Below are 72,089 nucleotides of genomic sequence, written 5' to 3'. Positions count from 1 at the left end.
CCACCCCAACATCACCACATCCACCACCACCACATCCACCACCACCACGACCACCACATCCACGACCACCACATCCACGACCTCCACGACCACCACATCCACGACCACCACATCCACGACCACCACATTCACCACCACCACATTCACCACCACCACAGCCACATCCATCACCACATCCACTACATCCACCACATCATCCACCACATTCACCACCACATCCACCACATTCACCACCACATCCAACACCAACTAGACAAGATCCTGACAGCGATAACGGACACACAAACGGCGCTCCAACAGGATATAGCACAGGTTGCAACGGGCCTAGGACTCCTCAGTGCCGATCACGGTAAGCTCTCGGACAGGGTCAAGGAGGTGGAGAGCTTGATCAGCACTCTGGAGCCGCAACAAAAATCACTCTCTGCTGCCATGAAGGATGCCTTGGACCAGATTGACGCACTGGAGAAGAGGGCAGAGGACGCTGAAGGGCGCAATAGACGGAACAACATCCGGATAGTGGGGCTGCCGGAAAAAATTGAAGGAGGAGACATGGTTGGTTACCTGGAGGAGTGGCTCCGGATGGTGGTAGCGCCCGAGGGATTGTCCTCATTCTACACTCTGGAACGGGCACATAGGGTTCCATCCAGGCCGCCGCAGCAAGGCCGCCCCCGCGCCCAGTGGTTGTGCGGTTGAACGGTCCCTTCCAGGTAGAGAGCAGTAGAGTCAACATCTTCCCGGATTATACCTACGACACACAGCGCAAGAGAGCCTCTTTCCTAGCGATAAAACGTGAGCTGAGAAGCGAAAGTATACAGTACTCCTTACTGTTCCCGGCAAGGCTCCGAATAATACTGGACGGTACGACCAAATTTTTCGATACCCCTGACGACGCGGTTAACTGGCTGGAACTGTATAGAGCCAGCAAGGACGGCCCTGGATCACTTTTTCCTACGGTACCAGAGGAGAGGCCATGGCGGAAGTCTAGGAGGATTCGAAATGGCCGAAGTAGACTTGGGCAGCCTTCAGTACTGGAGACGACAGCGGAGCGGCGAGGGGTTTTGGAGGTGGTGTCCAGTATGTCGGGCTCGCAAGGGGTGCCCATAACAGAGAGTACAGAATCTGGCAGGGGGGAAGACCATACGGACACAGAGGAATCTGAGACTGACAGTGTACCCCTGCCCACGATCACCCCAGAGTTTGGGGAAGGCCTACTGGATGGGCAAGGATGACTCCGGGTGAGCTGATTCGACAATGGAACGAACATTGGGAGGGATTGTGGTGTTGAAACGCGGGGGGACTGATAGGCTACTAACAGATGGGTTGGGGGTTAAGCCCTAAATTGACCTTAAGTTATTAGAGCTCGATCGCACAAAGGAAGCTCGGGCAGAGGGCGACTTCCCGCCGGTACTCGGCCCCCACTTTTGCCCTTAAGGCAAGCCTGCGATGACTACCGTCCGGATTTTTTAACTGTTCTTTGGGGAGAGCTTGGATGGGAACTAGATCACAGTCTTTGGGTCCTGTTCTGGGGGGGGATGGGGAGGAGGAGGGATTTGGGGATGTTATTTTGTTGGAGGGTGGATACGCCATCGGTGCAGGGCAACTACTATATTTGGCCGAAACAGCGACTGGGTAAAGGAGTGTGAGTAGGGCATTGTGGGACAATGGTTGAATTATCTAATCTGAAATGTATTACCTGGAATGTACGTGGGCTTCATACTATGACGAGACAACACAAAGTACATGCTTACTTAGTGTGCAGAGGAGTGCAAATAGAGCTACTACAGGAAACACACCTTACAAAAACGGAAGGGTTGGCATTGCAGCGCAGATGGAGGGGACAGGTATACAATGCTACATATTCAGCTTATGCTAGGGGCGCGCTGATTTTGATAAGAGCTGGAGTCCCTTTCCAGGTGAACAAACACATGATAGACCCTGATGGGCGGTTTGTAGCCATAGCGGGAAAACTGGGAGGTAAGGACATGAATATTTGCTGCATTTACGCACCTAATCTGGACCAATTAGCCTTCTTATCGACACTGTCGGGTTCCCTGGCCCACTACCTAGTGGGGCCACTACTGATGGGAGGCGACTTCAATTCGGTGGTGGATGTAGCCCTTGATAGATCGTACTCCCCTTAGCAGACTCCCCAACACGCCGAATAGCCAACGGTAGATTAGAATGGCAAACAAAATGTGGATTGACCGACATTTGGCGAGCCCAACACCCGCACACCCGAGATTACTCTAATTTTTCAGGCATGCACGAATTACACGTGAGGCTGGATGTGCTCTTGTGTTTCACGGCGTTGGTAACCGCGGTCACAAGAACTGAATATTTGGCGAGGACGATTTCCGATCACAACCCTCTACTAGCCGACGTCAAGTGGTTTCCGGGCGCCTCCTGTGTTCCAACCTGGAGATTGCGCCCTGAAATGTTAGAAGACCCGCTATTCCGAAGGGAATTGGGGGAAAGTATCAATAATTATTTCACCGAGAATGAGGGCACAACTAGGGAGAGAGCGACAGAATGGGATGCCTTTAAGGTAGTAGTGAGACGCTATTGCATAGCTAAGAAGGTGGGAATGCGTAGGGTACTCCTGGATGACATTGATAAAGCAGATCAGAAACTCCGAGAAATGGAGCTCTTGCGGCCCGGACGCCCTGAGCTGCAACAGCAGACTGCAGAGGTGAAGGAAGCGGTGGCAGTCGAAGTGGAAAGACTGCATAGCTTAGACCATAAGGCTTACATAACCAGGTCCCTCGCGGAGGGAGACAAATCGGGAGCGTTGCTGGCTTGGCAAGCCAACCCCATGAGACACAGCTCCCCCACAGTCTCCATGCATAATACTGAGGGGGTGGAGGTCTACACCCAACCCGAAATCCTCCACAGTTTTACATGCTATTATGAAACTCTCTACCAGAGTAGGCTGATAGCGGGTACCTCTCCCATAGATGACTTTTTAGGAGGACTGCCCAACCCGAAACTAGAACCCGACAGGTGCAGGACTTGGGCAAAGACATAGAAATAGGGGAAATCCATAGCGCCATAAAACGAATGGCACGCAACAAAACTCCAGGACTGGACGGACTACCCATTAAATTTTACGCTGCTTACATCGACTTGTTGGCTCCACGATTATTAATAGTGTATAAAGAGGCGAAACGACTGGGGTATCTCCCGCGCAAGATGCGCGAGACGCTGGTGATCCCCCTGCTTAAACCTGACAAAGAGAGCAGTGACCCGGCACCGTACAGACCGCTGTCGATGCTCACAGCGGATTATAAAATCTTAAGTAGCATTCTGATTCTGGCGTCCAGACTACTGGAGCACATGGGCACTCTAGTTCATGTGGATCAAGCGGGGATCATACCCAAATGTAATACCACTATGAACATACGCCGGCTAGTCCGTCTGTTAGAGGAGGACCATGAGGAGGCCCCTCACCCCATGATATTATCGATTGACCTGGAAAAGGTGTTTGATAGTCTGGAATGGGTGTACCTTCGTAAGGCGCTCAGCTGTTACAGGGTAGGAGAGGGCTATCTGCAATGGACTACAGTGTTGTATGCTTCAGTGCTGGCAAGAGTGAAGTCGGGCGCTCTGATCTCCCCACAATATCCGGTAGAGAGAGGAACGAGGCAGGGATGCTCGCTATCGCCATTGCTTTTTGCACTAGCGGTGGAGCCCCTCGCACTGTCGATCTGCACGGGGGTCCACTATAGAGGTCTGCGGACCCTATTGGGGCAACAATTCATCTCCCTATACGGGGACGACCTGTTGCTCCTCCTTGAGGATGCTGATGGAGCCTTATCTGGTGCCGATGCCGTGTTGACTACCTTTGGTGAAATATCAGGCCTCAGAGTAAACTGGTCCAAGACATGCCTATTCCCAGTCCGCAAGGGAGAAACCCAACCCACCACGCCCAGAGCAATTAGATGGGAACCCAATTGCCTGAAGTACTTAGGGGTCTATATTCATCACAGTCCGGCCGTTGTACTGGAGGGTAAAATCTCCTGTAGTATCAGAGCGCTGAAGGGCAGCATGTCCTTTTGGGCCACCCTCCCACTGTCGGTGGTGTGAGGAATAGCGCTGCTCAAGATGGTGGCGCTCCCCAGACTCCTGTACTATTTTAGGACGCTACCGATTTGGATTCCTCCTGCTGTATTTCGGAACTTGAAAACACTGTTCGTGTCCTTCCTCTGGGGATCGGGCCGTCGCAGAGTGGCGCTTACAACTTTAATGAGACCCAAGGCGGAGGGGGGACTGGCTGTACCTGACTTCGAAGTGTATTACTTAGCAGCCCAACTGCAGGTCTATCACGAGAATTCCGAGGACCTGAGGATGCGCGAGGACTAGGAATACCTAGACACGTACTCTCCTACATCGCAATGCAACAGAGACTAGCCCTGCGTGACCTTACACAAGAAGAACGTACGATTAGGTTATGTTGGAACCGTACTCAGCGTAGAGCAAGAGTAAACAACCCCTATGCCCCTGAAATACCGTTGGGAATGCTCACGGCATGGCCACATGGGGGGGATTGGTCGCAATTGCAAAATTGGGAGGAGGCATGGATCCAAATAATAGGTGATCTGTATGAGGCGTTGTTGCCGTTTCAGGCACTTTCGGACCGATTCGACATACCCCGGGCGATTTTTTATTACATGCGGCGATCACGAAGGCAATACAAGCGCACTGGAAGGGGGGACTGGAGGAACCAAAGACGACAATGGCATGCCAATATGTCATGATGGCAGCAGGAACGGTCAAGGCAGTGACATGTCTGTACACCAGGTTGATTAATGAGAGGCTGCCTCCGCTAGAGGCGCTCAGGGGCAAATGGGAAGCGGACATAGGGAAGGAAATTCCGGAGACCACATGGGCTCAGTTGATGCGCTGGGCTTGGAAGAGTATGCGCAATGCGCGGTTCAGACTAGTCCACTTCTACATCCTACACCAGGCGTATCTGACCCCAGGAAAGATACAAAAATATTTTGCTTCAGATTCTGTGGCCTGCCCCAGATGTCAAGCACATGATGCGGAACTGGGTCACATGCTGTGGACTTGCCCGGGATTGACCTCTTACTGGAGAACGGTGGGGGATACTCTTAATGAGGTGACAGAACGAACACTGCAGTACGACATGGCAGTGGGGATCCTTTATTGGTTTCCGCATACCCCTAAGACGAAAATCACCAGCAAATTTATAGATATGGGATTAATCCTAGCGAAACGGGAAATCACGTGACAATGGAAGGCACGAATGGGTGAAACAGGGGCTAAATGGCGCAGCGAGTTTCTTAAATGGGCTGGGGGAGAGAGCACCTTGAGACACCAGCTAGCGCGGCAGCAGCAGAATGAAAGGGCACTGGAAACTGCGCATGCATGGGAGGCCTTGGTGCAGGCTTTACGTGACCACGACACACAAAGTGACTTAGACGCCGAGGGCAATGATCTGACTGCATCCCCGTAACACGACAGGTACACTACATGATTCCCCAACTGCTGACTGCGAGACTCCTGCTCCATAGTGTCTGTCCTATCAACAATGCACTGATGGCGGGGGGGAGGGGGTTAAGAGGGGGTGGGAGGACTCTCAAGCTTCACATAAAAATCTACAAGTCCCGAGATTGATGCCTTGGTGATAGACCTCAGGGGTAGTTTAGTTTGTTTGTTGGGGTATAGGATGTAAAAGAAAAGCAGATACACGTCATTTTTGAAGGCCGGTCATGGCTTGTAATGTACCGTACACATGCACATCACGGGTTCGATTTTTGCCGCCCGACCTTCGGGTTGTGGGATAAATGGCTGTGTAACTAGAGGATCATAGACCCGTCCCACTCAATGATGATTGTACAGTTGTGGACCGATGTATATTGGTGAAAGAACATCTGCAATAAAAATATATTTACAAAAAAAAAAAAAGTCATTACAACGACATGCGTTAGGTAATGAGGTGTTGGACTTGAAGTCCAATGCTTTCCCTACTGTTACAGTGACTGGAGTTGGAATAATAAATCATACTATTTCTAAGTCCAGTCCCCCCTAAGTCGTAACGACTTGCATTGTAAATGGAATGCGTGGTTCCGATACTTTTGTTGTTCCGCCTGTGTTGTTAAAGAACGCGTAGAAAATGAATGTGTGGTTGTGTCATACAACCTAGTTTATCAAGTCAATACAGCACATAATATGTGAAGATATATGAGCATGTTTCTTTCCCTCAAAGAACAAGAAGCCTGGGAGGGACTTCTGGCACTCATTCAGCCATACCATGGGTCCAGAGTCCAAAAGACTCATGGGTTTAAATGTTGCTCGGTATTGGGACAGATCATACAGCTGTATTAATATTATTAATGTATGTTTAGATAGTCCTTCATATTGCACGCTTGCAATTTCTAAGCACTATAAATACCCAATGTTACTATTACCCAAATAATGGTACTGTGGAATAATAGTCGGCTGAGTTTGCTATGCTGGAATTTTAAATTGCGACCTTGTGATCACTTCTACCCTCAGCAGCAAGTATTTATTCAACAGAGCTGTGTAGCTGGCTTACAAAAAGGATGTGTGCATCTTAAAAACCAAAGTATTTTATGAATAATCATACTACTAAAGGAGGACACGAGAAACTGCGGTCTCTTTCAGTCTGAAAGTCTGAATTGGAAAAGAGATGGGAAAATATTACGCTGCAGGAAAACATATACCCATACATATTGCTTTAAGCGAGTTGTTACTATGTTCATGCTTACTACTTACAATTTAACAAAGCCTTATTATAGAAGTGCCAGAGATGGAAGGCTGGCTAGAAACTGTTATAAGTGCTCTAGTTCAGCTCTTCTTACTCGGAGGCAAGACGGCTCCAAAGAGCCAAACCACAAATTCCTTTAAAGATTTTGTGTTTCACACTACTGTAGCAAGTGCATTGGAAATGATCGAACAATTCAAAATTAGATATAGGTATAGAATGAAGACACTAGATTCACTCTGTGATCCAAATAAAAATTATCAATTCCAACAACAAAGACTCTCAAGAAGATCAAAGAAAGGAATTTGGAGAAAATAGTTCTGTCCATTTCAGGTCCATCACCGGTGGGCGGGGTACCATACAGATCATTATTAAGATTGCAGGTTTCATCTAAGGCCACCCTATCCCATTTCCTAACAGAATGGGCATTTAGGCTGCCTTGAACCTTGATAACATACAGACTTTCAGAACATTTTCCCTATAGTCCCTTCACGTAATTGCTTTAGTTAAATATTATTTTTATTTTACACTGCTACACAGTTTATACTTTGTGGAAGAAGAAACGCAGCAGAGAAAAAGCCTACAGAAAGTGTTTCCTGTGTGTAGACAGATAACCCTCAATGAGGTCTGCTTGAGAAATCCATATTAATTTATCAGATTTAGTTTTGGAAAGTTACACACTCCTGATAGTGAAGCTACGTCATTTCCTTGGCTTAATAACTGAGGTCATTGGAGATGAACACCATTGAATAAGGAGAATTTTTCCGAGGACAGTTGCTAATTTAATCATTGAATAATACTGTATTGCAAGAAAACTTTCTAATTCTACTTATAAGATAAAGACAGAGATTCCTTAGGTGTCACATGTCTTCTCTATCATGAAGAAGCTAGCTGTTATTTCTTCATCCCTCAAGAGTAGCTGAGAAAACTTGTTTAGGGATGTGAAATAAACATTGACCCTGTAGGACTTGCTTTTCGATTTGAATGGCAGATAATATTTAAGTTTTTACAGAGCATTTTCATCCTGAAAGAAGCTGGAATATGCCACTAAACAACTCTCAGTAACAACTAGTAGTTTTTTAACATTATTCCCACATCATAAGCTTTTAAATGACTACCATTTTCACTGTGTAATTTCCTTGGGACATTGTAAGAGATGCAGCATCTACTGTTTAAAAGTAATGCAACCTACTCACATATAAGTGTGACCGAGGGTTGTGAATACATTATGGGGCCGATTACGATGCGGCTCGGAGGACTCCAACTGTCGGAGCCTTCTGAGCCGCATTTTAATGGGCGGGTTGGATTCCAAACCGACTGTCTCATTTTGATGGAGGCGGTCGGAAAGGAATCCGGCCAGTCATTCCAGCTGGCTTCCGATGTGCTCAGAGAGCTCATCCATCAGTCCGAATGCAGAAAGTAATTTCAAGGGTAGGCCTTCTGCCCTTGAGATTACAATGACGGTCTCCGACATTATTACCATGGCGGTCTGTTCAGCATGGAAACAATGTCGCAATGCGTCTTTTGGAGCCCCCAGCAGGACTGTCTTAGGTGCAGAGCCTTAGGTTGGAGGCCGAGGTGGCACCTATGGGGCCCCCTTGTTGAGCCCTGCACCCTGTGGCAGGCACCTTGTAGTGCCTGCCTGCAAAAAAGCAAAATTCCATAGTTTGTTTATGTACAGGAAGGTGTCCCTTCCTGTACATAAACAAACCTTTTTAAAAAAAGCCATTTTTTAACTTTTATGTGTGCTGCACGCAGCAGCACACATGAAAGTTACAAAATGGCATTTTAGGATTGTTTATGTGGAGGAAGGGGCACCTTCCTGTACACAAACAAACCTTTTAAAAAAAGCCATTTTGTAACTTTCATGTGTGCTACACGAAGCAGCACACATGGAAGTTACAAAATGGCATTTTAAGATTGTTTATGTGCAGGAAGGGGCACCTTCATTTCAGAAAGACAGGTCAATTCATTCATTTAAATGAATGCAGCTCCATCAATTAATAACCCAATTTCTTACCAGTGGGTATCTGCAATAATGGAAAATATATGTTGCCCCATGGTGCTGTATGAAAATGAAATTACATTAGACATTCCAGGAGTCTTATTTTGCCATCTACAATTATTAATTCACCATCCAAATTATCAAACAAGAAGTTAGGAATATAAGTAGGGAGTTGTTGGATTAGGTAGAGACTTGTAGATAGAATAATTATGTTTAGTTTATTATACCTATAATTAACATTAATAGGTTCTGTTTCTGGGCCACATATTGTTTAATCTCTTCTCATTTATTCCTGGTACATATAATATTTTGTACATCCTTATCTTTTACCTGTGCCGATATGTTAACCAATGAACATAGCTGATTCTCTTGACTATTGCAATGTTCTCGGTCTAAGATTCAAATATAGATGTAATTATATTTATTTCCTGAGAATATTCAGCATGGGCAAATTTTGTGAATTCGCAATCCGCAAATTTGCAGATTTGCGAATTTGCAATCCGCAAAATTCGCGAATTTGCAATCCGCAAAATTCGCGAATTCGCGGATTTTTTTATTTTTGCGAGTTCGCGGGTGTTCGCGGGGCACTTTGCGTGTTCGCGGGTGTTCGTGAGGCGCTTTGCGTTTTCGCTGTTTTTTTTTTTTGCTGGTTAATCACTGCCACCCTCTCGTTTTTTATGCCCACCTGTCCTCTGTACCACTCGCTTCTGTGCCCTTCTGCCCTCTGCCCCACTCATTTTTTGTCCCCTTCTGCCCTCTGTCCCACTTTTATGCCCTTCTGCTCTCAGGCCCACTTAGAATGGCGCTGGCAAGCTGCCAGCGCCATTCTAAAATAGCTGCAAATAGCTTCAACAGGAAGCACTAATAGATAAAGTAAAGCAGGTGCTGGAGATGAAGGTCAAATTAAGTTACACAATCATTAATCACCCCAAGTTTGGGGTGATTAATGATTGTGTAACTGAATTTGAGCAGCACCTGCTTTACTTTATCTATTAGAGCTTCCTGTTGAAGCTGACTTTTGTAACTATTTTAGAATGGCTCTGGCAGCTTGCCGGCGCCATTCTAAAAGAGTTACAAAAGAAAATTCTATTTATCTGGGACCACACCTGCATCCAGAAAGAATTTTCTTTTCCACACATCCCTTTTCTGTTTCACACATTTTTTTGGGGAGTGCTTCTCCTATTTGGAGTCATTGCACATTGCGTACAAAGATAATTGATTTATTGTTAGCAGTAGCTTTCCAACAAATCACCAAAAACTGGAAAGACTTCACCAAAATATCGTATCAGGCTTGGTGGTATGCTGTATGCTATAATCATAGATTAGACACGACTTTTGTTTACCCATTGACCCTGGCTGCAAAAAGAAAAAGAACTGTGGGATCCTGTTACCTCCTTGTTTAATGACAGTGCCAGACGCTCTTTGCCATTATCTCCCTTGCAGCAGGAAGTCCCCAAACCTCCATAAATGCCTCTTGACTGTTCCATATTGTTCCATATCCTTCATGTCTCATATTCTACTTTTGTATTATGCACATTGCATATTTCATATTACTGTTTTCAATTCCCTGAATAATTTACTGGTATACATTTCAAGATTTTTCAGTCATGCTTACTGTTTATGACTTAATTTCAGTTGCTTTCCTTTTATTTCCCCCTTTCTTTTTGACCTCTACCCAATTTTATTGTATTAATGCTTGATCTTATGTAACGTCTTTTTTGATTTATTGTGCTTATTTTGTCTGAAATAACTTTAATACAAAATTTTCTGAACTAAAAGAGTTACAAAAGTCAGCTTGAACTTTTGACCCAATCCGTTCCGCTCACGGTTTTTGCGGGAAATTCGCGAATCTCGCGGATTGTGAATGTACCGAAAATCCGCAAAATCCGCGAGCGGAACGGATTTTCCGCCCATGCTTAGAAAATATTCTGAATTATTTTGCTCCAATCTGAAAACCTCTTATGTTTTGGTTATCTCATAAGGAGTCTGCTCAAAGTTTAATAAAGTTTGTAGTGCTGTGATGAATGTGTGAGGATATTTTAATTTCCCATAACCTCCCACAAGTACTCACATTACACCAAATCAAAAACAATTTCACCATCTGCCAACATTGCTTCATAATTTGTGAGGCAGCAGCTGTAAAATGTATGCATGTTAAAAGTATGCCCTTTATTTTTGTGGTGTATTTTGCAATCTTTCAGCTAATACCATAGAATAGATTTCACTGTTTGCATTTAATAGGGATATAGGTAGCTATCAAGAAAATTGCGTTGGCTTTTTATCTGACTCATTAATACTCAAATGCATGCTGTTTGCCATGAACCCTGCATTATACCTATCTGAAAAGTCTATTGACAAACTGTGTGGAATTATATCATAACAAAATCAATTAGTTGTTTCAAAAGCTCTGCAGGCAGGACAAACATTTTAATGAGAGAGCCTCAGTTATTTTATGTCATAGATATACATGTTGTTAACATTTCCTGTGCCTCTTGTAGTGACCGCACTTTGTCCTCCTTCCCCATAGTCACCTGCCCAACCCTGTAGAATGGTGACATCATGATGATGTATTAGAATGTTACAGAGCTCTAGGAATTTAGTTGAGACTTAGGGTACCATCTTGCTCCTGGGGGGTTCTTTATTTCCTTTACTTTTATTTAATCAATGTACTACTATCTTGTACCTTCCTACTTTAAATAAATATTCTTCATCAACTACCTGGATTCCTGATCATCCTTCACTACACCCCTTCCATTAATAATGATAGGCCTTGACTCTCCATACAAACTCTAATCAGTAAAAATGGTTTCAAATTGATCACGTTCTGATGTTACATAGATAATCCATAAAAGGATTAGATTGGCTCATCTGTATTTATTTTTCTCATGCTCATACAATGGTTTTATCTCTGCATTGTCTGCCAAGCAAGCATTCTCCTGAGCTACTTGCTTAGCTCATTAATTTTGTCTTGATGCGATAAACTCCTTTGTAGGACTTGTTGGGTCTCTTGTTGAGTGTGCTTCCTTGCAGTTCTTTCAACTTTCATGCAATCCTTTTTTTAGCAGTCATATCTAATTCTTCGATATTTTAGGGCTGTACATGTTTACTTTCTTCAAGGAAATCTAGCCTTTTCTATTTCTTTTATCCATCTTATGCTTGCTATGTTTTTAAACAACAAAGATACAGAATACTCTCTTTAAGTGGTTAACTCCCTGTACTTTACTCTTTGAAAATAATAGTAATCACCTGAACCAGCTGTTGGTACAGCGAGACAGCCAAAAACAAGAAATATTAACACAAAGTATTGTTGCTATGCCCATAAATAGAGACACCCATATGAGGAGCTGTCATATGTATATTATTAGCATTGCAGACTTTGTTCTTAAGGATAACTTTACAACGTTTTCTGTTTTATTTTTGTAGCAACAGTTTCTTCATCGTGCTTTTAAGGATTGTGAGTGCAAGATGTTCAACAGACTCACCCAAATTTGTTAGAATATTCAGACCAACCAATGAAAGTATTTGGTCTAAACCAACAGTTCTTTGTTATCCATATCGTGGTTGTCCTAGTGGTTGCACATAAATTTTCATTTGAAGCACATATATAAATAAACGTTTTTGTTTTTTTCCTCAAATTTCTCACCGGAGTGCAAGGCTTTACTGGAAATATAGTAAGACAGTAGTTAACAGTGGAACCACTCGTTAATACCCTACTGTTCATCTTTCTCCAAAGAACAGTAGCATTTCAAAATGTTCAAATAAAGGGAGCATAGTGCTCTCTCATGCATCTACTAGTGGGGAAATCTTTCCGAGTACGCAAGTCTTTAATGTCACTTTAGCAGAAGAAGCTCTGCTGCACACCCCCTTCACATGTGCTAGAAAAAGAATAGTGAGTGTGCCATCATTGGCTGGGCTCCCTTTATAGCAGGGGCTATCCAAGACGTGCACCACGTGAAGCTTTTAGTGTTATGCTGTTCCTGATTCTCTTCTGTCCATGCTGGTTTGGTAGTTCCACCCTAAATAGACTAATGTACTGTATCCAAACCTTCATCTCAGTAAGCTATGCTCACAAGGGGCAGATCCCTGCTACTAGAACGAGATACACTCAGAGCAGTTGTAATTCTTTTGCTCCCTCTATTTTCTTTCCGCTGCTCATCGAACTTCCAAATCAATTATACCAGCTAATAAAGAGTGATGCTGATTTGGTTTCCAGGACTGAAGGTTCTCTAATTTTGTATTATTATATGGTAGCTACCATGATAGAAGCACAAGATATTTCAAATGAACTAATGTGGCAGTAAGATACTTTTAATGCAATCAGTCTGTTAGACCTCGAACCAGGGCGACACTGCAAATACCATAATGCCTTGCAAGGGGGTTCTGAACTGTGTGCTATCCCATACTGCTTTGCGTTATCACCTGGTGTCAGGGGAGGTTCTTATACCGTCTTGAGATGTAATGGCGGCGCTTGGCTTTCTTGCTCAGTCCTGGATTGTTCCTGCTTGGTCATCCTAGTGATCCCAGCGTTCTCGCCTCAACCGCTACAACTTTCTGCCATTGACCTTTGATATCCTTGCTCTGGTTTATGAACTTTACTTTCGCTGGTGTGTTCCGCACATTATTCTGTTTTTTGCCATGTCGTGCCTTTCCGGCACACTTCCCCTGTGACGATCTAAGCGCCTGTGCTGTAACGGTTGCTCTCTGGAAATCTTATCTCTCGCCGAGCCGGGCTTACCTGGCACACCTTCCTGGACCTTCCAAGCCGCAGTGAAGGAACTGCCGCTACCCGAGAAACTTGGCAAGATTATCCTGAACTTCAGAGTCGCCACTATTTCCCACAGCGGCTCACCTGAATTCCCGCATTTGTTCACTTTCAGGGTGCAACTCTCAGCAACGCTAGAAACGTGTTCGGACATCTTCGTAAAACTTTCCTGCCTGGCGTCCCCGTTGAGTAAACGGGTAAACGCTTCCTTTTTTTTTTGTTTCGTGATGGTGAAACTTTATTCAAACAAAGATTTGGGACAAAATAATGGTTGTTTGAAAACAACAGATCTACCATTTATTTTCTTTGAGTGCGCACCTCCACCACAGTATTAGTTCTTTTCCTGTTCATGCAAAGAACCAGTTACTTGCTTCCCCATTGGAACATTGCTCCCAAGGATTTAAGGACTTTCGGAGCGTTTTCAGTTCTTTCAACTTTTTTGTTCACAAGAGACCCAGTCATTAGGTTTCTAGCTCTCTACTGGATGTTCACTGGTGAGTATGGTATGGCACACAGTGGGGAGGCAATCTTACTACGCTAGTTAAATATTGTTTGCATACTCATCTAAATATTTTCTTGTTTTCTGTTCCCCTCCTCTGGAGAGATTACATCACCTTCCAGTAAGAATCTTTCCACTATTCCCTGTCTAAGGTTCGTGGCTGATGATTCTCTGACTTGGTCTCTTCATTTTTCGAAGGGGTTCGTTCCTCGCTGTCGTGTTTTCCATAACACAGCGGGGGAATAATTTTTGGGAAAAGTAGAGGCATAGCTTCGCTTCTGGGGAATAGGGGATTCCTGCCTGGACACACTTTGCGCCTGACAGAGTCTTTGGGAACCAAAGGCTACGTGTCGCACAGCTCCACAGGCCCGAAGTAGGCCTAATTAACTTTTCACTAGTTTACCTCCAATTTCATCATAACGTATATCAAACGTACTCAAAATGATATTGTATCATATTTTTATCTGTATTGCAGTACATTGTTCCTTTTTATCTGCAAAATTCATTCTTTGATGAGAAACATAAAATTAAATACAATAAAAGACAATCCAAAATGCTTTGATGTAGTAACACTATCTTTAACAATTGAAAAATATAATCCTTCCCAATGCATTTCGGGTTCAAACTGAACTCTTCGTCAGGCGGTTAGCAAGTTACAACATAAAGTATAATTCTGATAAAGAAGACTCAAAGTAATTCTCGTCCGATCTACAGCACAAAACAATATTCTTAGTGCTTGTTGGTTCTGTACATTATGTTTCTATAATTAGTACTGAGAGCTTTGCTGTAGAATAGTGAAAACCTCAAGTGAAAAAGTGTATGTGAGATATATTCAAGAAAAAGGAGGGAGAACAAGAATGTGAAATCTTTATTTACCTCAGAATCAATAAGAATGAGCTAATAAATCCAAGTGATGTGAGAAAAAGAAAAGTGACCAGAGAAGCGTTATCCACAATACTATGTCGGCCAAAGATCTTAAAAACATCCCCATATCATGCGCTATTCTCATTAAGTGTGGATTCCAAATTTACATGGTGAATTATCGAGTAAAACCCAATGTAGTTAGACCTTTCCAAAACACATACACTCCTACCTTCCGTGATTCAATATGGACACTATGCCAAAATAAGCTGTAACCTGCCAGAAGCATAACAAACCTTAATTATTGCTTCTTTATCTTATTAATTGCTTAATGCATTCGTACAGCAGGCAAAGAATCTTACCAAGTAGCCTTGTAGACTTACGTGAAAATCATGTGCCCCACTGGCTGTCAACCTCGTGAAGATATCTGAAAAGAAGAATCTAATGAATACTAGATCCCAAAAGGAACGCAAAATGTTTAATTCGACAGAATCTTATCGTGAACATACCGTTCGGTCATCTTGTGTAGCGTTAAATCCTACCGCCATCTAACGAATTTGCGAAGTCACATGGGATCGGTTCTCCAATCCGATACGATTAAAACTAAGCCCAGAGGTAAAAAACGGACTGCAATTCCTCTACCAATCTCAGAGGTAGAAAACGGACTCAGACTCATAGACTACGTGAAACTCAAGGAAGGACTTCGTGTTTATACATATTCAAGATAACTTTATTATTTCCCACTCGAAAATCGGCCTCACATGACATAACCCAATGTTACCTGTTTATGAAGGCAAAGCTGAAAAATACAGATGTATATGAGCTAGAAACAGAATTGAAACGGAAAGAAAAGAAAAGAGGCATAAATAGATCTTAGTGCCTAAAGATGTGATATGCAACAGCAGACTCCCTTACAGTCTAATTATATTTCAATCAATTTACAAAAAGCACAATAATTCATAATGGTCATTGAGATCCCCAGGGATTATGGTCCCTAAGTATTTAATCCAGAAAGTTTCCCTACACGCAAGCATAGTATTTATGTCAGTGTCAGTACGCTTGTCTATGTGTTCAAGAATTGTAAAGCGCAATTGTGGTATTGTGTGAGGGGTGGTTGTCCAGTGTGCAGCTAGGGATGAACTCATATTTTTGTTGCAAATGAGACTCTTGTGTTCTACAATTCTTGTTTTAATCATCCTGCTCGTTCTCCCTACATATATTAAACCGCAAGGACATTTAATTGCATATATTACCCCTTCTGTTTTGCAATCCGATGTATGTCTCAGAGTACTAGCTTTGCCTGTGTGTGGATGTCTAAATTCATTGCCAACCATGACATTCTCACATTCTCCACAATTGTAGCATTTTCTCATGCCCTTATTATTGATCTTCACAGTTTTTTTTGGTGGTTTTAGTAACTCACGTACGTTTTGTGAACGTGTATGTGCGAATAATGGTGGACCAACCAGGATACCCTTAAAATCTTGCTCATTCTCCACCAGTTCCCATCTTTTTCGAATTATGGCCTTTATTTTAGAAGATTGCGCCGAATGTTTCAATACGAAAACTTCTCTTTTTGTTGTTTGTTTGATCTGTTTTTTCAGTAGGTCTTCTCTTTTTTTATTGGAAACTATGTACTCCGCTTCCTCCAAAGTAGAATTTGGGTAGCCTCTTTCTTTGTATTTTGCGGATTGTTCTTTTATCAAATCCTTGCATGTATCCATATTTGATGTTATTCTTTTGATGGGAACTGGTGGAGAATGAGCAAGATTTTAAGGGTATCCTGGTTGGTCCACCATTATTTGCACATTATTGTTCACAAAACTTACGTGAGTTACTAAAACCACCAAAAAAAACTATGAAGATCAATAATAAGGGCGTGAGAAAATGCTACAATTGTGGACAATGTGGGAATGTCATGGTTGGCAACGAATTTAGACATCCACACACAGGCAAAGCTATCACTCTGAGACATACATAGGATTGCACCACAGAAGGGGTAATATATGCAATCAAATGTCCATGCTGTTTAACATATGTAGGGAGAACGAGCAGGATGATTAAAACAAGAATTGTAGAACACAAGAGTCGCATTCGCAACAAAAATATGAGTTCATCCCTAGCTGCACACTGGACAACCACCCCTCACACAATACCACAATTGCGCTTTACAATTCTTGAACACATAGACAAGTGTACTGACACTGACATAAATATATGCTTGCGCGTAGGGAAACATTCTGGAAAAAAAAATTAGGGACTCTAATCCCTGGGGGTCTCAATGACCATTATGAATTATTGTGCTTTTTGTAAATTGATTGCAATATAATTAGACTGTAAGGGAGTCTGCTGTTGCATGTCACATCTTTAGGCACTAAGATCTAATTATGCCTCTTTTCTTTCCTTTCTGTTTCAGTTCTGTTTCTAGCTCATATACATCTGGATTTTTCAGCTTTGCCTTCATAAACAGGTAACATTGGGTTATGTCATGTGAGGCCGATTTTCGAGTGGGAAATAATAAAGTTATCTTGAATATGTATAAACACGAAGTCCTTCTTTGAGTTTCACGTAGTCTATGAGTCTGAGTCTGTTTTCTACCTCTGAGATTAGTAGAGGAATTGCAGTCCATTTTTTACCTCTGGGGCCCTAAGCATGGGCAGAAAATCCGTTTCGCTCGCGGATTTTGCGGATTTTCGGGAAATTCGCAATCCGCGAGATTCCCGAATCTCCCGCAAAATCCGCAAATCCGCGAGCAGCGGATTTTGCTCGCACTGCTCGCACTGTTCGCGTGAGTTCGCGGCTTCCCAGTACAACTTCGCGCCCCGCGAATAAGTGCTAAATTGCAGAAATACGATCTTAGCAAAACTGAAACTACTTACCAGGTTCAAAAGTTCAGGCTCATCATTAGTAGCCATTTCCTGTAGTGCTTCCTGAGGGGCCCCTCCAGAGTTCAGTTGCCAGTTGCAACTAATATGTGACCCTGCTCTGAACCTCAGAATAGTTACACATATGCCACAAAGGTCCTGAATTACAGCTAAGGGAGACAAGCAGGAGCCAGGCTGGAAGTTAAAATCCATTAATCAGCCCCTAATTCATTATTGTCAGTTGGGGCAGGGCAGGTGTTGTAACTAATTTTGCAACAATGAAAGCACTTAGCAAGTGCAAAAGATCACTAATCAGGGCGCACTAAGGAAGCAGGTGCCAGCTAAAAAAATATTCTGTGACACATTAATCAGCCCCAAATTAATTCAGGTCACTTGAGGCAGGGAAGGTGTGCTTTGCTTTGCCGAAAATAATGTACACTGGACAACCAGAGGGTGTGGTGATGAAACAGAGGGTGGCATGGGTGGGCCAGAGGGTGGCATGAGTAGTCAGAGAGTGGCAGTGGTGACAGAGAGTGGCAGTGATGAAGAAGAGTGTCCCAAACAGGCTGGACACGTAGAAACAACAAGTTCGCAAAACTTGCGACCCGACAGGTAAGTTCGCAAATTGCGAAATTGTAAAAACCCTCGCGAACTGGCAGAAACACGGGCGAACACAAAAAAAAAAATCCGCAAATTCGCGGGAATTCGCGGATTTTGCGGATTGCGAGTTCGCAAATCCGCGAGATTCGCAAAATTCGCCCATGCTTACTCTGGGCTTAGTTTTAATCGTATCGGATTGGAGAACCGATCCCATGTGACTTCGCAGATTCGTTAGATGGCGGTAGGATTCAACGCTACACAAGAGGACCGAACGGTATGTTCACGATAAGATTCTGTCGAATTAAACATTTTGCGTTCCTTTCGGGATCTAGTATTCATTATATTCTTCTTTTCAGATATCTTCACAAGCTTGACAGCCAGTGGGGCACACGATTTTCACGTTAGTCTACAAGGCTACTTGGTAAAATTCTTTGCCTGCTGTACGAATGCATTAAGCAATTAATAAGATAAAGAAGCAATAATTAAGGTTTGTTATGCTTCTGGCAGGTTACAGCTGATTTTGGCATAGTGTCCATATTGAATCAGGGAAGGTAGGAGTGTATGTGTTTTAGCAAGGTCTAACCACATTGAGTTTTACTCGATAATTCACCATGTAAATTTGGAATCCACACTTAATGAGAATAGCGCATGATATGGGGATGTTTTTAAGATCTTTGGCCGACATAGTATTGTGGATAATGCTTATCTGGTCACTTTTCTTTTTCTCACATCACTTGGGTTTTATTAGCTCATTCTTTTTGATTCTGAGGTAAATAAAGATTTCACATTCTTGTTCTCCCTCCTTTTTCTTGAATTTAACTCACATACACTTTTTCACTTGAGGTTTTCACTATTCTACAGCAAAGCTCTCAGTACTAATTATAGAAACATAATGTACAGAACCAACAAGCACTAAGAATATTGTTTTGTGTTGTAGATTCGGACGAGAATTACTTCAGAGTCCTCTTCATCAGAATTACACTTTACGTTGTAACTTGCTAACCCCCTGACGAAGGCTTCAGTTTGAACCCGAAATGCATTGGGAAAGATTGGGAAGGATAATATTTTTCAATTATTAAAGATAGTGTTACTACATCAAAGCATTTTGGATTGTCTTTTATTGTATTTAAATTTGTTTCTCATCAAAGAATGAATTTTGCAGATAAAAAGCAACAATGTACTGCAATACAGATAAAAATATGATGCAATATCATTTTGAGTACGTTTGATATACTTTATGATGAAATTGGAGGTAAAATAGTGAAAAGCTAATTAGGCCTACTTCAGGCCTGTGGAGCTGTGCGACACGTAGCCTTTGGTTCCCAAAGACTCATTGCATTAATTGTATTACTCTCTGGGAGTAGGGTAAACTCCGAGCTATACGTGCACGCACGCAAGAATTTCTTTACATTCACTTACATTCCATCACTACAGAAATTCAAAATCCGTTTATTAAGGAGTGCGAATCTATCCATTCTCTTACTATATTACGCATAGTAAGATACTTTTGTCACATTTGTTACATTTTTACTTCTGCTGCAGATTCATTTGCAGATTTGTATGTCATTTATTTTTGTTGTTATTAAGTAGCATGTTTATATTCTATGAGAGTACCTTAAAAGGTTTACTATTTGCAGTCAAATGTGAGGATTAAAACATGTCTTCCTTTGTTTATATTGCTGCATGAAGATATTCTTTTTTTTACTTTTCTTCCAATCTGGCTTCTGCAAAACAATGTGCCTTGATTGATTTCAGACTTGTTCTGTTTCCACATCCCTTGATCTTCCTTTCCCATACCCTCAGGACCACACCTACTTCCATGAGCTTCTACCCGTTTCAGCTCTGTTTGTGAGTGGAATATCCCTATAAAAAGGATTAAGAAAAACTCCAAACTTCGCACCCATTCATTTATTACAAATACTTTACTTTAGTTTAGCTTGTCTCTCTTTTTGCGCAATGATTCTTTCCAGTAGTTTTTCAACCTCCAGAGAAAATAAAGCTACACATTGATCATGCATCAATAAGTAGGACCTTTATCCCTGATGAGCGCTGTAAAAATTCGTCTTGTACAAGTGCTCTAAACTTGGAAATGCTTGTCTTCGTTGATTTGTCCTTTTTGAGAGGTCAAGTGTGGTCAGAATGTATCTTGTTTTATGCCACATGGGTGTTTGTGTTTTTTGTAATATTGTATCACAATCTATGCCTCAAATACCTCAAAAGAAGTTTCTCATGCATTTGTTTTATTTCTTTGCGCAGATCATTAGATAAATCCAAGGCTTTCACATTTTCTTTCAAATCTGAATGATATAATATTTAATGAAAGATTTATCTCATTAGTGTTGAATACTCCAATAATTTGCATGTTATTCCTGTGAGAAAAAGTTCTCCAAACTCTTTATTTTGATTTCAAGATTATCATTTGAAATTGAGCATTAATCCAAATAAAATAATGTTAATTTACTTTGATTTTTTATTGCTCTACGTGACTTCTTCCAATTTTTCGTATATTTTTTTACTGGCTTTCAAAATGTCCTCTAGAGACAATGAGGCATATTTAAAAATCCTCATTGCCACTGGCTCATCTCATTTGTGATGCTTCTGTGGGCAGCGCCATTTTTTTGCACGGTAGTTCTAGGCCACTTTGAGTGGCTTCATGCTACCTTGTAAATATGCCCCTTTCTGCCGTAATCCTCTGTGGCACAGGCAGTGCAATGGGCGTTGATGTGGGCATTCCACTGCAACACCTGTTTTTTGACTCTGCCCCAAATATACAAGGCTGAGGCAGCGCAAAAAACTAGCACCATGAAATACCAGGTGTTAGAATGGGGTAACTAGGAGAAATTATTAATTTCTCATCTGCTTTTGCTCTTTTCATTTGTGCTGCAGCACACATAGAAGGTGCAAATCACCATTACTAATTGCGAATGTGTAGGAAGGTGTCCCTTCCTGCACATAAACTACTGTCCCTATAGCGTAGGCAACCTTGCAACATGGAGGCGGGTGCCTTTGTTGGTGCTAGCCAGCTACTTTTGCGTCATAGTGCCCACACCGCCAGCGCTCGCTCCACACTGCGCACGTTAACACTTACATACCAAGGAAACTCATGAGACATATTTGTGGGAAAGCAGTGGTGCAGGTTTATTTCGTACAACAAGTAGCTGATAAGGTGGGTCATCTTACAGGCGATCCAATGCGGCAGCCCCTCGCTGACCCGCATGCCTAAGGAGCCATCTTGCACGGCGAGTCGATGCCCTGACGGTGCAGTAAATTATCACTTTATTTTGTTCTACTCCCGCCCCCCCTGTGGGGCGGAGCGATGAGGCACACCCCCGGTCGGTTCAGGCCCCCCGACTGCCCGAAGGACTAACGGGGCGCCAACGCTGTTTCCTGGAGCCCCCTCGGCTCCAGGTTCTTGGCTCAGGCACCCTTACTGTGCCAGGCAGAGGCATTTAGACTGTATCCTTCTGCCGCAGAGGTACCCCTACTGTCCATCTGCTTCCAGATCGCCCTGTGACTCCGCCACAGCTCTGGAGGAAGCCCCCGTCGATGACAGAGCCCCCCACCCACCTAGCTACTTCACCTCGCTGTTTCGTACCACTTTTACATCCAGGAGGGATATGTTCACCCCCAGTCCAGACAAGCATTCCACCTATCCCCATTGCATATTTGGGTGGCTCTTAACCTGAGCTCCCTTCGCCTGCCCAACTTAATAGGGTTACTGTCAACTCCAGGGTTCTAAGCCTTTATGATTACCCCAGTTCAAAATTTAACACTCAGGAATACGCTTTCTGGTTCTTCTCAGACATTGTCCCTGTACGGTATGCCGCCTCCAATTGTACTTTGTTTCTCTTGTAACCTGCCTCTTGTCACTTCTCCCTTCTGTATTGCACTGTTAGCTACCTCATGTATTTTGTTTACCTAGTGGCGTTACTTACCCCCGCACATCACATTCGGGATCTATTACAGAGGCATCATTCACCTTGAACCCATCATTCCCGTTGTGACCCCTTAATTTAAGCCTTAAATACTAATCCTCCTGGAGAAGTGAATCATCGTGCGCACCCAAGATACCACAAAATACCACTTAGAAACTTACATATAATTTAATATAATTTAGTAAGGGACCGATGCGGCAGGAAAGGCCGAGCAACGTGCTGGGCCTGCTATAAAACCCCCCGGGAACGCCCCACCCACCTAGGAGCGCCCTCCCATTGGCCGTTAGCGAGGAGGGGGGGTTTGGCGCACTGCAGGCTCCTCTCGCGCGACGTGTGGGACTAAGACACTGTCTTGTCCATGCTCCCCTCTGTGTCGCGCGGCCAGCGGCAATTCTAGGAGAAGCACAGAGGTGCACCACATTCTTGTGAATACAGCACATCCCTGCATTTTGAAAATGTTGAAGTGCAGCGCTGCCAAATTTGGCGCAGCTCCACGCTCCCACACTTTATTGTAAATATGCCCCAATGTTCTTTATGAATCAGAGGGGTTTCTGGCTACAGCTTTAGTTCAGCCTTAAATGATTTTTAGTTCCAGTATGTGCAAAGCACATCTTTTTCAAATTGACTCTGGCTTTACTTATCCAATATCTGAAGACAAGAAAAACATAGCATTAAAATAGAAACTGGGTGATTAACAACATAGATGAGAAAGGATTCCCAAAGGAGGTGCTTAATTAAGTCATCATTTCATTACCTTAAAAGTCATTAGCAATTTGTACATCATTCAAGAATAGAAATAGTTGACATTAATCACTTATAGCAATTTTATTCAACATAAATATTTCTTCTATTGAATATATTGTTTTGCAAAAAGTGAATGGTTACATACAGTGAATATATTAGTGTGGGGCACAGCACAGTGACCAGTGAGTATAAAATAATTGAAAAAACAATGTTCAGTTCAGTTCAATAGAAACTTTATTCAGTCTTTTACAACAATAAAAGTATACACATTATTAACAATACTTTCACTAAAATATATATATACAATTTTAAAATCAATTTCTAGAGCTCAAAAATTCATTTTAATTTCCTCAAGGTAATGTGTTTCTATCCTCGTAGCTTCTACCCTTTTGTGTCTCATTCTCCTCGTACATATAGCACCTGATCATCTCAATTTTCAGTGCATTTAAAGGACTCTTTAACTTTTTTCATTTTATTTTCCCATGGCACAAGCTATGTCTAGGTTATTCATTTCCACTAAAAGGTTTACTGCTTGCATCCGGTTTTTAATACAATGAAAAATTAGAATTGATATGGCAACAGTTATACAATGGTCCACTTCGAGAAATTGGGTTGTTGGTTGACAGGGGTCAGGCAGCTACCGCAATCCTTGACAGAGTATGGTAGAAGCAAATCCCCAAATAATCTGTGCTCAACCCCCTGGTAGCTTGACAAGGAGCAGTCATGCTTAACTTACAGAGAAAATACCACACAAAACAAATCCCACACCAGGTTAGAAAAATAGAGTTGGATTTAATGAATTAAACAAGAACAAAAAAACAAAAAATCCGGGTCAAAGTCACAAGTTCAGGCCAACCATGATGGAGCTTTGGTCAGCTAATATACCCAGATTAGTCCCCTTGAAGTTTACCCTCACAAGTCTGTGCATGCCATTGGGGTCCGATCCTGACTATATGTAGCACCAAAGTCTCTGTCTCATGTCTCTCTCACTCCTTTCTCAATGACAAAACAATATTAATGTTTGCTACACTCCTGCAGCCAGGAAGGCGGGATCACGTAACCACTGCATTCCACTGTGGCCACAGAGTACAGCAAGGGACAAAATGGAGGAAAAAAGTATGAAGAAAGAATACTCCAAATAAAAAGAAAGAGTACACACCCTTCTCCTCACCAGACTAATAAGAATTAACAGGTGCATAAGTCTGAAAAGACCAGGTGCGCTCACTTTTTCCTCAGGGGGCACCTCACACTCCTACTTCATGCTGACTCATTCTGCTGCCCTATTTACAACGCTGGTTAGGTCTCAAGCAAGAACAAACTCCAAAGTGGGAGTTTAAAAAAACAATCAATTATCAGCAGTTACATGAAGTTTTCTACCTGCTGAGGTGGCTATATTCTTGCCAGTGACCAGCTAGCCTTTCATGGGGGCTCATGCATGGAAATCTAATGAACATCAACAGCCCTAAATAGGGCGGTGCGGTTGATCATCAGTGTTCCTGATGGCCATATATATGATGAATGGCTTATAAGGTCAGAGACTTCCGATGATGGGACCTGTTGAAGCTAACCCATCTGAAACACTGCACTTTATCCACAATGTAAAAAAGTTGGGTAAACCAAGTAGAACAAGATCTCCACCAAATTCTGAATGAGGCCTTTTGTCACATGTACATCAGGGTCTCACTACAGTTCACTGTGTGCAGGTTTCTGCAATTCTGCATATATTGTAGTATCAATCATCCAAACCATTCAGGATTTATCAAGAGCGGCTAATCACCCAATAGGGTATCCAGGTGCTTGCAGGTCCCGGAGACTTATCCAAACATGCCAGGTCTAGAAGGACATTTGGAATTTTTGGAAGTGAGGTGATGGTCCAGAGGTATGTGGGGAGGCTGTTCCAGGTCTTTGTTCTGATGTGGGAGAAGGAGAGTCCTCCACTTCTGCTTCAGTAGATGAGGGGAGTATGGGCAAGTGAAAGGGAGGTGAAGTGGTCTTCTTGATGGTTGGTGGAAGTTCAGGTGATGGTTAATGTATGTGGGTCCTTGGTTGTGTAGAGTCAGCCTTGGTTGTATGAGTCAGCAACATGAGTTGGCATCTCTTCTGTACTGGGAGCCAGTAAGTAACCTGAGGTGGGGTGTGATGTGTGTCCATTGTGGAAGGCTGAAGATGAGTTGGCTGCGGCATTCTGTATGGTCTGAAGGCTCTGTAGACTGTGTTTGGTTATTCAAATATATGGGGGCATTGCTGTTGTCCAGTCGGCTGGTGATGAGGGGCTGTGTCATGATGCATCTCAGGGGTAGCCATTTGAAGATCTTACCTGCACAGAAAGAGGAAGCAGGCGGACAAGGTGTTGCTGAGCTGTGATTTCATGGGGAGCTTGTTGTCAATGATGATTCCGAGGTTTCTAGTGTGGTCGTAGGAAGTGAGTTTGGTTCCTAAGTCTGTTGGCTACCAGGAGTCATTTCTTTTGTTGCTGCTATCGCCAAAGATCAGAACTTCTGTATTGTTTGTGTTCAGCTTCAGGCAGTTGTTCTCCATCCAGTCAGAGACGTTTGTCATGCATCTGTGGAAGTTGGTTCTGGTGGTGGATGAGTGGTCGGTGATTAAGAGAATGAGTTGGGTGTGTTCTGCGTAGTAAATTTGATTGGTAAGATTTTGACCATGTTGTGTATCTTCAGATATACGGCCAAAAGCATTCAATGCAGACTATAATGTGGCCACCATCATAAAGCCAAATTAAACATAATTTGCAGTTCATGAAATGAAATCCTGGAACCATCATGTATTGGTTGGTAAACCCAAAGACTTCATATATGTTTTAGTGACTTCTCCGAAAATTATATATTTTTAAGTGTTATATGTTTTTTGTACAAAGCTGAGAAGTTAGAACCAGGAACCTGCATGATTACTTAGATAACAATACCTCTTTTAGTAGGTCAAAAGTATGTACAATTAATCATATGCGTTGCTTTGAATGAAAAAGATCTTCCCAATAAAAGTTAAAATTTACCCTGCCCTAGTTCCAACCATGTAATAGAGAATAAGCCTGCCCTGTGCAAAAAAGTATGATAGTGCACTTGGATGAGGCCACTGACAGGAACCATCTAACATCCATAGGTCATCTGATCTCTCTAGCTGACCATAAATCAGAATACAGTTCTAGCTTCCACAACACCTAACTATACTTTTTTGCACCATGTCCAAGCAGGAACCACATTCCCTGTCAGGATACGTCACAAACACACCCTAAATTAACATGTGATCACCCTCTGGTAGCCTGGCACAGAGCAGTCAGGCTTAATGTAAGAGGCAATGTGTAAATTATTTGTGCAACACTTCAAACAGTAACATAGTGAAAACACCACAAAAAGACTCCACTCCAGGGTTAGAAGAATAGATTATGATTTTATGCATCAAACAAGACCAAAATGACAAAAAGAAGCAGCATCAACATATTAATTTTTAAAGAATAAACTGTAAAAAAGCACTTAGAAGCAGTAAGCGCTTATGGGGGTATGTTGTCACGCCAAAACCTGGACCAAGTCCAAAGTTCAGGCCAACCAAATGGAATGAGACCCAGATACAGGGACTCAGTTTGGCCCGCTGAAAAAAGTACCTTAATCCGGACTGTGTTACCATTGAAGAAGATGCTGGATGCATCTGAAGCTATGCATCGATGTGGAGCCACGCAGTGGAGGAGATGCTTCGATTTTCTCCATGCAATGGCAGAAATGCACCTGTTCTGAGTGTTAGGTGCTGTTCCTGAATGCAATGACTGCTACTGCTCCTGCAGCACAGAAGTGTAATGCCTTGGTTCTGATCTGCACAAGGGTGACGTAACGCCGGTTCTGAATGCAATGCGTTGGTTCTGATACACACAATGGTGCTGATGCACCAGTTCTGGAGAGGATGCATGGGTTTTGTTGAAGCAAGCATCTTAGGCCTCACTTCCAATGGTCCAAGATTGCAGTAGCTCATTCAGCAGAACAGACTCACAGAGGGCAAAGTGCAGGTGCAGCAGCATAAGGGTTATAAGCCTTTTTATGGCTCTGAGAATTCAGATCAAGAGGAAGCCAGAAAACCTGTGGAGTCACTCTGGGTTCAAGTGATGCAGGTCCATTCCTTCTCATGCTGGCAGAGGAACCACAAGCAGCAGGGCAGCACAGCATGGTCGGAGTCCAGCAAAGCAGCATTCCAGCATAGTGGCAGTTCTTTCAGCAGCTCAGCAGTTCTTCTCCCTGGCAGAGTGGTCACATTTCCAGAAGTGTGCTGAAATTATGGTGTCAGAGGTCCAGCATGTATACCCAGTGGATTTACAAAAGGGGGTGGTGATGAACAGAGTGTCTGAATTGAGCAGACCACTCTTACCCAGTCCAAAGATCAGGGCTTGATCCATCACCGTTATTTATCTCACTGCCCCATCCCAGCTCAGAACCTGGCTATATGCAAATCAGTCTGTCCCTGGCCCAGTGCATCATGGGAACAGGGCAGACTAAACTACCAAGCCAATTCTTTACCAGAAAGGAGACAAGCTTCCGGGGACCGGTTTCTGGCATTTCAGCCGTCGTCGGCCCGGCTTGCTTGAATCCTGATGGTGCAGTGAGCAAGGGACTCATGTCTGAGTATACCCTGCCACACCTATAGCTCATTGCACCATCAGGATTCAAGCAAACCGGGCCGAAGACGGCTGTAATGCCAGAAACCGGTCCCCGGGAGCTTGTTTCCTTCCCAGTGTAAGAATTGGCTTTTGTAGTTTGGTTTGCCCTGTTCCCATCATGCACTGGGACAGGAACAGACTAATTTGCATACAGCCAGGTTCTGAAACTGGGATGGTGCAGTGAGCTAAAAAACGGTGTTGGATCTAGCCCTGATCTCTTGACTGGGTGAGAGCTTTCTGCTTAATTCAGAGACTCTGTCCCTCACCACCCCTTGTTGTAAATATTTTTGTCCACCCTAAGCGTGGAAGGGTATTCTCAGATGTGAGACCCTTGCTCATTGCACCATCAGGATTCAAGCAAACCGGGCCGAAGACGGCTGTAATGCCAGAAACCGGTCCCCGGGAGCTTGTTTCCTTCCCAGTGTAAGAATTGGCTTTTGTAGTTTGGTTTGCCCTGTTCCCATCATGCACTGGGACAGGAACAGACTAATTTGCATACAGCCAGGTTCTGAAACTGGGATGGTGCAGTGAGCTAAAAAACGGTGTTGGATCTAGCCCTGATCTCTTGACTGGGTGAGAGCTTTCTGCTTAATTCAGAGACTCTGTCCCTCACCACCCCTTGTTGTAAATATTTTTGTCCACCCTAAGCGTGGAAGGGTATTCTCAGATGTGAGACCCTTGCTCATTGCACCATCAGGATTCAAGCAAACCGGGCCGAAGACGGCTGTAATGCCAGAAACCGGTCCCCGGGAGCTTGTTTCCTTCCCAGTGTAAGAATTGGCTTTTGTAGTTTGGTTTGCCCTGTTCCCATCATGCACTGGGACAGGAACAGACTAATTTGCATACAGCCAGGTTCTGAAACTGGGATGGTGCAGTGAGCTAAAAAACGGTGTTGGATCTAGCCCTGATCTCTTGACTGGGTGAGAGCTTTCTGCTTAATTCAGAGACTCTGTCCCTCACCACCCCTTGTTGTAAATATTTTTGTCCACCCTAAGCGTGGAAGGGTATTCTCAGATGTGAGACCCTTGCTCATTGCACCATCAGGATTCAAGCAAACCGGGCCGAAGACGGCTGTAATGCCAGAAACCGGTCCCCGGGAGCTTGTTTCCTTCCCAGTGTAAGAATTGGCTTTTGTAGTTTGGTTTGCCCTGTTCCCATCATGCACTGGGACAGGAACAGACTAATTTGCATACAGCCAGGTTCTGAAACTGGGATGGTGCAGTGAGCTAAAAAACGGTGTTGGATCTAGCCCTGATCTCTTGACTGGGTGAGAGCTTTCTGCTTAATTCAGAGACTCTGTCCCTCACCACCCCTTGTTGTAAATATTTTTGTCCACCCTAAGCGTGGAAGGGTATTCTCAGATGTGAGACCCTTGCTCATTGCACCATCAGGATTCAAGCAAACCGGGCCGAAGACGGCTGTAATGCCAGAAACCGGTCCCCGGGAGCTTGTTTCCTTCCCAGTGTAAGAATTGGCTTTTGTAGTTTGGTTTGCCCTGTTCCCATCATGCACTGGGACAGGAACAGACTAATTTGCATACAGCCAGGTTCTGAAACTGGGATGGTGCAGTGAGCTAAAAAACGGTGTTGGATCTAGCCCTGATCTCTTGACTGGGTGAGAGCTTTCTGCTTAATTCAGAGACTCTGTCCCTCACCACCCCTTGTTGTAAATATTTTTGTCCACCCTAAGCGTGGAAGGGTATTCTCAGATGTGAGACCCTTGCTCATTGCACCATCAGGATTCAAGCAAACCGGGCCGAAGACGGCTGTAATGCCAGAAACCGGTCCCCGGGAGCTTGTTTCCTTCCCAGTGTAAGAATTGGCTTTTGTAGTTTGGTTTGCCCTGTTCCCATCATGCACTGGGACAGGAACAGACTAATTTGCATACAGCCAGGTTCTGAAACTGGGATGGTGCAGTGAGCTAAAAAACGGTGTTGGATCTAGCCCTGATCTCTTGACTGGGTGAGAGCTTTCTGCTTAATTCAGAGACTCTGTCCCTCACCACCCCTTGTTGTAAATATTTTTGTCCACCCTAAGCGTGGAAGGGTATTCTCAGATGTGAGACCCTTGCTCATTGCACCATCAGGATTCAAGCAAACCGGGCCGAAGACGGCTGTAATGCCAGAAACCGGTCCCCGGGAGCTTGTTTCCTTCCCAGTGTAAGAATTGGCTTTTGTAGTTTGGTTTGCCCTGTTCCCATCATGCACTGGGACAGGAACAGACTAATTTGCATACAGCCAGGTTCTGAAACTGGGATGGTGCAGTGAGCTAAAAAACGGTGTTGGATCTAGCCCTGATCTCTTGACTGGGTGAGAGCTTTCTGCTTAATTCAGAGACTCTGTCCCTCACCACCCCTTGTTGTAAATATTTTTGTCCACCCTAAGCGTGGAAGGGTATTCTCAGATGTGAGACCCTTGCTCATTGCACCATCAGGATTCAAGCAAACCGGGCCGAAGACGGCTGTAATGCCAGAAACCGGTCCCCGGGAGCTTGTTTCCTTCCCAGTGTAAGAATTGGCTTTTGTAGTTTGGTTTGCCCTGTTCCCATCATGCACTGGGACAGGAACAGACTAATTTGCATACAGCCAGGTTCTGAAACTGGGATGGTGCAGTGAGTTAAAAAACGGTGTTGGATCTAGCCCTGATCTCTTGACTGGGTGAGAGCTTTCTGCTTAATTCAGAGACTCTGTCCCTCACCACCCCTTGTTGTAAATGTATACCCAGTGGTGCATTGAAGTTGGAGAGACTTTAAAGAAGGGCTTTAAAGTGCACAGAGGTCCTCCCTTTCCACCATAGATCAAGACCTACTACAGGTGGCTATGCCCTCCCTTTTGTGGGGAAAGGCCATAGCCTATTCAGGTGTAAGTGTTAGGATCCGTCCAGCTCCTTCCTCCCATCCTGTCAGGATGAGCCATCAAGGCCCATCAAGTTACACCTAAGCTCCCTTTGTGTGTAGGGAATAAACTAAATGCAGCTGTCACCCACCTAAGACTGACCAGAGTCAGGCAGCAAGCACCAAATTGCAAACATTTTCAGAATTGCATTTTGAAATCCAACTTCACCATAAATTAGCTTTTAAAATTGTGATTCCAGAGACACCAAATTAAAAACTCAATCTTTCTATCTCTTTGCAATTGTGAATTGCAGTTTAAAAATATAATAAGGTAATCCAATGCTATCCTATAGGAGAAACAGGCAAAAGTAAAAAATGAATTTGAGACTGTTTCACTACTAAGACGTGCAAACCTTGAAAGTACACTGTTTTCTGGGTTGTTCAGGGCCTACCTTAGGGGTGACTTATATGTGTAAAAAAAGAAAGTTTAGGCCTGGCAAGAAGTTTATCTTGCCAGGTCGAAGTGGCAGGGTAAACTGCACATGCAGGCTCTGCAATGGCAGGCCTGAGCCATGGTTAGAGAGCTACTTAAGTGGGTAGCACAATGAGTGCTGCAGGCCCACTAGTAGCATTTAATTTATATGCACTGGTACACATGCAGTGCACTGTACTAGGGACTTATAAGTAAATTAAAAGGGCTAATTGGGCATGAGACATTATTACCATGTTTTTGGAGAGAACATAATCACTTTAGCATTGGCTGGCATTGGTAAAGTGCAGAGAGTTCTAAAGCCATTAGACAAAATGTTTAGAAGTTCTAAAACAGTTAAAAAGTCAAAGACATGCCAGTTTATTAAAATAGGGATACATTTAACAGGCAAAATGACACCAAAACTGCAAAAGTCCATTAAGGGGAACAGGAGACATGAATATTTAAAGATTTAAATGAATATAGCTTTAAAAACATTTACATTGTAGTTATTGGTCTAAATAGACAGGGACCTACGTGTGATATGAAATATCCCTCAAAGGACCCCTGGTTAGATAAACCTAGTGGATTGGTCCCTGTGAAATGTTTTGTAGTCGAAAAGTGCAAAACCAATTCTAAGTCCCATTTCAGAAAGTGACTTTTTTACTTTTATTTTAAAGAATTGAAATTTCTTTTAATTTCAAATGCAGAAAGGGACGTTGTCATTTTTCAAGAAGGAAAATGATCTCTGAGTTGGGCACCAGGGAAACTGCAGGTGCCACTGTGGAACAAAGGGCTGGATACGGGACCCAGATTAACCACTCCGGAGCCAAACTTTCTTCTGGTGCCCATACAATCACAGGAGTACACTTCTACAACCTCAGGACCTTAAGCTAGGTATTTAGAGACACTCAGGATTTTAGTTTGAAGCCAACAGCAAAGCCAAGTCCATGTCCAACTGTCAGTGGTCAGAAGGGAACTTCAGGAAAATGGCTTTGTCCTATAGCCCCACACGAGGTCAAACAACTGACACATGGGGTCAACTTCTTTGTCCTGGTTTCGAGTTGGAGCAGGACTAGGATCCTCTCAGGACACATACAACATGTACAGTCCTCTTCTAATCTTCTGCAGATCCAAAACAGGTTCTGAAGACATCCCTTGGGGTGCCATGTTTGTGCCTGACACTAGCTAATGGGTAAATGTAACTTTCTAAAAAGTACATTTCCCATATACTCCTTAAATGTAAAAATAAGTCTTTGAATGAAGTCTGTAGCTGTTACAGGGAAACATGTAAAATATTGTTAATTTTGTTCCATAATTTCTCCCTGAACTTATGAACATTAATACATCTAAAAACCATAGGAACTAATTAATTTCAAAGACAATTACACAACCAACAATTGGTTGATATGTCTGAAGATATTTTTAACAATGAGGTTGAAGTCAAAAATAGCCTATTATATATAAAATGTAGAGGTTGAGTTGTTTTAGCTTCTCTAGGAACATGGCAAATATTGCAAAAGTTACACTCTCAAATATTGTTTACCCTCCTTTGTCAGCAAAAAGGTGTGCATAGTGGTGACTCATTTATTATTTAAAATCAGGTTTTCTTACCAGTCAGAGGGGTTATTTTGAAATGGATGAAGATGGGGCTGTAAGGCTACACAGAGTAGGACTTAAAGTATGCTTTCATCTGTCAGCTAGTGGATGGCAAAATAAGTACTTCAGTCCACAGGTGACATTTAACTTTTAATGTCATTGGTGTTGTTTGTACACCATGTACTAAGGCCTTAGATGAGAGTAAAATATGCCATTTGTGGATTAGCCAGTTTTACATGTATTCGGTTCAGAGCACATAAACTGAACAACAGTGTCCCAGTTTGCAGAGACTGAAAACCAGTGATCAAATTCAGCAAAGAATAGGAGTGACCATGCAAGGGCACGTTTTCTCCCCATAAAATTTGTATGAATTTTAGTTTTCTGTGATTTAAACGATTTTATTCAAAATTCTATAATAAATATGGCACTTTATTTTTAAATTTATATGCATTCTGTAAATCTGATGGGCTTGACAATCTGCTTTTATATTTGTTTACTGTACCTGAACTCAACCGTACCGGAGTTCAATTGTGCTACACTTTGACTGCATACTCATGCCAGCATGATTACTCCTTTATTATACTGTTATGGTAGAGTGGGTGGTATTTAGTAAGGAAGCACAACAATTTTTTTAAACTATACATTAAGCAAAAAGCGGTAAAGCAGTATAATGCAATGCTGTGATATAAATAAACTGCATTTATGCAGCCAACAAAAGAAAGAGGGCCATATTTATTACACAGTTTCTATCACTCTTGCACCTCGCAATGTTGTGCAAGAGCGAAGCAAACCTTAAGTCATATTTGTGAATCCACTCAAAGCCAATTGCTGCGTTACTTTACTCTGCCCTGGGTAGGCCTTCCATGGGCTTTGAGTGGGTATTCCAACACGACTCGCATGGAATTTTGAGGCATTCCCAGATTTACAAGACCTTGTAAACCTGGGAATGGACTGAAAAGATACGCCTCCCCAGGTGAGAGGTAAAGAGGAGAAAGGTGCCCCTTCCTGCACAAAAACAATCCAGCCTACAACACAAGCACCCTTTCACCATGGTACAAGGGAGCCTGTATTTATGCTAGGATGCCAAAACGGCGTAAGTGTAAGGAAAAATGACCAAAATGTGCTTTATTGGATAAATACAGTGCATTCCAGACCTTTCTCTATGAAGCAGGGCAGTACAGCTAGGGGACTTGCTGTGCTGCCCTGCCTCACAGGGGTCATAAATATGTCTCAGAGAGTATAACATCATGGTGTGGGTAACTCACTCTAAAGTTCCTTCAGATGGACCAGAAGAGAAGCATGGGCAACAGGGGCACTCTGCACAAGCCATGAAAGAACATTCTGCTGTGTGTTAAATGAACAGTTCCCTTTCCATCCGAAAGCTGACTGCTTTCCTCTAAAAACATGCTCAGAATTCTTTCTCTCACATTTATTTGGTCTCAACCTTCCTTGAGAACCTCTTTGTTGCTGCTCTCTCTCTGGCATGCAAGAACACAGGATTGCATACTTTTTGTTCTCAGAAGGTGTTTGGCAGAACATCTAGAAAATCTTCACTATCTACATTCAAATACAGGTTATGCAGTGATCAATGCTTCCTTTCCTTTGTCCCTGGTGCAAGCAGATACAAAGTTGCTCACAGAAACAAACTTGTAATTGAGCTGTAATCCTGCACATTATATAAAGTCACTAAGTGTACTGCACAAGCTTCAATACACCACATTCCACAACTAAAGAGCCTGTGTGTGCATTTAGACCATTATAGGTGACTGAACAGCACTTCTAACTGTGTATGTATTTGCCACTTGTTTATAAACACGCACAATGTCACATTCCAGCATTACAAAAGCTACAATACACTGCAAGCGTGTACACAGAGCAATATTTATCACATTTGTTCATCCCACATATCGCCCAATAACTCAGTTATCTATTGCATACGCTTAGGGCCTGAATCTGATGCGTTTAGGCAACCAGTCGCTGTCTTTGTGAGTAACATGGCGGAATGAATCAAACACCCATCCTTTACAACCACATTGCCAACCATTAAGAACACCTAAATGCTTTGGGATATAGTTGGGCTGGTCTGGTTTCTGGTTGTGTGGTATGCCCCTCTTGAGGATGTGGGGCCCTGGGCCAAATGTATTTTTGGGGCCCGTCTTCGAAACAGCTTTAAATTTATGATCCAGTTTCAGGTCTTTGTGTCCTCTTTGGACAGGTCATTGATAGTGCACAGACACACTTGTCGAAATTCTAAATTTGTTTACATCTAATATTCAGTGATAGTAATGTGTGTTTTCAATATTGCATCACAGCAGCAGCTAACTAATATTACTGAAAATATTCTCTGACACTCTCCCATTATTCATATGTGAGGTCCTGTTTTGATCCAAAAAACATTTTTAGGGATTTTGCATAAAGCATAAAAACAACATTTCTCTGCAAAATATCTGTAATGCAACTTCCCACATCACCCTCATTAAAAATAATTTAAAGGAAAACTGTATTTAAAAAAATCTGTTTAAGTATTATTCAAGGTCATTGAGAAAAGATTCTCTGCAGAACAGAGATGGCTCTAAGGGGGCCACCCTGCAAGGCTTAGACCCTGGGCCAGTACACTCTTTATCTATGCCTCAAAACGTCTCTGAGTCACTACTAAAAGCAGTATTTGCCGTTGTTGCTCTACATTTGAAGGTTGTCCAAACTGTTCTTATGTGAATTCATTTTATTTGTCAGGCTCTAAACAGCGTCCTTAACACTTTGCATAACTCGTGGGAGGGAATTGGTCTGTGCTGTGACCTAATCTGACTAGCTTCCCCTGTATTATATACTGTGGAGGAAAGTTTATAACTCATCATTTCAACACCGAAGGCATTAAGGGTCCTTGTGTGTACACCTACAGACTCTACTACTCACCACTTGTAAAGACCCAATTTCTACTGAATAAGATGTTATTTTCCAGATGAAGATGTAGGTGGACATCCAATTTCACCCTGGTACTGATATGTCTGAATGAGTAGACAACCCATGTCCATTATTAGTATCACTTGCACAGGCAGCATGTAGTCCATTTAAGCATCGGGCAACATTTGCCTTTACAATAGGTTGAATCTCAAAAGATACGGTGGCACAGACAAAGGTCATGAGAAGCCAACAGCCATCATCAATATAGTTACCATGAAGTGCATGTTGTTACTTTCATTGCAAATATAAACAAGCATTTGTAATGCAGTAGGTCTCGCATTTACGAGAGTATACGCTATAGTCATTTACAATGGCAATAGCTCATACTCTGGTAAATGCAATACCTATTTCACTTCGAAGAAGTGACCGCCATTGTCCAGGGCTGTTTGAAAGTAAAAGTGCACATGACGAGGAAAGCACATTGTGCCTGCAGTAGGAGAAAACTATTAAAGAAAATAGTGCTTACAAACTAAATATGATATACCATGTTGCAACAGAAGTAAAAGGGCCAGTCACCTTGGGAGGTTACAAATGCAGACAAGGCGGTACCATGGACGGACTAACAAGCCTAATAACAAATTGCAAGCCAGCGTTTACGAAGGACAATGACACAAGCCAATGACAAATATGGTCGGAGAGTGGGCGGGGCTTCAAATCCATACTCCAATACTGCATGCCTCGCAGCAGGGCATGCGATGCCCAGGCTCAACCTGAAAATGATGCTATGCTGGTAATGAAGAACACAAATCTCATCTTTGATAATAATTCTTTGTTGTGTGGTACATAGGTCTGGAAAAAATCCGGACAAGAAATATGTTGGCTGCAAAGGAACTGCACTCTTGTAGCTCCAAGTAGTCTATGTTGGGACAATTGCTGTCTTTCAGCTTCTGTTCTCAATAAAAACATCTGTGAGGGCACCTGGTGGTTGTCAGGAGAACTGCAGTCAATAAAATTTTTTGGATACCATGTGAAAATATTAATATCATTGATGATGTATTGGTGATATCATATTTTGTGTCACAACTCATGTGATTTGTGTATAGGTTGAGGGGAAGTGAAACCACCAGTAATGGGCTTCGACTATATGTAGCTGTCACGAGAAATTACCAGCCTCTTCTATTGCTGCGCAGCCACAAGTTAAGTGCTTCATGTCACTCCCTTCTGTATTCTATTGGTATAACTTTTTGGGATATTTGTTATTGAACATCTGAAAGAGTGTGGGATTTTCTTTAGCTGTGTTTCCTACAGTCATGCTTCACATTTTCTTTCTTTCTTTATATTTAGATATATTTTTGGGCGTTGTTTTCTATTTCCTGCCTCTTGAGCTCCTACTAATACCATATTATATTTCATGCACTGAATTATTGTTTAATGACACAACATAGACTCTGCAATAACAAGTATGCTTTGTTTTTGTGGAATAGGTTAATCTCTGGGGCACTTTTCTAATTATAAGTCCCATGTCTTCTGCCTTCATTCATTTAAAGTTTGTACTTGGGACACGTCATCATGTCTTGCTGCAGAAGCATTGACAACATCTTTGAAGGGGAATGGTTGAAGGCCTTGTACATATAGAAATAAGATTGTTGGTGTATGACGTAAACAGTTAAAGATTTAAATTACAGCGGTCACAGGTGTTGCCCTTCTGCTATCTAAACTGTGGATTTCAATATATTTCTTTCTGTGAATATTTTTGCAGATGATTTTCATGTAGATTTGAGCTTATAATGATGATATTAGCTATGAAGGGCCCAATATTTATATATGATTCTGAATTTGAAGAAGAAGAATTAATTAAACAAACTCTGTTGTATTTCCTTGATAATTCTGTTTTAAAGGACATGGCTTACGATATTGCCTCCTGACCCAGCACAATTACTGATAACCTATCTCTGTACCTACAGAAATTTGACTCCAGCCGGAAAACGTATATGTTTTTAAAATCTAAACAAGCACTTTCTCATACGGTACAGGAGCCTTCTCCACAATGGATTTCTGACTCTGTTTGTTTTATAATTAGTAGTTTTAAAACACTCAGAAATATTGAAACTCAGCCAATCCTTTGACCCTCATGTCTTGAGAGTTGCACTACTGAATATCGACCCCCAGAATATCATGGTAAAAGTAACAAGTGCATATAAGGAACCATACATTTATTATTTTTAACTCCACATCTATGTATCTTGAAGATATATACATCACCAACGTATATGTATGTGGAGTTAGTTATAGAAAATCTAGACTTACTTACTGTTGATACATTATTTTTGATATTTTGTCTTCTGATTTTGATATTCAGGTGGACACCATCTGGGGATAGAATGCAAGATGAATAAACTACCTAATGCTGTTTTGGAGAGTGAACAAAAGGATCATCATGATAATTACGATAATACGGATTCAGACAATGATAACTGAAGTGATTCCAATAGTTTTCATTTTGTTATTAGTGGTTCTCAGCCACCACAGATAAAAGGACTTGGGGTCAATTACGATGCCATCTGGAAGGGCATCTCAGAGCCTTCTGGAGTCAAACCTTTACGACTGACTCGTACTGGGATCCTGTTTTCCAGAACGACATATTAAGATGCTAAAGGCCCATTAATTACTAACAACTTGGTTGCTCCGAATCCGACTTGATTCTCCTAACGAGAAGCCTCCAGAAACGCAGAATGGAGTCGTTCGGAGGCACTCTCCAGTCTGAATCCAACTGCCCAAGTCTGATGCATACTTCCTATGAGCCAAATCTGTCGGCACAGCCAAAACTTCAGAGCAGTCAAAAGGAGAGTATTTCAGCTCAGATTCGCGCCAAAACATGATTTCTGTGACCGGGACTGTGCAGCTATGCATCCCATTATGCATGTCCTCTCTCTACGGTACTTCTACGCTGAATACTACAACCCCAACCAACACGGTCAAACAGACGGTAAGTTAAACACCTACCCCTACACAATAACTAAACTACCCCACAAAAGACAATACAGGAGATAGCAGGGTCGAAACTACGGCCAAATTTAGGGGGGCTAATACTTCCAGCTATGCAGTGTCAAATTTGGGGGTGGGGCTAATACTCCCAGCAATGTTGAGCCAAGTTGGGAGTTGGGGGCAAATACGCCCAGCAATGATAAGCCAATTTAGGTGTTTGGGGGCAAATACCCCCAGCAATGTTGATCCAATTTGGGAGTTGGGGGGCAAATACCCTAGTGCTGCTGCACAAAGATTGCAGACCAGCCACCCACAGCAGCTCAGGAACCTTCTGTGGGGAGTTTGTCTAAGCCTGGGCTGACACACCCAATGGGGGGAGCTGAAGCACATTAAGCTCTATGGGCATTTAGATCTATCAGAAAGTGTTTTGTATAGGCTTGGATTGGAAATGCGGGCAATCAGGCATTGGTTGATGTGCCGGTACACCAGGGTCACCTTTGGGCTGCTCTTTTTGGGGCCCAACAGACTGACTCACTTTCCCAGTCCCCACCAGGCCCCTGCAATGTGGTGCCACTATCTTGTCTGTTCCATAGTTGTGCTGTAAATTGAGGCTGGGGGCCAGTCTTTGGGGAATAGTCACCTGGGCACCCTGCCTTGTGTACCTTGACAGAAGCACTGTTATCTCCCCCAACCACCCATCACTGCCAGGTCATGGCAGGTTGTGTTGTATGTAGGGACCTCGCAGGAAGGCATGCTTCATTTGGGCACTCTAACCTACCTCCCACCCCCTTGATCAACAGCAGTGTGCTATTTTGAAAACATCCCTTGCCAGGAAAATGCACATAGGCTACAATGAAAGGGATGATCACGGAATATGTGCCAATTAATCTCAGAGTGTTGGAGCATCATTGGGATCCTAATCCAACCCTGGTTCTATAGCATGTTGTGACTGTCAAATGAGGGCATGTCATCATGAGGTAAGTACAGTCAGACCACTAAATATTAAGAGAACACACACATTTGACATTGGAACAGGAATGCCAATAGTCACAGTAATGTGTGTATCACAAAGTGAATGCATGAGTCCCCCACAACCACAAAACAAAACTTTGCAGGGCAACAGAACTCCAATGTACTCTCATGTCATAGTAAGTCACATTGCAGGAAGTGACATAATACATCCATATTACCTTGCCATTTCCCAAACACCCTAGAAAAAGTACATGGTTCACTTTAGATAGCTGCCAAAGAAAATACAACATGTATAAATCACATAGGAAAGTGAAGTCAAAATCAATAGCTGAACTACCAAGTAGCAAGACAACACATCCACCCAATCAGATAAATAACCTAGGCCTAGCTTATTTCCTATCTCACACCTCACTTTAACCGATGGACTAATTGTTGACAGAGCAAGGCATGTCTACAAGTCTCTGATCCTTCAATGAACGAGCTAGTTGGGTGTAAACAAACCAGTGGTTATCTGGGATTCCAAAACTATTTTGTAGGGCAGCAAAACTTACTATCCCCTCTCCGTCCATTAATTGCCAGAATGATTTAATGCCCAACCCTCCCCATGCTTTGAAAGTCCTATCTGCTTCTAATGCTGAGAGGAGGCTTGAGTTATAAATATGTAGATATGGGTTAATTTTGGGGATGTTACAAACTTTCTACAAGCCTTCCAAACTCGCCAAACACCTTCAATAATCTTATACCTCGCCTTCTTATAAAATCTACGATCGATTTCGCATAACATTAAACCCAGCGCTTTTCTACCTAACAATAACTCGAATATAGAAGGGGGATGCTCAATTTCAGTTGTTAAGTCATTAAGAAACGTCTCTGGCTGGAAAAGCACAGTCATTTGGGTCAGAAGACAGGTCCAATGATACAGTTTCAGGTTAGGGAGAGCCAAACCCCCCCTATCTTTCGGGAGGGACAACAAATTAGTGGGCCGCCTTACCTTCCCAAATTGCCCGATACATTTAATGAACATTGATTCTAGATCTGTAATTATTTTCTCCTCGAGAAATAAAGGTGTAGCACGGAATAAATATAATATCTTAGGAAACATTGTCATTTTGACAACATTCACCCTCCCAATCAATGACAAATGTAATCCGTTCCACCTTCTCAAATCGGATTTGATTGATTTAATAAGTGGTGTATAATTTTCTTCCACAATTTTATCTACAGAGGCATTAATTGTCACCCCTAGATAAACTGCTGCGTCTACAAATCTAGAATCAGATTTCGCAATGTTTTTTGTGCAAATAATCTGGGTCTTTGCTTCATTTAATAAGTACCCCGAACTGGTACCAAATTTTTTTGTAGGTTCTGACAAGACTTTCATTGCCTGCTGGGGATCGGATGTGAATACCGCGATATCATCCGCGTATGCTAAAACTTTATTTTCATATCCATTAAAAACCACTGGTCTTAACCTGGGACACCCTAATATGGCTTGGCTTAACGGATCAATATAAAGGGAAAAAAGAATCGGGGAGCACGGGCACCCTTGACGAGTTCCTCTCTTTATGTGGAACAGGTTCGATTTCTCACCCATAATCGTCAGTCTAGCAACCGGATCTTTGTACATCGAACTAGCCCCTAGATGCATCATTGTAACATTTTGCGATTTCTTAATTGCGAAAATTAGTGAATCGCAATTAAGAAATCGCAAAATGCTATGCATCAAAAAATCGCAAATTATTTTGTGATTCCTTAATTTTCCTTAATTGCGATTCACAATTTGCGAAAAGCAATTAAGGAAAACCCTTCCCATTGATTCCTATGGGCCAAAAGGCCCATAGGAATCAATGGGAAGGCAATTACATTTTGCGAATTTCAAATTGCGATTCGCAAAATGTGAATGCAATTTCAAGGGTGCAGGGGGGTTCAAAGAACCCCTCCCTGCACCCCTGAAATTGAACTGTAAGTGCAATTTACACACACACATGACCCAAGGACATGTGTGTGTGTAAATTAAAACTTTCGAATATGCAACTAGTGCATGTTTGAAAGTGTTCTATAAATTAGCATGAAGTTCAACTTCATGCTAATTTACCCCTACCAAATTGCGAATTCACAATTCTAAAGTAATCATGAATTGCATTTAAGAAATCGCAAAATTGCGCTTTCTTAAATGCAATCGCAATTTTAGAAATCGCAACAAAATTGCGATTTCTAAAATTGCGAAAATACCAAAATGCTTGATGCATCCCAAAAACGGGATTTGCATTCACAAACGGCCGAATTTTTGGATTCGCACCGTTTGCGAATGCAAAAACCCTTGATGCATCTAGGCATAAGTGCGCTAATAGTTTTCTGCCCAAACCCTCTTCCTGCTAAGATATCCCAAAGAATGCCTTCTCTGCGTCGAGCAGGATCATGGCCATCTCCCTTCCTGTGGCAGCATGGGCATCAAATAAAGCGATTGCTCTGCTTGTATGATCCGTCGTGCCACGGCCGGGGACGAACCCATGCTGCCAAGGGGAGACGGGACCGCCCATGATCCTGCCCAACCTCAAAGCCCAAATCTTAGAATATAGCTTGGTATCAGAGTTAATAAGCGAGATAGGTCTATATGACCCTGTATTCTCACTCGGTTTCCCTTTTTTATGGAAGATAATGATGTTCGTCTCTTTCCATGAATCCGGGGTCTGCCCAGAACAAACAATCCCATTAAAAAGATCTACAAGGAGAGTAATGATTTCCGGTTCCATGCTCTTATACACCTCCAGGGGAATGCTGTCAGGGCCTGCAGCCTTCCCCGAGGCCAACTCATGTAGGGCAGTCTTAATCTCCAGTTGGGTAATATCCTTGTTTAGTTCTTCTCGTAGTAAGGAATCAAGGCGCGGTCCTGAATCTTCAATATCATCCTGCTGTTCTCCGTTCCTAGCCTCCTCATCGTATAATCTCTGATAGAATTCTCTAAACACATTTAGAATCTCTTTAGCTTCAGTATATTCTTTACCCCTTTCCACTATCTTTGAGATTGCATTTTTGGACTTCTCTTGTCTTAAACGGAGAGCAAGAGCTCCACCGGCATGTTCGCCTGTTTCATAGCGGTTGGTTCTAGTAGCCTGATATTCACCTATCGCCTTTTGGGTAACCAATTTCTGTAATTTTGCCTTAATGGCGGAGAGGGTATTATAACTATTGCTTCCACCCCCACCTGATGCTATGATCTTAACATGCTCTTCTTCAACAACCTCTCCAAAAGTTGAGTTTCCTCCATCCTAGCTTCCTTTTTCAGTTTTACTGAAAAACTAACGGTCTCACCTCTCAGAGCCGCTTTGAAAGATTCCCAAACTATATTACGAGAGGCGCTGTACCTATTAGCATCAAAAAAGGCTTCCGACCAGTTCTTAATATGGGCCACAAATCTTGGATCTACCAATAGTCTCCTCTCAAAGGTCCAGGAAGATTTCAATCTTTCACCACCTACCCTTTTATACAGGATTATTAACGGGTTGTGATCTGACAACACCCTCGGTAACCTAGTGATGGTGACTCTATTGATTTCTGAAGAGGAGATAAACAAATAGTCCAATTTAGAATGCTTCTGGGCTGGATTCGAGAAGTAAGTAAAGCCAGGGTTTTGTGGTTCTTTTGTACCCCAGACATCAGTTAAAGCCAATGATCCCATAAGTGCCTTGATCGCCCTGAAGACCCTAGGTCTATGACCGAGATACTTTACATTATCGTCCCAGTTAGCTGAGATGTTTAGATCCTCACACACTATTAGTGGTCCCAGCCAACCAACTAATTCAATCTCCAAGAAATCAAAAATCTCTGGGTCATCCCCATTAGAACCGTAAATTACACACAAAGTTAGGCCAATTTCCAACTCTGAGATGACCCATCTTCCATGGCTATCTGCCCTTTTGACACCACCCAGGGATTTCCTAACCAAGATTGCTACCCCCCTGATCGTAGTAGATTGCGAGGAGCAGGCAACCAACTCAAACCCGTTTAAGAACAGAAGATTCCTCTTCGCTCATGGGAGATGTGTCTCCTGGAGACAAACCACGTCTATCCTATTAAATTTAACAAAATGGGCCAGTCTTTGTCTCTTCCTCCAGTCATTTAGGCCACCCACATTTAAAGTGCAGATACTACAGTCTATCATCCTGTCTTTTATTTTGACGTCCCTGTGAGCCCTGTCGCTTAAATCTACTACATTTTAATGTTTGCTCTTTTTGTCCGGATAAATCAACCAAAACAGTAATGCATTTTATATTCCCATTTTTCATTTTCAACCTTCGGCGCCCCCCCACCAACCCTCTCACACTCCCCCCTACCCTACTCCCTGACCCCCCTACCTCTACCCCCCACCCCCCACTCTGTGAGGTGCACAGATCTGGTCTGTGCATGTGATGGAAGTGCATTGTTTACGGCGAGGACAGCTAGACATATCTAACTAATACCTACAAACCGAAGAAATCCATAAAGAAAGAAATACATTCAAAAGTTTTGCACACACAGAACTCCTACCAGTGAACTAATGATGCATCCATTTGTACCTATTGTACCGGTTATGATATAATTAAGCTATCAATTTAACTGGATCTATTTGCCCAGGCTATCCAGATACTCCTTAGCCTTCACTTCTGAGGAGAAATACAGCGTTTTCCCTTCATTAATTATTTTTAGCTGTGCAGGGTTGATCAAATAAGCTTGAAGTTTCTTATCCTGAAAGGGTTTTATCAGCCCTCTCAGACGCCAACGTCTTTCCACAGTCACGTGGCAAAAGTCCAGGCGGACAAAGAACGACACACCATCTACATTTCTACTGGCATCAGGGCTCGTCTTGTCCGCAATCGCCTGTCGTAGGACAAAATTACCCAGAAAAATCAGTACTGCCCAGGGTTTGTCCCCGTCCCTGGCACTCCTTCTTAGCTTGAAGGGAAATCGGTGGACTCTTTGTAGCTCTTTTGGCCAGTCCCAGATACACAGCTCGGGAAAGGCTTGTTGAAAAAGCTTGATGATATAAGCTCTTATGTCCGAACCTTCTGCCCTCTCCGGGATTCCTAGAACTCTCAGGTTATTTCTTCGAAGCCTATGTTCCATCTCTACCAGCTTCCACTGTATATCTGTCACCTGAGAGCATTGAGCATCGACCTTAGATACAGCTCCTGCCACCTCAGTTTCTGTTGCCACCACACGCTCCTCCAGGTTTGTCACCCTGTCTCCCATAGTGGCACAAGCTTTAGATAGTTTCCGCACCACTCCCTGCATTTTCCTCATCGCAGCCTGCGATTTCTGACTATCTTGGCGCGTCTCCTCTCTGTGAGCTAACATCTCTTGGTGTATCGTCTCTAATAGGGATTGTTGTGTCTGTTCCAACAATGGACTGCCTATTAGAGGCTGGGCGAAAGAGTGGTCCTAACTTAGTTCTCTTTGCACTTGCTCCTGCCCCCAGGTAGCCTTCTTAGTTTTCATGGCGGTGGCTAACAAATCATTCTCTGGGTCAGTGTCTGACTCTTCACATGAACTATGTTCTTCATCCTCTTCTGACCACTCTCCCACGCCATCAGGCCACAGAGAAGTGTGGCTCACTGGTTAGAGGAGGCAGACCTGGAAGCAGAGGTCAGCCCGGGACCAGGGTTCAAATCCCGGCTCGGCGGGGTCTTGAGTCCTTAAATGTCCATGGACTCGACAATTCTCGCTCCGGTGCCTACTCGATTCACGGGTTCACACTCTGCGACTCTGGGCAATAGCTTGCTTAATCTCCACAACGGCCCCTCGCGGTGGGATGCCTGGCTTTCACCTTGTGGATACCCTGCCGGGGTTATCTCACAGGGGAATACCAGGACGGGTTCCCTAAGCAAGCGCTTAGAAACCGCTCGGTGATTTGCGCTACATAAATTCCTGTACATTTACATTTACATTTACATTTACATCAGAGACCGAGAAAAAAGCCTCACTAGGTTCACTCTCCTTTTCATCAGAGGCCTCCGTTGTTGCCCCATCAACTACATCTTCGATTTCAACAGCAGGGTTTCTAACGGGACCACTAATGAGCTTGATATAAGCATGAGCGAATTTTGCGGATCTCGCGTTCGCGAATTTTGCGGATTTGCGGATTCGCAATCCGCAAAATCCGCGAATTCCCGCGAATTTGCGGATTTTTTTTTTGTGTTCGCCCGTGTTTCTGCCAGTTCGCGAGGGTTTTGTACACTTTCGCAAATTGCGAACTTACCTGTCGGGTCGCAAGTTTCGCGAACTTGTTGTTTCTACGTGTCCAGCCTGTTTGGGACACTCTTCTTCATCACTGCCACTCTCTGTCACCACTGCCACTCTCTGACTACTCATGCCACCCTCTGGCCCACCCATGCCACCCTCTGTTTCATCACCACACCCTCTGGTTGTCCAGTGTACATTATTTTCGGCAAAGCAAAGCACACCTTCCCTGCCTCAAGTGACCTGAATTAATTTTGGGCTGATTAATGTGTCACAGAATATTTTTTTAGCTGGCACCTGCTTCCTTAGTGCGCCCTGATTAGTGATCTTTTGCACTTGCTAAGTGCTTTCATTGTTGCAAAATTAGTTACAACACCTGCCCTGCCCCAACTGACAATAATGAATTAGGGGCTGATTAATGGATTTTAACTTCCAGCCTGGCTCCTGCTTGTCTCCCTTAGCTGTAATTCAGGACCTTTGTGGCATATGTGTAACTATTCTGAGGTTCAGAGCAGGGTCACATAATAGTTTCAACTGGCAACTGAACTCTGGAGGGGCCCCTCAGGAAGCACTACAGGAAATGGCTACTAATGATGAGCCTGAACTTTTGAACCTGGTAAGTAGTTACTTTCAGTTTTGCTAAGATCGTATTTCTGCAATTTTGCACTTATTCGCGGGGCGCGAACTCACGCGAACTCACGCGAACAGTGCGAGCAGTGCGAGCAAAATCCGCTGCTCGCGGATTTGCGGATTTTGCGGGAGATTCGCGAATCTCGCGGATTGCGGATTTCCCGAAAATCCGCAAAATCCGCGAGCGGAACGGATTTTCCGCCCATGCCTAGCTTGATATTCTTCCACTCCCGCTGATTTATTCTCCCCAGTACTCGAGGCCTTCAAAACCGGAACCGGGTTTTCTCTGCTATTAGATAGCACCTCTTTTGCAAAAACAGTTTCAACTGGAGTTCCTTCAAGGGGTACTTGAGTTATAGGGGGTACAACATTATTCCCTGATATATTATGCTCATCCAGGGGAGTACTCTCACCTAAAGCCTTCTGCCCCTTCTCCTTACCCGCCTTAACCAGCATATCCAGAACTGAAGCAGTCGCCAATCTGGTTTTGGGGGCACCCTACTGTCTCATTTTTTGCTGATCTTGTGAAAAATGCTCTTCTCCGTGTGCTACGTCTGCTACCTCCATCTCAGCATCATCCTTAGTCGCTTTCTTCCTGGCATTGCCTGTTTTTGAGCTGGGATTTTGTTTGGGTGCCATTTCGTACTGGCGCCACCTCCGCTGCCGATAGTCAGCCCGACCACAATCCTCGGTGTAATCCAGCCAAGGTTTCCGCTTTCTCTCGCGGCTCTCGCGGCTCTGCTGGTGCCTAGTCAAGCTCTGCGGCGGTTTTCGACACAGTAGCTGACTCCGCCCACCTCTCGGCTCGCATCGGCCGGGAACGATAGCTTCCAGCGCCTGCAACAACGCCTTCAGCCGCTGCCTCGCGGACCCAAACCGAGCGAGGGTCATCCACATAACACCACTCCAGTGCCGAACAAGACTTCAAACAGGGTATGCATGTGCCTTATCTTGTTCTACGTGCCGGTAGATTGCTCTGCTGTACCGCTAAGTCATGAAATTCAAATAAGATAGCGTCCTCGCCGCAACAGCTCTGCACTGGCCACTGAAGCGGCCGCCATCTTGCCTCCTGCTATAGGCCCCATACTGGATGTACTAACTAGAGGATGTAAAAAAATTAGGATCCTGTATAACATCCTCATTTTGGAGATCCAAGATGATGTGGATAAGACAGAGGTAGCCTGGGCTAGAAAATTGGGAAATCCAGATATAGATGTTGACCAGGCTCTACTGTTGAATAAAAAGATTTTTAGAGCCACAAATTTAAAGGCTCAGCATTACAAAACGATATTCAACCTGTACTATACCCCGGCGAAATTATTTGCATGGGGGGGTCAGGGACGACGATACGTGTCCAAGGTGTGGGAATGGACAAGCAGACTTATTACATTACAGCTTAAAGGTTTTGTTTTACTTTCTTCACAGCTTGATGTCCTGATAAGACCTCCAAAGCCACTGAGAGTTCGAAACGCGTAGACTATTTGTGCCATTAAAGCAGAAGCATTGATCTTGAATTTTTTCAACACAAACGTTATTTAAGAAAAGTGACTTTGATGGCGTACTGTGAAGATTGTAATTCCAGTGTACATATATGAATATGTTGATGGCTGTGTATGTATGAGAGGGTATGACTGCATTTGAATGAATGAATGTTGTATATATGTAAATTCGCCTAAATGTTTTTTGTATTTGTGTTAATTTGTATAGGAGGTCTTGTATTTCGTGTTAAAGTGGTGAAATAATAACCAAAATACCTTTTGAGAAATATAAATCTAAAATAAAAAAAGAGATTTATTCAGACAAAACTTGTCAACGAACCATAGTGTGCAATTCGTATGGTTTATGGTGATCTAGCAAAATAGAGATACAGTATTGGCATTTTTTCTGTTCATTACTAGCTATACCCTCAGCAAGACACCGCAACAGCAAAGCTGGCTCCACAAACCATTGGGATTCTACATCTTTGGCACTTGCAACATCTGCAGCCTAGCTAGTAACAAAACTACAAGCTTTAGGTACAACACGGCTACGCAACACCGTATGTGACAGTTCATCAATTGTCTCACTAGCTTTGTGATCTACACATACTAATCTGTGGTTGTGGCAAGATTTATGTTGGAAGCACCGTAAGCCAGCTTAAGACACGCATCCAAGAGCACCGCAGAGCAGTCTTGAATGGGCACACATGATATGCATTAGTCTCAGACGAATGTAGAAGTGAAACAGATAGGACTAAGTTCTGCTTTCATGGTATTGCTGTTTCCATGCACAGCAAAAGAGGGGGGACAGAGAACTGGCCCTCAAACAACTAGAAGCCAGATGGATTTGTACCCTATGCTCTTCCACATTAGGTCAGTGACAATAAAATGCACTACTTCTTAAAATCTGTCTCTGTTTTTCCTTACTTGTTGTGTAATATGAATTTGCTCTGCTCCTAACCCCTTACGAAGTAATGCCGATGAGGAACCTACGATTACATAGAACAACAAGGTGTTGTCACTACTAGGTTTCTAGCTCACCCCAATGTGCTACAACTTTTTGGTTGAATATATAATATGTAACCATATGTGAAGCGCATATTATCTTTGATTCCTAATAACACTGTTAGCATCATCATGATGTGTAACCTAATTTGTGGTATCAGCACCATTTTTGTGTCCCTGGGATATGTTCCAGTTTTTCCTTTTCATTTTCATTTCAACAGTTACCAAAAACATTCCTTAATATTCTCAAGATCCTTACCCCTATTAATTACTTTGCAACTGAAAGCACTGGTTTATGTAATTAACTTCTGCAATGCAATATACCTGGTAATTATGTAGTGTGACGCTGTAACCTTATTTCTCACACATATATTTTTTTTTCAAGTTGTGATCCACAAATACCACTGACTACTGAGTCTCTAGGACAATTTGTCCACTTGTTAACTTGCATTTAACTGTTTTATCTTGCCTTTAAGAAGGAGTGGCTGCTTAATAACTAAGGGGATCTTTAGGATGGCGGGCAGACTTAGTCAGCCTGCCATCCTATCGGTTATTGGGACCTTCCACCATATGGGCAGGCACCGCGCAGTGCCTGCCGCTTTGTTTATTCAAATGCAGGGGGGTACCACAGGTACCCCCGTGTGCACCCCCCACCTCTTCATCACTCTGGCGGCCCACAGGGGGCCCCCAAAGTGAAGACCGCATGCCTTTCCGTGGTGGCTTCGGCTATGGTGACCCCGCCATCATATTGAACCTTTTCCGCCCCAGGCGCAAGGCGACCGGAGCGAAAAAGTGTCCAACGGTCTTTCCGTCCGCCGCGGTCCCCCCCGCCATCCTAATATGACGGGGGGTCATTTAGGTGAGGATGGCAGGCGGATTGCCCCCGCCAGGCAGGCGGTGGCTACTGCTATCCTGTCGGGGCAATCCTCCCGCCATCCTAATGGGCCCCTAAGCCTGGGCAATGAATTCCACTCCGCTAGAGGAAGTGTTGGAGATTTGATAACTACACATTTCATTAAAAACACAGAATACATGCAAAAAATGTCCCACTCCATTATGCAATGGAGTTATCTACTGGTCCTACAACCCTTTAGTAAATCAACTTTACCTTTACATGCTCAAAAACATATAACCCATTCACTAAAGTGAACTTTGAAAAATATTAGGCAAAGAACGAGGTGATGATTTTGGGGTCACCCCTTACCTGGGGGAGGGCAAGCAGATGCCTTGAATACAAAGAGCATATCTTGCTGAACAATTCGGTGGCGGTCCCATCCTCCTAGGACCACCCCTAGCAAAGTTATGTGCCAAAATACAATGCCAAACAAAGGCCCAGTATAGCAAATGGAGCAAGATTCTAGAGTTTAGTAAATATTATAGTATTAGCTCTCAGGTGAGCCTAAGAGCCTGCCCCTTGAGGAATGTTTTGATATTGGATACTATAATATACACTGCACTCTAGAATATTGTCCCATAATGATTTGCAGGGCCTCTGGTTGGGATTGTAGTTTTGCCCAAACTTGTGCTTGGGTTGGTCCTAGGAGGATGGGACCACCACCAAATCATTTGAGCATGATGTGCTCTTTGTGTTCAAACCATCTGCTTTGTCCTCTCCATGGGTTAGGAAGGACTCCAAAATCATCACGCCTCTTATTGCGTGCTATTTTTCATTTTCACTTTTGTGAGATGACTATATGCATTTTAGCATGTAAAGATAGAAATATTTAATGTTTAATTAAAGGCACTGCTTGCTCTATTTTCATTTTAGCGAGATGGCAATATGTATTTAAGCATGCAAAGGTAATACAGTTTTTTTTTATTCAAGATATGGGACATTTCTGTTTAAAATGTTTATTCAGATATGGACTTCATGCATAAACTCTGGAATATGCTACTGCACCCATATTTTATTGATAAACCAATTTTACCTTTACATGCTACAAAGCATGCAGCCAATTCACACAAGTGAACTTTGAAAAATATTAGTCAATGCGAAAGGTGATGATTTTAGGCCCCCCCCCCTAACCTAGGGGCAGGACCAAGCAGGTGCCTTGAACACAAAGAGCATATCATCCTGAACAATTGTGGTGGTCCCATCCTCCTCCAACCACCCCAAGCAAAGTTGTGGGTAAAAATACATCAACTGGAAAAACAAGGGGGAGAGCAAGGGATAGTGTCCACCCGTAGTGGACGGAGAAAACTCCTGTTCCCCTGGTCAAGGATGTAGAAAACAAATGGAGGAGTATCACCCGAAGTTGAGCTGAAGGTTTTCCAAAGGGAGGAATAATTATTCCTTTTGAAAGAAACCCTTCACTCACCACCTAGTGGTGACATGCTTCATCATCGGGGTCCACCCTGGTGGCCTAGCGTCACCAGGGTGTGCTTCGACACCTGTAGTACAGTGAAGCAGGTTGTAAATGTGGGTGCAGAAAAAATAAATGTTAAAAATTGTCCTGGTTTAACTTGAAAAAGTGAGTTTTATTTAAAAGCAACTGGACAATGTTAAAAATAAGGGGCGAGATACTGGGAGGGGAGTTACGGCCTGAGTATCTCTATATGTGTAATGGTGAGTTGGTCAACATGTTTCTACCATATGGGTAAGTACCCGGTATTCGTCAGGAGCAAGGAGATGGACGGTATGAGCCCCCTAAAAGGCTCACCCTATCCTAAATCCTTTCTATACCTATTGGCAAAATAGCCAGAGGTAGTGTGCTCAAAGATTAAAGAGCATGAATTAAAGAAAAATGAAAAAACTTATTATAATTCCTTTAAGTGCTTCGGCGGGCAGGGGGTAGGCTCACCTCGCAGTACAACATATTAGTTTACTGGCGAGGATGGTGGCCCATAACCTACTACTATCGTCTGCTGCCTGGGACTCAGACGTGAGTCCCAGGCTCTCCACACCACTGGAGTCAAGCTATCCAGGCTAATGAAGTCTGATAGCCAGAAACCGGTCCTTGGATGCTTGATTCCGGTCTGGGAAAGACATGGCTTGGTAGTTCGGACTGGACTGTTCCCATGAGGCACAGGGTCAGAGCTTATTTGCATATAGCCAGTGTCTAACCCAGGGTGGTGTGGAGTGCAAAAAAACGATGGATTTAGGCCCAGATCCTTGTACTGGGTTGAATGTATGACATTGTTCTACATTCTGTCCATCAACTGTGTTTTTTGCTACTGCTCGAATAGCCAGTTCTTGAGAAGCCTCCTGAAGGTTAGTAGGTCCTAGTTCTGCCGTAGGAGGATGGAGAGGGTGTTCCAGGTCTTGGCGGTAAAGTAGGATAACGTTCTGCCACCAGTGGTTGCTCTTCGGATGCAGGGGACGGTGGTGAGGGCGAGGTCGGCGGAGCGGAGCTGTTGGTTCGGGGTGTAGAAGGTGAGTCGTCTGATGAGGTATGCAGGTCCGGTGTTGTGGAGCGCCTTGTGTGCGTGGGTGAGGAGCTTGAAGGTGATCCTCTTGTTGATGGGAAGCCAGTGCAAGTCTCTCAGGTGTGGTGTGATGTGGCTGTGGCACGGGATGTCGAGGATCAGGCGTACAGAGGCGTTCTGTATGCGGTGTAGTAGTTTCAGGAGTTTGTCTGAGGCTCCTGCGTAGAGGGCGTTTCCGTAGTTCAGCCTGCTGCTGACGAGGGCCTAGGTGACCATTCTTCTTGTTTCGGTGTGGATCCATCTGTAGATCTTCTGGAGCATGCGGAGGGTTTTGAACCAAGAGGACACAATGGCGTTGACTTGCTTGGTCATGGAGAGTGTTGAGTCTTGGATAAACCCCAGGTTGTGTGCGTGGTCGGAGGGCGTTGGTGATACTCCCAGTGCTGACGGACACCAGGAGTCATCCCAGGCTGAATGGGTGGAGCCGAGGAATGAGGACCTCTGTCTTTTCTGAGTTCTGCTTTAGATGGCTGTGCTTCATCCACTCGGCGACAGCTTTAATTCCTTCGTGAAGGTTGGTTTTGGCAGTGAGGGGGTGCTTGTTGAGGGAGATGATCAGCTGAGTGTCGTCAGCATAGGAGATTATGTTGAGGTCGTGTAGTCAGTCGACGTGGGCGAGCGGCACCATGAACATGTAGAACAATGTCGGGCTGAGGGATGATCCTTGGGGTACGCCACAGGTGATCTTGGAGGCTTCGGAACGGAAAGGGGGGAGGCGGACCCTCTGGGTTCTGGCAGAGAGGAAGGAATCGGTCCATTACACAGCCTTGTCTCGGATCCCTGCGTTGTGGAGGCATGTGCGTAGGTTGGCAGACAGTGTCGAAGGTGACTGATAGGTCAAGGAGGATGAGGGCCGCAGTTTCACCATTGTCCAGCAGGGCCCTGATGTCATTGGTGGCGGCGATGAGGGCGGTCTCTGCGTTGTGGTTGCTGCAGAACCCACACTGGGAGGGGTCCAGGATGTTGTTCTCTTTGAAGTAGCGGGTCAGCTGTCTGTTGATGGTCTTCCCGATGACCTTTGCTGGGAAAGGGAGCAGAGAGATGAGCCGGAATTTCTTGAGGTCCTTCGGATCCGCCTTTCAGTAAGGCATTGATCTCGGCATGCTTCCAACTCTCCGGGAAGGTTGCGGTCTCAAAGAAGATGTTGATGGCCTTGCGGAGATGGGGTGCGATGGTGGCGCTTGCTTTGTTGAAGATGTGGTGTGGGCATGGGTCTGACAGAGAGCCGGAGTGGATGATGTTCATGATTTTGATGGTGTTATCGCCATTAATGCTGGTCCAGGTGGGTGGTGGTCTCGGAATAAGAGATGTCTGTGGTTGTCAGGGTGGTCAGTTTGTTGAAGCTGTCGTGAATGTCTACGATCTTGCGATGGGAGAAGGTGGCAAGAGAGTCACACAGGTCTTGCGATGGTGTGATGTTGTTGGCATTGGAGCTGGGGTTGGAGAGTTCCTTCACGATGTTGAAGAGCTCTTTGTTATTGTGCATGTTGTTGTCGAGTTGGTCCTTGAAGGAGGCCCTTTTGGCGGATCTTATGAGGTGATGGTGTGTGAGGATGGTGTTCTTGTGGGCTGTGTGGCTGTCAGGTGTCTGTTCATGAAGCCATTTCTTCTCTAGTGTACGGCAGGTTTTTTGGGGGCCTGGAGGTCTGCGGTGAACCAGCTGGCTTTCTTGTTAGTGTGTCTGTTGCAGGGTTTCTTGATCGGGCGCGAGTGTTGGCACAGTCGCCGATCCAACGCCTGAGGTTGTGGGCAGCGGTGTCGACGCCGGCGGGGTCAGTGGGTGGGCTTTAGGAGAGGGTCGTGTTTAGCTGGTCTTTGGTGATTTTGCTCCAGCTGCGGCGGGGGATCTGTTACGTGTGGTAGTGCATAGTGGGTTTCCGGAAGGTGAAGTGGATGCAGTGATGGTCGGTCCAGTGGAGTTCGGTGGTGTGGCTGAAGGTGACATTGGGGTTTGCAGAGAAGATGGGATCAAGCGTGCGGCCTGCGGAGTGGATGGGCATTGTGACGTGCTCTCTGAGTCCGAGGTTGGTGAGGTTGTCAATCAGGGTGGTGGAGTTGGTGTTGTTGTCGTTCTCAAGGTGGAAGTTCAAGTCTCCGATAAGGATGTAGTCTGTGGAGGCAAGGGCGTGCGTGCTGACGAAGTTGGCAATAGAGTTGCTGAACTGAGGCCGGGATCCAGGGGGTCTGTAGACAAGAGTTCCTCTGAGGGTGGTGTTGGGATCAGTATGGATCTGGAAGTGCAGGTGTTCGGCAGTGCTGAGGGTGTCGTCAGTGCTAGTCGAGGCCTTGATGGTGTTCTTCTGGATAATGGCAATTCCCCCTTCTACTCCATTGGTGCGGTCCCTGCTGGTGATCTTGTAGCCGTCCGGGATAACTATGGCGATGACAGGTGCCGAGGAGGCGTTCATCCAGGTTTCTGTCTGGAAGGCGACGTCCTGGGAGTATGTGTTGAGCACCTGAACGAATTGTGCCATTACTTTGTGTGCATGGGTGTGTCCAAACTCATTACCATGTGTCAAACTCCTTATCTATCCAGTTGTATTGATGATTCAGTGGTCTTCCTGCACATTCCAAACATATGCAGTATGCTTCTCATAAACTGTTGAACTTTGTCACAGTTGCAATATGTTGAATTCTGAAAACATGAACCATGTGGAACTGTGTTTTCCTAAACAAAAAGCTTTGTGACTTCACGTCAAACTCATGGACAAAACCAATGCTGACATTGAAATCTAGTAAAAGTACTCATAACAATCTAGGATACATACTGACCAAGTACTTGTACCTCATGGACCATATGCAACCCACACCATACCTACATCATAGTATACAGTTGACCAGAAATCCATTTTGAGGATACAAAAATATGAAAAAATAAATGCAAAATGCTTTATTCTAAAAAAATATATTTGGAAAGGTGATGCGAAAAATGTCAATGGCCAGTCCAATATGAGTCAATGGCTTTGAGGGCCACAAATGTTTTGGCCTTCAATGCTTGCCTGCATTTTTCCTACAAAGGAACACCTCCCTAGGGAAGGGCATCTAGGAGGCATGCCAGGCACCAAAGGGCCAACAAAGGGCCAACACTGGGGGGGACTAGTTTGGGTTTTGGGAGGGAACGAAACAGGAAGGTGGTGTGGTTCCACTGCAGTGGTAGGATTTGATTGAGGGGGTGGTGGCTCCACTGAAGTGGTTGGCTCAGATTGAGGGGGCAGCTGTAGTGGGAAGGGTAGATGTAGAGGGATGTGCTGGGCTTCAATAATTTGGGGATTTTAAATCCTTTGATTTAAAAAAATATATATTTTTAGGAGTGGGCTTTTGGTGTATGGAGGGACTGGGCTGGGTAAGTATGGGTAATTGGAGTGGATTTCTTTTGGGGGGTCTGGGGGATTTTCGGTGGGGGCTGATTTGGGGCTTGGTTTCTTTTCAGAGGGCAGCAGATGTAGATGTCTGGGCCATGGGGGTGAATTTAGGCTTCTTTGGAGGGGGTGTGTAGGATTTGGTAGGGAAGAATTCAATGGGAACAAGGTGGGGTGCCTGGGCTGAAGGGGGAACAGGAGAGGCAAGGGCAGAGGGGGTTGAGGTCTGCAGAGAGTTTGTGGATTCAAGTGTTTTGTCTGGTGGTATATCTGTGGAGTGGGTATGCTGTCTGTCTCAGGAGTGTGTGTTGTGTAAGGGTTTTACTTGTGTCTTTGTGTTTGTGTGCTGCATGTTGCTTTTGAGGTATGTGCATTTGTATGTTTGTGTGTGTTTGGGTCCGGGAGGGTAGTTGGGAATGTGGATGGGAAAGAGGAAGGAGGGGGTGAAACAGCTGGATCTGGGACACTGCTGTTGTCAGTATGAAGGTCAGATCCTGATTGGATCTCTGTAGGACAGGCATGTCAGAGTGAATGCCCTCAAGGAATGATACCATTTGTGTCAAATGATTCTTATGCACCTGGAGGACAGTCAGCACTTCCTTCTGCCCTGCAGAGATCTGCCTCAGGATGTTGATGGCCTCCACACTCAGGGCAGCAGTGGTGACAGAGGCAGGAGGTGAGGTGCCTGGCATGAAGGAGACTGGAGTGGAGCTGGCTGGTGATCCAACTGAGGTCACGCCAAAAGTGCCCTTAGTAACGCTTCCCTCACACTCTGTGCCACTGGTTCCCTCCTGATCTGACTCCGCACTGGAACCATTCTGGTGAGCTGCTTCCCCTTGGTATGTGGTGCTGCCTCCTCTGCTGGTCGGTGCTGATGCTGTGCAAAAGCATGAGAAAGATTCACTTAAGTTATCTGTTTGTACTTGACAGATCAACCAAAAAGATAATTTGGACTTGTGCCATAACCGTTTGATATAGTTCAGTACATGGCACTTGTCAGTATGCCACTTAACCATTGCTCCCTCACACATGATGTTATTTGCAACACTGGGTGTATCAATAACAATTTCCAGAACCACAATGTCAACTACTTCACCAAGTAGCAGGTGATATATCGTCTTTTGCTCCTTACAGTCTTGTGTCTTGACTTACCTGTCTCATCTCAAGCAAGGAAGTGTAAATTCCACAATGGAAATACGATTAGCATAAATGATTTGAGACATGTAATGCATTCTGCAATCCCTAATCATCAAATTGGGGAGCATTGGCTCTGATGTTACAGGTTATATGACTCTATTGTCATACATCAAGCTGGCATAGGCATTTCACACAGATTTCGGTGAATGTCATCTTTTGTCATGTAACGTTGGTCCTTTACAGATAGGTCACACATCTGACTCTTACCGTGTAGACACTAAGGCAGCAGGCATAGCTAGGGTGCCATCTATACACAGTGTTATGAAGATGATTCAGAATGTTGTGCCGATTGGAGACAGCTCACCAGTATCAGATGTTAACAATGGTCAACACACCAAGTCTGATGACTGCATCTTCACAATGCTTCAGATAGAATACTATGACACTGGGCCATCTGGGTGCATTGTATGTACAGAGTATTCTTAATGAACCACTAGTCTTTAAGAGTCCAGTCAGTCAACACTGTGTATCAATCATGTCCAAACTGCATGAGTCCACATTTGTAGGGGCCTAGTCTGGAGGTTCCTCACTTCTTTTAGACATAATGCACACTCTTACCAGCATACATTTCTCTGCTTTATCATCTCATGTTGTAAACTTACACCAAAACGATGCACATTTCACATCTTTGAATCTGACAATGATGCTTCAAAACCATGGTTTACAAAGCCATCAAGTATGAAGAGTCAGGAGCCTTTACACACTTGTCAACCTTTATGGATGTGTATCTAACATCATACCTTACAATTGAAGCCCTGTTTCCACCAGTGACCACCTGTGTTTGACAGTGAATGGCGTGTGTTGTCAACGATACAGAGCCATACATATGGATTCACACATTTGAATGGAGAAAATTGAATCTGACACCCAACCATGTGAAAGGCCAGTGTGACTGGTGGCCTTATTTAGCAAACCTGTAATTGGCTTATGGGATACATTTGAATTCACTGAGCACCATGGCTGGGACCTAACATTGGCACAATGAGCAAGCAAAACTCACAAATGCCTCAACATAGACGTCACATGCTGCCAGGAAGGATACAATGGACCTTACACACTTGAGTGCTGCAATAACAATATACTTCACAGATTTGTTGAAACCACACTGAGAACTGGTCATACATTAGTTAATATGCTGACACATGTCGAGCAATCACATTACTCCTGAAGGTTATCACCATACATATGTTGTTGTCATTTGTGCTGATCACATGAGCATGGCACTACTGTCACTACACTGAACACAACTTCCTCACATGTCCCTGACCAAAGGGGCATAACCAGACATCTCATAATCCTTGTGCAAATGCATCTTTTAAAACTGAACAGTGGTTTTGTGTGTCTTACAACTAGTAAAAGGGCAAGCAGGCTAAGCTACAACAATATGCATGGTTAATACTGGTGTGCTGTCTGGATTTCAACATCCCATCTAGGTCTTGGAAGACCACTGCAAGGATGCGTAGCATGTGGGGGGGATCAGTGGTCGGTGACCGCCCCTCTTGCCTGGAGCTGACAGGTCCCGCTGGACTTCTGCAATCTTCTTGGTCCTGCCCCGAAGGTCCCACTAGAGTTTGCGGCAGTCATGGATGTGCCAAATTTTGATCCCCATGGATCGCACATTCTAGGCGATGGTCCTCCACAGCTCAGCCTTCTGATTGGAGTTGACCTGTGAGGATGAAATGGTGAAAGATCCTTAGTTCCCATGCAATATGTTTCTTAATCAAACACTTGGACACATAGGTCAGAGTCAAATTGGCAACAATGTCTAAGGGATAGGCAAGTGGCATTATGTGCATTTGTCCTGTATTAAATTAAGACTTCATCCTATGAGAACAGTGATAAGATATTTACCCCAGTACACACGTTCCTACAGCAATGTACCTGCCCAGAAGAATTATCTGTACACACTGTTACATTTACCAAAAACACAGTTTACATGCTTGCCTGTGAGATTCATCATGCTAGTAGTGCATGGTAATTGCACATGTTCAATGAAAATGCAGTGTAATCATCACTCACCTACTCCTATGCTTTGCCAGGAGGGTGTCCAGCAGGTTCTGGTTCTCTTACACAGTGAAAGATGGGGCCCTGCCAACTGTACGTGTCATAGTAGCTCTCAGAGAATGTGGAAACACCAGCGGAGAGATGGGGAGGTGTAAGAATGATGCAGGTAGTGCAGGAAAGTGACGTCTGTAGGAACACACAGACTTGTATCTAATTTGTAGAGGCAGTCTTCATTCCATGCAGCCAAAGCGACAGGTTTGCATTGGTCCCATTTTCTGAATTGGTTCAATGCATTACATTGCTTGCAGACAACACGCCTACTGATAAATTAAAAAACTCATCTTCAGACCACCATTGACTTTGATACATTGGTAATGGGAGGTTACCGTGAAGGTTACCAAGCGATGATGACATGATCTGAAACCCGCGTCTGTCACCATAACAACCAATAGCCAATGGCTCTGTCCGAATCGGTTAGGATGCGGCTACCGGATCCTTTGAATATTTATCCATGTCTGTCACCATAACAGCTTGCAGCCTATGGCTCTGTCTGAATCATTTAGGATGCGGCTACCTTGTCCTTTGAATACTCACCCACATCTGTCACCATAACAACCTATGGCTCGATCTCAGTCGGTTAGGATGCGGCTACTGCTTCCTTTAAAAAATCGGTCGGCAGGGCAGACACTCTGAGATTGATGCATTTTTTTGTATTACCTGTGTGGAGGCAGTTTATTTCATTATGAAATGGACCTTTAAATGAATAGCTCACACTCCCATGAGGAGCTAACCTTGAAGGGCTCTTGACACACTGATCTCTAGGCTAAAGCAAACATGAAACAAAACTACTCTATTTACCCTCATAGGCTTGGTCACAGTTCCAATGGGGTTTTGAAGATGTACATATTGACTGCATCTTGGGACTGTGTGACCCAGTGTGCAATCTGTGTGAATTTTGACTTTCAAATGTTTTGTGTCTAAGTCATGGATAATACATTTATCTTTGAATGAGTAGACCGTGACATTATGCAGCCACATCAGCTTGTGTTTGTAATATGATTTACTAGTTTGTCTTTGTGTCCCAGATTAAAGTGGATGATGGCATTATATATGCAACTCCTACATAGTTAGTGGTTTGTGTATGTGATTTTATATATATTGCAGACATGACAACATGACAGTGTCCACCCTGTGATAGTAGTGTGCATCAATTATATTGTTAGAGGCTGTGTGTATTTGGGGTCCCAGACATCTGGAATTTCATGATCCTAATGTGGGTACCTTTTAACCATGTAGTTGTACTCACAACCCTATATCTGGGCTTATTTGGTGGGGAGTTGTTGAGTATGTGATGCTTGATCACATGGATGGTGACGGACACTAGTGATTTTTACACTACAGCACTCTAACAGCTGTGTCACCATACCTTGGTAACATATCTGGAAAGGGTCCTAATGCTGTGATAAGTATCTAAGCTTAACCTATTTCATTGAAATGTGTATTTCCAATGTTCTGTAGTTTTAGTTGTGTTCAGATGTCATGTTCTTTTTTTATAAATGCATATTGCTTTATACATTGCTAACTAACACCAACTATTTTTACACTCTACACATGGGTATCACAGACGACCTCCAGTGTGCAGGCCATGTCCAGACCTACAAACCATGAATACCGAGCTACCATAAGGAAATACCATTTCACAAGGTCAATTATTGAAGAGTTCTCTTAGCAGTTGTCACATCATTTACAGCCTGGTTGCATGTTTCCAACTGCACTGATGCCCAAAGTGAAAGTAGTGGCAGCATTACATTTCTTTGCCACTGGTTCATTCCGGTACACAGTGGCAAAATCTGGTGGAATGTCCCAAGCAATGTTCAGCCATGTCCTTTGGGATGTGTTGGAGGCATTGCTCTGTTACCTGGACCAGTACATAAAGTTACTGGTACCTGGAGAGTTGTCAGACATCAAGTGGAAAATCTATGCCTTGGGACAGATACCCCATGTCATTGGGTCTATTGATGGCACCCATGTTGCTTTGATCCCACCACAGGCAAATGAGCAAGTTTATTGCAACAGAAAGCATTACCACTCCATCAATGTCCAGGTGGTATGTTTGGCTGGCATGTCCATCTCCCACGTCTGCACACGTTTTCCTGGCTGGGCACATGATGCATATATCTTGAGAAACAGCGTTATCCCCCATTTGATGTCTCAGCTGCAACGTGACCATGCCTGGCTTGTTGGTAGGTGATGTGGCATCTGTGTGTTATGGTGTGTATTCAGATAGTGTTCTATTATCAGACAACTGAATCTTTTTTCAGTGTTAAATGTAGGAGACTCTCGATACCCCAACCAGCCTTGGTTACCGACACCATTCCGTAACCTTGTCGCCCCTGCAGAAGTGTGGTTTAATGAGGCCCAGGTAGGACCCGGTGAGGTGTGGAGCGGACCTTTGGGCTACTGAAGACCATATTCTGCTGTGTAGATCGCACAGGAGGAGCCCTCCAATATGCCCCATTGAAGGTGTGCCAGATCATCACAGCATGCTGCATGTTCCACAACATGGCAATACGGAACGCAATACCTCTCATACAGTACAACAGAGACCAGCATCCGCCAGCGAGGGTGGATCCAGGACTTGGACATGATGACAGTGGTAATGATGAGGACGTTTTGAATTTCAGACAACAGCTTATCCAAAACTTTTTCACATGATTGTAAGTATGCAAAGAGAAGAGGTGACAACCCCCAATTGTTTGTTTGTGTGTTGCTGGTGTACAATGTGTATGCATGCCGGCAAGTGTATGATAACTGACCCGAGGTTATTACTGAATTGGTTCAAGTACATTTGCAGGTTAACATGTACAGTACTACTGTAAATCTTAGCTAGTATTCACGTTGACATTCTTGTGCTTCAGATGACATTGTTTGCAAAAGTTGAACTACCAAAGCCCTGGGTTCCTGACTGTTCTCTGTTTCTCTTTACCAGGCTACTTTGCCATGTAAACTGCACAGTTGTGACCTCACCAGGCCCATGATGCTATGACATACTCCAACATTAAACTGTTGTGGAAATCCCTGACACTCACTTCCTTCTGAACTGATGGTCATTTCTTTTTACTTGGGAGCATTTTGATTCTGTGTGATGTCTTTCGGTTCAGGTGCCAGGATTTATCTGGAGAATAAACCTGTGCTCCACATTGAGGTGTTCCTTGTCTGTTTTCACACATCCAAAGAATGTTTTAAACAAAGCATGTACCATGAGGAGCTGGTTTGCTGACAATGATTGTTGATTGTGCTTGCAAATGGTGATAGACTTACATTGAAACAGTACCATGTTTTACAGCTTATGTGATAACCTTGTTATGTCTATCTATCATGCTGTGACAAAGTAAATTTACTCACAAGCCATTAGTTGGCATTTTGGAATTGATTTGTTACCAATGTTGTTGACACTTTGTTTTTTGTGATTTTGTGCATCATTTCAATGTGTACATTTGGGTTTCATAGTCATGACATGAGCAAGTATTTTGTGAAAAAGTGATTTATTTTAGTACATGACATTAGGAGATCATTCCACACAATGGTGGAGTGCTCAACAAAAAAATAGAAACGCGCAGACAGGAGTTGGAAGTGTTTGTAGATGAAGTCTTCAAAAGTAAATCCACATTTATTTGAGTCAAAAGTCCAACTTAGACCCTCCATCTAATGTTGGACAGTTCAATGACATCCAACAAAGTGAACTCTTGGTACGCAATGTAGGATATCAGGGGCAGCTTGTCACTTCCTGGGGGTGATGCATTGCCATCTGTCTCTCAAGAATTCTTCCTCGGTTGAGCCTTCCTACAGTGTATGGGGGACCCTCAGGTACAGGCAGCTGCGGCGCTGGGGACTCCCTGCCAGACTCCACGTCCCTCCATGTGGCTTGTGCAGATGTTGAGGCACCGGATGTTGTGGGCTTGCATGGAGGTGTGGACATTTTGATGGCAATCTGGAAGAGGCAGGTGACATTGTCCCAGTGTACTGCAGTCATTTCACCAGTTTTTCACATGAAGGTGTCCAGATGTTGGTTTTGAACTGCCTGCAGCTTTTCAATATTCCTGAGGATTGTGACGTCCTGGCCAGATTCTCCCATGTAACCCTCATAAACGTTGATGATCCAGGAGACATTTGGGTGCTCCTCATCATCAGCACCAGCTGCTTGATGACGTGAATTCCACGGCCCCTTCCACCACTCCTACACACCCAAGCATGCCCAGGTGGTGGTGGCACAGTCAACTTTGAGCCTCCTTCCTCATTGACAGAGGTATTGTTGTCCACCAACTCCACAGTGTTGTGTGTTGCTGTGCTATCAGTGGTGCCTCGGGCTACTGTGTCAGTCAGGGTAGGGGTCAGCTGGGTTTGTCAGCTGAGGTGGTAGTGGTCGCAGAGGACCCTGCTGTAGCTACTGCTGGTGCTGTGGGCCGACCCAAATCTGATGGGCTGGGTCAATCATTGTTGTCCAAGGATTGTTGAGAGACATCAACGCTGGAGAGCCCCTGGTCGACCAGAGTCTGGGACTGGCTGTCATGGTTGGCTCCGGAGGTGTTCCAAGCTCACCCTGTGGGTACATAAATGATACAATGATTGAAGTGAATGTCCACTGCCACACAAATCAGACCCATTACATAGGTTACTGAACCTAATGATGAGTTAATGTACATAGGTTGTCCTCCTTCTTCGATGATGCTGGCGTATGTTTTGGGAGGAAAATGTAATTTTGACGGGGATTAATGAACATGTCCATCTATGTGCATAATTGGGCATGTTGTGTTTAGCTGGCATTACATGTCTAAAGACATTGACTAGTCAGTGACATCTTGTTAATGACACAGGTGAGTTGGTGTTGTCAACATCTGTATTTTCAGGGGGACATACGTACTCTTTATATCCCAATGTTGGTATTTTTCAGGCATTTGTACTGGGCTTAGTCCATGTCTTTAGCAGTCACAAAGGTGTGACTGCCTACATGCTCACAGTCTGTTTATTTACCCTGAAATTTGTGGGATTGGTGTGAGTGAGGTACTTCTTGTTCTCTTCTCATTATACACAAGTGAATGACTTTGAGGAGCAGTATGTAATGTAATGTAATGTAATTTGACTTATATAGCGCACAAATCACCCGAAGGTCTCAGGGCGCTTGCTTAGGGAACCCGTCCTGGTATTCCCCTGTGAGGTACCCCCGGCAGGGTATCCACAAGGTGAAAGCCAGGCATCCCGCCGCGAGGGGCCGTAGTGGAGATTAAGCAAGCTATTGCCCAGAGTCGCAGAGTGTGACCCCGTGAGTTGAGTAGGCACCGGCGCGAGAATTAACGAGTCAGTGGAATTTTGAGCCCGAGACCCTGCCGCGTCGGGAATCGAACCCTGGTCCACGGCCGCTCTCAGCCTCCGGGTCTGCCGCCTCTAACCACTGAGCCACACTTCTCACATGTGGGACTGCTTAGCTTTGTGCCTACGCAGATAATGTATTTTGTACATTTACTCCATAGTCAGATGCGATCACAAACTCTGCTGTTTGCTGTTTTGTGGCTAACTGCTGTAAGGAACTTAGGTTTGAGTGCATAGGCTCTATTTGGGAAACTTATATTCCTCCTCCCACCAAGCCCTACCAGGGCACCAGGAAGAGTGTTGTCCAGACAATGCTGGGAAGTGTACTTGCAAGATGGTTGTCACTGGGGGCTGGTGTTTGTAGCACAAAGGGAAATTAGTTAGTTGCGATAGATTCATACAGTAGTCCCCACTGTCAGCCATCTTGTTAGTACACATCAACTCACTGTCAGGTAGACATAGGCCCTGCTGAGGTGGTTGTGCTGTGTGTGTGGAGGAGTGTTTAATGTTATTCTGACTCCCATCAGGCCCAGTCCAACATACAGCTTTCCACCCAGCCCAACCAGCCAACCTGGAAATATGCTTTACTAACAGTGAGTGGCAATGTACTTGCAAAATGTCTGACACTGGGGACAGGTGTCTGCCTTGAGAGTTGAGACCACCTTACATTGGGGCCTTGTGCCCCAAACACCTTGTACCAGTGTTGGACACCTTGCTGGTACATTTCCACTCACTCTCATTCATACTAGATCCAGGGGCTGCTGTTTGGGATTGGTGGATGAATGTGTGTATGGCATTGCAATGATGTATATTTGGATTACTGGCAACCACTACTCCCCCCCATATGGCACATCAACTTCATCTGGGCCTATAACAATGAGTGGAGAATAAACTAGCAAGATGGCAGACACTAGGGACTGGTCTTTGGAGCACGGAGCCATGATGATAGTTGTGCTCAATTCAGACTCCAGGGATCACTGTGAGGCATCTTGCTAGTACACATTCCCTCACTATCAAGGAGCCCAGATGAGCGTTTGGTTTGGGTGGGAGGAGGACTGTTTGCACTGACTCCATCTCCCATCAGGCCCTCTTAAACATCCCCCTTCTCACCCAGCGCAAAAAGATCTACAGGACTTAAGCTTACTTCACAGTGTGTCAGAATGTACCTGCAGGATGCCTGACACTGGGCACTGGTATCTGACTTTACAGCAACTCCACTCATGGCCTTGTTCTCCAAACACCATTACCCAATCTGATGCATTTTGGCAGTACATTACCGTTCACTGTCAGAAAAGCATGGTTCACAGTGGGCCTGTAGTGCTGGATTGGAGTAAGAGTGTTTGCAATGGCCAGATCCCCTATCAGGCCCAGTACTACACACACTTGTTCTACCATGCACAAACAGCACCCTTGAACTATGCTTTCCTGAGAGTGAGTGGATATGCACTGACGTTTTGAACACAATGCCCTGTTGGTAGTTCTGGAAAAGTCAGACACCAGTGCCCAGTGTCATTTATATTGATAGTATATGTTGAAAAACTGTGGGTAAGCTTATTTCCTGTTGTGTTGGCTTACTGGCAGTTAGGGGGAGTGTACTAGCAAAGAGACTAACACTGCTTCATAGTGTTATATTTAAATCCAAATTCCCAACAAGGACTTGGGCACCAAACACCATGCAACAGTGTCAGCCATCGTGCTAGTGCTCAATGTTCAAAAGAACTTTATTTGGTTCACGTGCACCATAAAAGTTTAACATACATACCTAATGCTTTAAAAATATCATGTCCAATTTATAAAATAAGGTGACTCAAGACACTAATAGCTTAGAATTTTTTTTTTTTAAACTACTTAAAAACACCATCTTCTTTTTAAAATTCATACTGATTCCTTATTGAGAATGCAGTTCTAATATAATTTAGTACAGCAGTGCAAATAGCAACAGTAGACAAAGAGGGTACAAAATTAAAATCCTCCTAATAGGTACAAGGTTGAATTTCTCTTACGATTGGGGTAAGGAATCATGCCCTTGGCTCTTAGTAAAGTGTGCAAATAGCATACATTGCGAAGGGCTTTGTTGTGCTAAGTTATTGAAAGGACAAGTAATAAGGTTCTCACACCAGCCTGCCTGTTTAGGAAAGGCCACAAAAAAAGTGCACCGTGCAAAGACGGAATCCAGTCATGAGAAATTTAAACTATGTATTAGTAGTAAAGGACAGGTAAAAATGCTGTTGTTTAGGGGACCGATCTAAATGACACTGCATTCCTGAATGCCGACGACACGTGTTCGACTCAGCATAGTATGCTTCTTTTATGATCAATTTCATGTTTGTGTGAATACTAACAGGGTGGTCATAATAATGCCCCAAACCAATCTCATTACATTTTTCTCTGACAAAGCGGAGCCATGGAATAACCAGGGTATTATCAAGTGTCATACAATCCTTGATAATTTCCCTTGAGAAAGGTTAAGTCCCCATTTTAGCTCAAAGAACCAGTGGGGCAATGTTTATTCGGTCCTCTATAAAATACAGGCCTACCTCAGAGTGGCAGAAGACTGTGGGGGCACAGTTTGGGAACATCAACAGTTTTTCTATAAACGTGTTTTCTAAAGTTTGTAGTTGGGGGCTCTTATGGTGTCCCCACACTCCTGCCCCGTAGGTTGCAACAGATAAGCATTTTGATTTGTATAAGGTGATCAATTCCGCTACCTGCTTGTAGCCCAGCTTACAAGCGATGCAGAATAGACTCTCTGCTACACGACTAGTATGCTTTACACTTGCTGTAACAAGATGGTCACAGCATAGTTCAGTTTATTATTAAAAACCTTTCCCAAATATGTAAAATTGGACACCTTATCGATGGTCTTACCCTTTACGATAAATTTTCTTCTTTTAGTTTGATTGGGGCCACACACCATGATGTAAGACTAACTAACTTTTAAGTCCAGTGCTAACATAAAATCAGTAAAAATTTTCAATGATTTTTGGAGGCTATTGGCAGTTAAGTCCATTGAAACCGTGATGAAACCGTCCAATTAAACAAGGGGACCAGATTACTTCCTATTCTAGGGAAGTCTAATGGCTGCTCTATTAGGGATGACTCTAGGCCATTTGTATACAGAAGAAAAAGAAATGGGGCCAGGATGCACCCCTGACGAACTCCTTCAGTGGAGACAATGGGCCTAGTCTTCTCTCCTCCAGGGCCAAATCTTATGGCAACAGTGGTGGACGCATGCAATCTATGCAGGAGGGTGACGAGAGCTTCATCAAAGCACATTTTCTCGATCTGTGCCCACAATTTTTCCCGATTGACTGTATCAAAGGCACTGGACAAGTCAATGAAGGCAAGGTGGACTGACCCCTTCCTTGCCCTCATGTACTTGCCCATAATCAGAGATAAATTGAGGCACTGTTCATTCGTCCCCATGGCCCTCCTAAAGCCATATTGTGTTTGGGACATAAGCCCTGCGGTATCTGCCCAGGTATCGAGGCGTGCAAAAATAACCCTCTGCAGCACCTTGACAGTGGCATCAATAAAACAAATGGGCCTGTAGCAAGCCGGGTCATTCTTGTTACCCTTTTTGTACACTGGTACCACTATGGCCTCTTTCCAAGATGATTGGATGGGACCAGTTATTACTGCTCTAAAGACACTGGTCAACAGGGGTGCCCAAAGTTGAGGATTGCTTTCAAACAGATCTAAAGGGACCCCATCAGGACCTGGGGCTTTCAAGCAAATCCCCTTCACCAGGGCATCCTCAATCTCACATACTATAAGGGAAGAGCTGAGGTTGTATGCGACAAAGTATCATTGAATACATACCCTTCGCGTCTTTCGAGAATAGGGGACGATTTATGACCTCCCAAAAGCTCTTGGAATCTTTAAGTGCACTGACTCTCTCTAGGTCTTCCCAGGCTAACCTTCTTAATTCATCTTTCCTCTGGTTGATTGTGGTTTTATAAGCCTGTCTCACATTTTTAATTAGGGTTTTTCATGAGGGATTTCATGCAGTGCCTTCTTGAGGGCCTTTTGAGCCCTTGAACACTCAGCATTAAACCATGTTGTCTCCTGGGCTTCCCTTCCTCCTACTGACTCTATCAAGCTTTAGAGATATATCCCTACAGATTAGTTGGAAGCTCTGTATAAACATATGTGGGGGAGACTAGTCATGGTGTAGGAATTGCAGAATGGAACTTGAGTTAGCTTTGACAATATTCTCATTGAATTGGAGGGGATTTTTTTTGCTCCATTTCAATCTCACCCCTTGGTTGGAGTTACACTGGATGGGGCGGCCATCACCTTTATCCTCCTGGGCTGTTACACGTAGGGAAGCAGTGAGGGGGTTATGGTCGCTTGCGTTATTTGGCTCCATCTCAAAGCTATCAACAAGAAAAGCAAACTTTCTAGATATTATCAAAAAGTCAATAACACTTTACCTTCCTCCACCATTACACGTGAGGAAATAGAAATTTTATGTGGCCAATGTGTCCCCTGTATGTACCCTATGTATGTCCATGTCACAATGCATTTCCCCTATCATGCCTGTAATAATAATGCTTCTGCATTTCCGTTCAATGTTAGAATGTCAGTAACCAAGCCCTCCATGAAAGAAACGTTAATTCTGCACTGAGGCCTATGTTTTTTTTTTTTTTTTTAATTTTTGAAAACCTTTATTCGAAATCAGAACACACAGCTATTTAGCCTAACATCCCGGAGGCAAGGCAGCAAAAGCAAAGGAGGGCATTAGTGTTCAACAGTAGGAACATAATCAGCAAAGGTTAATTTTTATTATAGAGAAACAACAACTGGCGCCCGTGGGCGCGAAAGTGGCAGTACGTAAAACATGACGCTGTGTGTCGGGGATGGGTAGGGAATAGGGCAGGAATACGATCAAGAAAGGAAAAATTCCGGACGGGACGGAGGGAGGTGGGGGAGGGCATCAGGAGAAAAAAGCACTTCGAAGTTCAGTTGGCGTCACAGGTCAGGGAAACGCAGCATCCTGTTGGTCAATTGGTTCAGGTGGTTGGCAAATATCCCCCCTATATTCATTCCATGCTCCCCAGATTTTCGTCCAGTTCCGCGGCCTCCCCCTGGCTACATAGACCGTCTTTTCCCGAACCATACACCAGTCCATGTTGGCCTTCCACTGCACCAGTAGAGGGGCCGCAGTCGCACCCCACCGCTGGGCTATGTCCCTCTTCGCCACCATGTTCCCAAGGGTGACCCACCTAGTCTGTGCAACATTATGGTCGGACGGTTCCCAAACATTTAGGAGGCATCGACGGGCCTCCGCATGGGAAGCCACACCAGTAACTTCCGCCATCACGCGGTGGATCCTCCTCCAATAGGAGGCGATCACCGGGCAATCCCAGAGGATATGTAGGAAGGTGGCAGGAGCCCCACACCCCCTGCGGCAAAGACCATCAGAGGAGAAACCCATGCGCATCAATCGGGGCCCAGTCACGTACACCCGGTGGAGGATCTTAAACTGCACAAGGTGGAGACGGGAAGAGATGGCAACCTCCTTAGGAGAGGAAACCGCACTCTGCCAATCCTCGTCGTCCAGCTCAAGGCCATCCGCTACCCACTGCTCTCTCAGGCCAAGGAGGAGGTCTGTGCGTGCATTTATCAGTTTCTTGTACGAGAGGGAAATCGCACTGTCTGGCACATGCCCATCCAGGATCCTATCCTCCAGCGGGGAACTTTCAGGAATGGCGCCATCCGGCGGGGAGGCCGAAATCAGCGCATGTCTCAACTGTGCATAGCGGAAGAACTCCGTCGCGCCCAGCTGGTACTCAGCCTGTAACTGGGGGAAGGTCTTAATCAAGCCCCTAGAAATCATATCCTCAACCCTGCTGATGCCAATGAGGTCCCACTTGTCAAAGCCTTTGGTGTGCCACAGTCTACCCAGGATGTCGGAGTCAAAGAGGGGAGTGAACCTCGTGAGTCTGCCCTGCCATCCCTGCGCCTTGGTAACTGCTTTCCAGATACGAACCGCAGTGCGAGTGGGGCCCGTCAGTTTGCGGTCAAGGGACTTGGAATATAGGGCACGGTAGTAATTACCGCCTCCCATCAGCCATCTGTCCATGGCGTATCCAGGGTTATCCACTGGGCCGTAAAATCCATGGTTCAGGGCAGCGAGCTGTGACGACCAATAGTACCGGCGCACGTCGGGGAGAGCTATGCCCCCATCATACCAGGGGAGCGTGAGTTTGTGGAGGGCCACACGAGGGCGACCCTCCCAGAGGAGATTACGGAGAAGGCCGTCAATGTCGCGAAAATAGCGGGCAGGGACAGGGTCTTGCGAATTCTGTAGTGCATAGAGGAACCTGGGAAGAGCCATCATCTTAAAAAGGGCCGCGCGGCCTAGGAGGGAGAGCGGCAGGTGGCGCCAGCTATCGACGTCACGCCGCAGCCGCTGAAGTGGGGGGAGCAGATTGTTATCATACCGGAGCTTGGCATTACCGGATATGTATATACCCAGATATTTGAAGCCGCGCGAAGCGATCTGGATACCGCAGCCCCCCGGGAGGCGCGGGGTATCCCCTTTAAGGACATAGAGGGACGACTTGGCCCAGTTAATAACCAGGCCGGAGTATCGCCCAAATAGTCTGATGACATCACAGGCCACAATAAGGGAACTACCCGGCGAAGACATGTACAGCAGTATGTCATCAGCGTAGAGGGAGACCCTGTCCTCAAATCCGGGGGCCCATTCGATACCTCTCAAATCGGGATGGGACCGCAACTGCGCCGCAAGGGGTTCGAGAGCCAGGGCAAACAGCAGGGGGGACAAGGGGCAACCCTGTCTGGTGCCACGGCGCAAGGGGAAGGGTGCCGACAGGCGACCATTGACCGTCACATTGGCCATCGGGTCCGCATAGAGGAGTTTCACCCAGCCAATGAAGATCGGACCGAACCCGAGTTTAGCCAGAACCGCCCATAAGTAAGGCCATTCTAGTGAATCAAAGGCCATGGTAGCATCCAGGGACGCCAACACCGCTGGGTCCTTAAGAGTGTGGGCCCGGGCCATAACCCCATGGAGGCGGCGCAGGTTCAGGGCAGTGTTGCGGTGTGGGATGAATCCCGATTGATCGGGGTGGACAAGGTCACTAATCACTCCAACCAACCGATTAGCCAGGAGTTTGGCAAGGATCTTAGGTTCCACGTTAAGGAGGGAGATGGGACGGTAAGAGCGACAGACGTCCCGTGGTTTGCCCTCCTTGTGGATGACCACGATGGTAGCCAGTCGCTGGTCCAGGGGAAGGGAGCCTCTCTCAAAGGATTCAAGGAACATCTTGCGGAGATGCGGGGAAACCGCATCCGATCGGATTTTGTACAGTTCCACTGGTATACCATTGGGCCCAGAGGCCTTGCCTGAATTAAGGGAGCGAATCGCAAGGTCGATCTCGTCCGCCGTAATGTCCCTATCCAGGTCCTCCCTCTCTTCCTCGGAGAGACTGGGCAGGTCTATGTCAGCGAGGAAGGTCGTAGTATCCGCCTCCGAGAACTCCGAGGCAGACTCATAGATACCACGGAAGTAGTCCGCGAAAGAGTCAACAATGGCGCTGGGGTCCGTGAGGAGCGTACCGTCGTTTCCGAGGAGCTCCGGTACCACTCGGCTGGCCATCTCCCTCCTGTCGAGCCAAGCCAACAGTTTCCCGGCCTTATCGCCCACATCATAGATGCGGCCTTGCTGTTCTCTGGCGAGAACAAGAGCGGCATTAGTGGCCAAGTCATGGTACTCCGCTTGTTTCAGCGAAAGATTATGGAGGGCCAGGGGGTCCGGATCGGAGCGCAGCTGGGCCTCGAGGTGTAGCACCTCCTGCTCAATGGCCAGCATAGCCGAGTCCCTATCCCGGCGGGTGGCCGCGATGAGTGCCTGGGCCTCACCACGGAGCACCGTCTTAAAAGCTTCCCACAGTGTAACGGCCGACTCCACCGAGCCCACATTTTCGGTAAAATATAGGTCAAT

Source organism: Lissotriton vulgaris, chromosome 6, assembly GCF_964263255.1.
Source record: "Lissotriton vulgaris chromosome 6, aLisVul1.2, whole genome shotgun sequence".
In the NCBI taxonomy this organism is placed as follows: domain Eukaryota; kingdom Metazoa; phylum Chordata; class Amphibia; order Caudata; family Salamandridae; genus Lissotriton; species Lissotriton vulgaris.
The sequence above is the reverse complement of the archived record's forward strand: the minus strand, read 5'-3'. Positions refer to the sequence as shown.